At 37.1% G+C, this 72089-nt stretch overlaps 2 protein-coding genes, 1 long non-coding RNA gene and 1 other non-coding gene across 4 annotated transcripts in view; 3 read left to right on the top strand and 1 right to left on the bottom strand.

The window, feature by feature from the left end:
- The window catches only part of LOC145607022 (eukaryotic translation initiation factor NCBP-like), a 5710-nt gene extending 5010 nt beyond the window's left edge, over positions 1 to 700 (top strand). Inside the window, exons 6-7 of the mRNA XM_081662811.1 lie at positions 97 to 216; positions 318 to 700. Of these exons, the coding sequence (XP_081518937.1) occupies positions 97 to 216; positions 318 to 449 (252 nt within the window). The 3' untranslated portion in view covers positions 450 to 700. The remainder of the gene's footprint in view (positions 1 to 96; positions 217 to 317) is intronic.
- A 956-nt stretch (positions 701 to 1656) lies between these two features.
- Positions 1657 to 3407, top strand: LOC145608804 (uncharacterized). The gene is made up of 3 exons (XR_014105898.1): positions 1657 to 1699; positions 2041 to 2477; positions 2975 to 3407. It is a non-coding gene; the product is annotated as an uncharacterized LOC145608804 (long non-coding RNA).
- An 18187-nt stretch (positions 3408 to 21594) lies between these two features.
- Positions 21595 to 26193, top strand: LOC145607020 (uncharacterized). Its single transcript, XM_081662810.1, has 3 exons — positions 21595 to 21719; positions 21884 to 21940; positions 24693 to 26193. The coding sequence occupies exons 1-3, from the start codon at positions 21595 to 21597 to the stop codon at positions 26191 to 26193; spliced, it is 1683 nt and encodes a 560-aa protein (XP_081518936.1).
- A 20773-nt stretch (positions 26194 to 46966) lies between these two features.
- Positions 46967 to 47072, bottom strand: LOC145609865 (small nucleolar RNA R71). Its single transcript, XR_014106139.1, has one exon. It is a non-coding gene; the product is annotated as a small nucleolar RNA R71 (small nucleolar RNA).
- Between the last annotated feature and the right edge of the window lie 25017 nt (positions 47073 to 72089).

The raw sequence follows: 72089 nt of genomic DNA, 5'->3' as shown, positions 1-72089 counted from the left end.
GGCTTGCACATTGTTTAAAGCTGGTCAACTGTATTGCAGTGAAGACTGAAGATTCTTTGTCATGCTCACACCTGGTGTTGCTTATTTGTTTTCCAGGTTTTAGCCTTGGTAGGTGACCAGCTTGACTATGGTGATAATATCTGTGGTGCTGTACTCAGCATAAGGTTTAGTGAGGATATATTGAGTGTTTGGAATAGGAATGCATCCGACCATCAGGTTTGCAATTTACAATTATTACCACCAAACTCACGATAAATAGTTTTAATAATCTTATGTGGTAATCTGTTTCTAACTCACAAATTTTATTTGGGTTGTAGGCTGTGATGGGGTTGAGAGATGCAATAAAACGTCATTTGAAGCTTCCCCACAGCTATGTGATGGAATACAAGCCTCATGATGCCTCTTTACGTGACAATTCTTCATACCGAAACACATGGCTGAGGGGATAAATTTGGACGGGACGTTTGTATACGCATGGAAGTGTATCTTTGAAGGGTTATCGACGCATTTGTTAATGTTCCTGTGTTTAGGTGTCGTAACTTATCCTTGGGTCCTCACTTCCCAAATGTTCCTTAATGGCCAAAATCACACTGAAGTGATGCCAGCTTAGTGATACCGTTATTAATCAACCTGTTGAACATGTTTATGTTGGACCTGAATCTGTAATGCTCTTGAATATATATGGCAGGATCTTGGTTTACTGGTTATTTTACATATTTCTCCCTTTGTGATGCCAGTGTAACTAGGTCACTATTTTTGGCATGTACAATATTTCTTCCTCCTTTCAGTTTTACTTGCATAGGTGTATAGGCCAATATGCGCATAGCTAGGAATATTCACCACTTCACCGGTTGACACCAAAAAAACCGGAAAATCATACTTTTCCATCCTTGAGACTGGACTGGTTCTCTTTGATTCGGTTCAACCCGTTTAAGTCCCTTTTTTTTTTTTTTTTTTTTTTTTTTTTTTTTTTTTCGGGTTTTGGTCTTTTGGACCCCCTATGCACGGCCAATAACTACCCATCAACGTGTCTTCCGTGTCAAGTCGAGCTGAGCCAATAATGGATTCTAGCATGATCACGTTGCCCGTATGCATGTAACTTTTCGTCATGCTAGGCAAGGGCGCAAAGCCCATGCCTAGGTCTTCTAGTCTGGTTAATAACTTAATAATCGTGGTTGTAAATAATTTGTTGTTACTAATGAGCATGTGCATAGTAGATGAGTATATTAGAGTTGTTGGCGTACAAACAACTGCAAGACATGGAAGTTGGAACTTGGAAGTATAATGAAAAAAATAAATAATTGTGTTAATTTGAATATACTTCCTCCGTTACGAATTACTCGCAACAAAGGGATATTATTTGTGAGACATAAAATATTCCTTTGTTGCGAGTAATATGTAACGGAGGGAGTATAATATGTGTACACACATGGTACAATTTATTCAAGATATTATTATTTGTGCCATTTGATTTTAGAGTATTCTGATTCCTATATCCTATCTAAATTTGTCTAAAGTAGTGTTCGCTTTAATAATGCAAGCATACTTTGATACTTATCCATTTATTCTCTTAAAAAATTTTAAATAAAAACTTTAAAAATTATGCATGCATTAGAATTTCTCTTTAAATACACATATTGGTGACAAGTATATTGCATCGCAAAACATAAACTTCTTTCAACTTCTCTATTTGATTAAGGTTTGTATACTTTCTTCTCTCTTAGTATATATATTTTCACGCAATACTTTATACTTCCTCCGTTTCTATTTAGTTGACGCGTTGATTTAGGCACATATATTAAGGAGAGGAGAGAGAGTGAGAGATAGTGAAAAAGTAAGTGGGGTACCTTGTAAATGCAAGGTAAAAAATTTACCTCAAAAGGAAACGTGTCAACTAAAAAAAAACTTCATAAAAAGGAATACGCGTCAACTAAAAGAAAACGGAGGTAGTACTTTGTATTATGGATTGGTTGAGTTTCTAACTTTTTTTCTTGTTAATTCAAATGTAACGCTTATGATTTATGAATGCATGAAATGAAGTTAACCAAGCTAAGGTAAGAAACTAAGAATGGCTTCTATTCAAGTAGATAGTCAATTCAATGACAAGCAGAAGGCAGCAATCGAAAAGGCGACGCAGGAGGCACAAAACATACTAGCCAACAACGACATTGCGCGGCCACGTCTGCTGGTTAAAGTAGCAGGTGCTATGCAGAATTCTCAACACCGGCCAATAAGACTATGAAGACCCATGATGCTAAGGGAAAATTCGAAACCAACCCTCCAGGGACAATCGGCAGAGATGCATCCGGTGCGTTTGTGCACGAAGGTGCTAAATCGCAAGGACAACTTCCTGTGGTTGTAGGCTCAAAATGTGCTTTCATATATGGTACCTTTGACAAGTCTTTCCCTGCTCTTGGATATCTCTTGGCTAGTTGGCTCGGGACATGCCCGAAATAAACCTTGGCGGCGAGCTTAAGGTAAGTAATAGAATGTCGTATACACTAAATTGTAAATTGTAATAATGGTTTTTCTAACATGTGCCTATGGACACGTTTTAAGTTACCAAAAAAAAAAAAAAAAAAAAAACTCTCTCTCTAAAATTTACTAAAAATTCTATAGAAAAATGTGAAAATTTTGAAAATGGTGAATCCTAAAGGATAATTTATAAACTTCTTCATTTCTGAATTAAATGATTGTGGAAACATACTCATTCCACTGATTTGGTAGAATAACTTTATTAACTTAGACTTTTTATATATTGATTGACATGTGCTCAGCCCATGGACACACGCTAGAAAATCCCTTAATTTAAAACACAACATTCTAAAAAGGAATGTGTATGAATACATATAAAATATCGCACATGGGATGGAGATAGTATGCTTGTATATATATACACCGTAACACGCAATACATACATGTATGAGTTAAAGGAACGAACAAACAAGTGAATTAATATTAGCAATTTTTGCAGGTGTTTGCGCAAGCTGGAGATCCTTCCAAGCTCGAAAAAATGGAGTGGAGTGAAATTGAACGAAGGCTAAATAGTTGGAGCAACAAAAGTACCTCCATCGACCATGAGATAGGTGCTGTAGCCACTGCTGAAATCAAGCACGCCCATAATACCAATATGCAGTCTTTGATTGCTGCCAGTTTCGATCGTTTCGAGCCCAAGGCTTAAATATAACATGTTAGCCAGGCCAGCTGCGTTATAACCTGTATTAGGGGCACTTAAGATTTTAATTATGCAACTATATATTAATATTATCATGTTTTATTATATGCTTAATGTTAGTGGACCAACTCAACCAAAAGCTTAAGCTTATGCTTGAGGCCCAGAAATATGTTTTATACTCTATTACTTAATTATGGGAAATTCTGCCCCATACATGGTTTTGTAACGCTAATCTAATGCTATTATTATCTATTAATCTATGTAATTGTTCGTTGTTCCTCTCTATTACTTCCGTGTTTTTGCACTTAGGACCTGTTCTCTTACGTTGAAATTCAGTTCAGTTCAGTTCAGCTCAGCTCAACTCCTAATTTCCTTCTCTTATTAAATATTCATTTCAGTTCAGTTCACTTCAGCCGAGTTCAGTCAATGAGAATAGACCCTTACATTATATCCGTATGGCCCTTACCTTAAATTATTTTTACTATCCTTAAAAAAAAAAAAATTATTTTTACTGAATACTATTTTTTAAAAATGAAGTGACCATGGCCTTAATCTTCTCCACCTAGATATATAATCCATTATTAATCAATTTTCTTGGATATCTTATACTTCCTCCGTTTTCTTTTAGATGCAACACACACTTTTTCACAGTATTTAAGAAATGTTGGGTTCACATGATATAATACACTTTAAAATGGGATGAGTGGTTGTTAGGAGTGTAATTTAGTGGGCCATGTGCTTTAGATAAGGGAAATAGTATAATTTTTCCCTAAAGTAACTTTCCTTTTATAGTGTGTTGTAAGTATTGTGACATTTCCTTTTTAGGGAAGTGTTGCAAGTAAAAGAAAACGGAGGAAGTACAAGAACCATCGCATTTTGGTAAAGCAGTCCATTATCATTTCTTATCACTCTAGCAATGTGGAACCTGTGTTTGGTTTCCCTGATACACTAAAAGTAGATCATTTATTATCAAATAAACACTATAAACTATAGTAAATACAATATGTCAATATCAACATCAACTTCAAAAAAAAAAAAATAAAAAAAAAAATAAAAAATATATATATATATATATATATATATATATATATATATATATATATATATATATATATATATATATACATATAAATAAATAAAAAAAAAAATACAACCCTTGCTTATATAATAATAATGGCAACATAAATAATGGCCAACCCTTGCTTATATAATGGCCTACCCTTGCTTATATATAATGGCTTTCTTCTAAATCTAATCACTAGAATGGACAACCCTTGCTTATATTGTTATATATTCTCTATACAAATTGTACGTGAATACAATGTCAACATCAATGAGCAATGGTTAAATGGTTGTATTTTTTAGGATTCTTTTACTTTTACCACCTTTGAAATACTCAATTTTGATTTTAACTTATCTCAAATAAACTTTTTATGTTAAACCATCTTAAAAAGAAATTATCTTTTAATTTTAACACTTATCAAATTCAGTCAAAGAATCTGTTAGTGGGACCTACCTTTCCTTTTCCTCAGTTTTTTCACAATTCTTAGCTCCTTCTCACTCATTCACATCTCCTTCAACCGGCCTCCACATTAACCTTCATTTCAATGTCCACTCCCACCTCTATCTCCACCTCCACCGACCTCCTAGCTACTTGATCTTCACCTATTCAATTCCTTCCCATAATATCTTTTTATAGATTAAAAAAGATTGAACTCTTCCCTATCTTAAGCCTATTAAAACGCAACCACTAAACCATTGCTCCACTACATGAAAAAGGGTAATTAGAGACGGCCAAATAGTTGCAAATCCATCGCAAAAATGGATTTGCGACGGATTTGCAACAACTTTGGTTAGTTGCCAAAGACCTCGTCGCAAATTGATTTTTGCGACCAATTTTTGAACAGTTGCAAATTTAGCAACAGATTTGCAACGACTTTGCGACTGCCATTTAGCGACTAACTTTCAAATTCTAGCAACTAAATCATTGTCCGTAGTAAAATATTTGTGACGGATTAGCAACTATAGAGACCAATGTTTTAAGACTACTTTTGTGATGAATCAGCGACTACAAGACCAAACTTTTGCAACTACGAGACCCAACTTTTGCAACGACGGAGACTAATTTTTTTGTGACGGATTTGCGACTATTGAGACTAACTTTTTTCGCGAAGGATTAGCGACTACATACGAGTCCAAACTTTTGTGACTACAAAAACTAAGTTTTTGCGACAAATTAGCGACTACTGAGAAGACTAAATGCTTTGCAACTAACCAATTAGTCTCTAATATAAATTTGCAATCGCTAACTATCAATATTTAAGACCATAATTTGGTACGACCAATATCAATCACACAAAACAAAGGTACGAAATGTTAATTTTATTCAAACATCCAAAATATCATAAATTTTGTATAAATTTATTAAAAAAATATTCAAAACTATATGACTAATTGTTCCAAAAATCACCTCCCATATAAAGAAAGCTAATTCAAATAAGAACATATGAGGATATACAAAGTACCTCTAAAAATTAAAGATCGGTTGTTCACAAAAATTACTTAGTTGCATCACGAGAGTGGGTACGTAGTGACTAATGACTGTAGATGTAGGAGGCTTAAAAGGACAGTATTGTTGGACAAGTGAATGAGTAATGTCATCTTCTTCAATGTTTTGTACATAGGTAATTTTTCCTTCTTCCATGTAGGCTTTACGATCTCATGTAGTAGGGTAAAAAGTAGGATCGCTCTTGTAGCACATTTGTAAAAGCAATCCCTAAATCACAGACTTTTCCCGTCTTTTGTCCACCTACAACCTCCAAGCTCTTGTAGCACATTTGTAAAGCACTCCCTAAATCGTAGACTTTTCCTGCCTTTTGTTCACCTACAACCTCCAAGTAGACTTTGTCGGGGTTTATCTCGATTCCTTTGTTCTTATGTTCCTCAAAATTATTCCATATATTCTTCCTGCATTAAGATATGTACTAGTAACTATAGTCTCAATTGTTAAAACTTAAAAGACTAAATATATATATATATATATATATATATATATATATATATATATATATATATATATATATAAAACAAAAGGCAACACTTATAATAAAATAAATTAACCGCGAATGTTTTGCACGTAGAATGTTAGTTCATACAAATTTCTTTTTCATTAGCAAGTGAAAACCCCTATATGTCCGGAAAAAATGAAATTAAAAATAAATAAAAGTGGAAGGCTTGTCCAAAATAATATATTAAAATATATTAATGTATTAAAATGGTTTTTTAAAAAATATATAAAAGTGACAAATGATATTGTGAATTGTTGGTTGGTTCTTTACTTAATATAAGTGAGAACTACGTAACGTTGGTCCTTCATGGTGCGCACAAGTGAAAGTAAGAATATACACCCTCAATTTTTTTATATGCATCATTTTGACAATTGCACTATTCACATGCCATGGTTGACTTAATTTTTTCATCTCTAAAAAATGAATAAATGTTATTATATTATATATCATTAGATTCGTCATAATGTCTAGTTTCATAATATAATTTTGTTACAATTTTTACTAATACACATTTAAAGATATTTATGGTCAAAGTAGTGTCTCAGCAAATGTGACGGTCAAACTGATGCATATAAAAAAAGACAGAGGGAGTATGATCTTTGACCATTAAATCAAATTTTGTGAAAATAATTTTTCTTGCCCTTTTTTTCTTTTTTTTCTTTTTTTTTTTTTTTTTTTTTGAGAGAATAATCTTTCTTGCCCTTTATGTGAGGGAGAATGTGAATATTTTGACAAAGATGTAAGCAATGCTTCTTATCAAGAATACATTTATCCTTCATAATAAATATATATTTATTTTCATTTTGATGAAATATTCCTTTTTATTTTATATACCTTTTGTTGTTAGTTGTTAGCTGGTTATCCATTATCGTTTTGGACGTTAACACAAAATCACTTAATCTTATTCAATACTCTATCTGTTTTATAATGATTTGATCTTCCCGCTTTGATTGTGTACGTTTACAAACGAATTACATTGGCCACAAAAATCTTTAATTAGTTAAAAAAAAAAGAGTAACAATTAAATATTAATATATAAACAGCTCATTAGTGAGACCAAACATTGCACGTCTATGTAATGTTTTATATATTGATAGTAATTTAGTTGATTCCTTCCATCATCTTATGAGCAATGGCAAAATTCCGAATGAGAAGATCATTGTGGAAAATATTATCCCCATCATATCATTACACTGACAAACACTCAAATTTTAAATTAAGTAGTCAGACAAGTAATAGTTACCTAAAATCTATTCAAAATCTACTACTAGCTACCTTTTCTTAATTCCCACTTTACCAAACCCTTTCTGCTTCGACCACTCCATTCTTAACTTCTTCTCTAAAATGCATTGAAAGTAAATTCTTAAATAAAAAGTTTGGCTTACTTTTATCAAACTGCTTATTTAATTTAATTTTATTTTCTAATTATGTATTTTGAATTGTTATTATTAATTATGGATTTGGTTTTGCTATGAAGGTTTATGATGACGATGATGTATGTATGTTAGGATTAAAAACGAGCAAGACAAGAACCGTAATGGTTTTTTGAGGCTGATACAATTTTGGAACGAATACGTCCATGCATAGGTGTATAGGCCAATATGCGCATAGCTAGGAATAATATTCACCATTTCACCGTTTGACACCAAATATACATGCATATTATTGCATTGGTCTTGCATTAGATGTTCACAACTAAAAACCGAAAAATCATACTTTTCCACCCTTGAGACTGGACCTACTGGTTCTCTTTGATCGGTTCAACCCGGTTTGGTCCCTTTATTTTGGTCCTTATTGGTTTTGGACCGCCCTATGCACGGCCAACTACCCATCAATGTGTCTTCCGTGTCAAGTCAAGGCCGAGCTAATAGTGGATTCTAGCTAGCCTGATTACGTTGCTCACACGTGTAACTTTCTGTTAAATACGGGTCTGGGCTGCACCCGTCATGGGAGATTGCAAGTCCACCACTTCACAAGACCAAGGAGGTTCCACGTCAAAACCATATGACAATGAGGAGAGTAGTCCCTTAGCCTTATATTGTGGTGGTAACTCTTGAATTCTTTCAATGTGGGATTCCATTACCACTACACTTTCCGTCAAGCTAGGCAAGGGCGCAAGGCCCATGCCTAGGCGATCTTCTAGTCGTGATTGTAAATAATTTGTTGTTACTAATGAGCAATTGAGCATATGCAAATGAGTATATTAGAGTTGTTGGCGTATAAGCAAGACATGGAAGTTGGAAGTAAAACAATGAAACAAAAAATTATATGTTAATTTGAATATTTAATGTATATGTATACACATGGTACAATTCATTCAAAATAATATTTTTTGTGCCATTTGTTTTTTAGAGTATTCTGATTCCTATATCCTATCTTTATATCTTATAATTTGTCTAAAGTAGTGTTAGCTTTAATAATGCATGCATACTTTGATACTTATCCATTTATTCTCTTAAAAAATTTTAAATTAAAACTTTAAAATTTATGCATGCATTATAATATCTCTATAAATACACATATTGGTGACAACAAGTATATGCATTGCAAAACATAAAGTAAGTCATATTAAGCCATTTTAAGTCAGAATTGCTTTTAAGTCACAGAAGCCATTTACTTTATGTTTTCTTCTAGATATTACCATAATTACATACTCATAAATGGTAATATTACTTAAAATGCCCGCCCTTTCTAGAAAAGTGTGTCCGTAAAAAGTAAGTCATGGTACTTTCAACAAATATTTCATGGATTTGGGCCTGCAAGCCGTCAATCCCAGGGTCTTTTATCTGCCTGCCACGTGTCATTCTCTGGAAGGTCCAAAGTGGCGCCCCTTCCAGTGACACGTGGCGTACTCTGATTGGGCCAACTGGCCAGGGTATTTTTACCCAAATCATTTGCTTCTCACAGGTGGCACGCGCTTGCCACGTGTCGCCTGTGACAGGTGTCAGTATCCGAGTGCACGGATTCAAAAAATTACTGTTGGAGGGAAAAAATTAGGGTTTTACCCCTCCTATAAATAGTAAGGTTTGACCCCCCCTTAGATTAACACCTTTGAGAATCTCTGGACTTTTTGACTCAAAGAATCTCAAATTCCTTAAGTGTTTGACTTTACCAACATCCGACACTCGGCCAACTGTCCGACTGTTCTTAGCCAACCAAGCGTCTTTCAACCTTCTTTTAAGGTAACGCATGTTTTCTTTGCTTTACTTTTCATTTTTTCCTTGTTTTCGAAAAAATGGTTTCCCAATCGCACGCGGCACGGCATAGGGTAGTGACCAGCCGGTCACCGGGGACAGCTGAATCTAGAACTAGCAGTGCCGAATGCTTGGCTAAAGATCCTGCTTTGCGAACTTCTTCGAATCCGACCGTTTCTGTGTCTGTGCAGGACACTATGGCCAGAACGAAAAGAACAGCAAGAAAATATAAGTCCGATGGATCTTTCTACTATTCGGATGGGTCGACTGTCTATTCAGACGGCTCAATTAGGGCGCCTGTAAGTGAGGTGTCTGAGCACCCAAACAACCCTTCTTATCTTCCTCCAACCCCCACCTATTATCATTCGTACACTTCTAGTGGAACTCCCAGTGATGGAATCCTGGGGGAGGCGGATGAACAATACAGACCCGGGCCTTTTGGACAGGCGCCGGAAGAGAGTCTGGGGGAGGACCCCGCTGGCCACAGTCGGCGGTCCCCCAGCTCTGATGAGAGCTTGATGACGAGTCGGCCTCGTCATCTTCTTCTAAGAATGTCTCCATAACTTCTGAGGAGGCAAGGACCAAAAAAGATACTGCTAGGGAGTCCCTGGTAGTGGATAGGGGGGAGAGTTGGGCCGAGTTGAGTGCTTCTAGGAACTTGAAAAAAGCCCCCTACTATCACCATGTTCTGCCCAGCAAGCGGAACTCCATGGCATCCGGCCTTGCCAGTTTTAGGCGCAAGGTCGTATTAGGCCATGGCTATTCTTTGTCTGTCCCCAACAAGGACGACACCATCACTTGGCCGAGCCTGGCCAGCTACAAGGACCAGGCATTCGACTGCTATGAGGCGGTCTTCCAGGCAGGACTCCGCTTCCCTCTCCATCCGGCCGTGGAGATGATTTTGGACGGATACCAACTGGGTATCTGGCAACTTGTGCCCAACTCCTGGATTAATATCATTGGGTACGTTGCCGCCTGTGAGACGCTGCAGGTGGAGGCGAGCTTTGAAGCGTTCGCCCACATGCACTATCTGAGCAGGGCGCCTGCTAGGGGAGGTGAGGGCTGGTACACCTTGACCACTTGCAAGGGGTACATGATGGCTGTTGGCAAAGAGAACAAGTGGAAAGATTAGAGGACTAAGTTCTACATAGTCCATTCTGCTGACAACCGCCTTAACCAAAAGTATAACAGGTGGAATAAGAATCCACCTCTCCTAGCGGGTAGGAGTGCGCTGCCGCCACTACAACAAAATAAAGCAAAGGTAACAATGCAAAAACATTGCCTAATATAAAAAAAGTGTTGCCTTATTGCTAAGGCAACACATATGAGGCGTAATTTATGCTCCCGTTGTCAATTCATAAGGCAACACATTTTTATTCAAGGGCAACAATTTTGAAAGGCAAGGTAAAATGATACATAAGGCAACACTTTTACAAAGACAACAAAATTAAAAATGTTGCCATCTAAGGAAATAATTTAAAAATGTTTCTGAATGTTGTCACTCCCAATCATTTAGTAGTTGGTAGGACTCAAACTTGTGACTTCAAAGTCACAAGGTGAGTTCCCCACCAACTCTACCAAACTTGCTTATAATATGTATATATACATATACATATACATATATATTTAGATATATATATACATATATACATATATATATTTCAACATAGATATTAATGTTACATTTTTCAAACAATAATTTTGTTATTGTTATCTTTTCATGCAACAATTATTATATTTGTTGTCTTAGACAAGAAAAAGGTAACACTTTAATGACCGTTGCCTTATATAGTCTAGTGCAACACTTTTTTTTCTATTACTTTAGTTCAAGTTAACAAATAAATATTGTTGCGTTAGATTATTAAGAGTAACATTTCTGTAAGTGTTGCAATCTTAAGTGTTGCCTATTCTCATTTTTTTTGTAGTGCGCTTCTCCCTAGGCGAGTGCAAGAGGAGATATTTGACAAGGGGTTGTTTACCGTGTCCGTGAGGACGAATGCAAAGGGGGATAAGGAAGTTGTCCCTCAATGTTATCTCCCCTTTTACAAATGGTTTGAAGAGGGAGTGTTCTTAGCCGCCTGTGGGCTAAGCTCTGAGATGCCGAGAGGTAGTCGGTCGTCTTTTTAAAATGCAATTTCATTTTGCTTTTCAATACTTGTTTGATGATTCTAACACTTGTTCTTTTTGCAAACAAAGCAATGGAGAAGCTCTCGGCCTCAAGGAAGCCGGCTGTATCTGCTGCACGATACAGATCAAACGTCCTCAACAAGACGGGGGACGAGCAGCAACCAGCCGGGACGCCCAAGGTAAAGACCTGCCATACTTAGCATTTTTTAGCTAAATTGGATTTGTCCGCATGGTTTCTGACGTCTTCTTTTCTTTTGTGTTGGTGTAGGGTGCCCCTACCAAGTCTCCTTCCAAACCATCCGACCCTAAACTTCAAAAGGTTAGGGCGGGTGATGTGAGCGCATCCGGCAAGTCCTGGAAGCACATAGCTAAACCAAAGAGATGCCCAGACGACTCTTCTCTCGAAGCTGATAGGGAGATCAGCAAACCGGATGTCTAAAGGACATCGAAGGGTAGCTTCAACCAACCCACCACTGATGTCGGCTCAGCAGGAGAGAGGAGGAGTTTGGGGAAAGAGGAGGACGTGCAGGACGACGGTAAAAACCATTTGCCTTCTTTGTTCTATCCTTTAGATAGAATTGTGTTATTTTACTAACTTTTTTCCTCCTTCAGTCCCTGTGCAGAGGCCGACTGTAATCCAGATGGCCAGGTCCATGCTGAGGGCGGTTGATCTTGACAACAAGACGTCTGTTAGAGGAGTCGGCACCCTAGACTTGGATGGCATCTTGGGGAACCTCTGCGAGATACAAATTTTAACTTAAGCCTTTTTTTTTGGCTCAAGTTTTTATCCGCCTGGTTTTAACCATTCGGCTTTTTGTTGAGTGCAGGCCACACTGCGCGTACATGGGCTCAGGCAACCCCTCAAGCAGAAATCCAAAGAGGTAACAGCCGTTTATGCTCGAGCCGAGTCTTCCTTGGATCGAGCTCAATTTGAAATTGCTTAGAATGAGCATCTGACGCTTGATATGATGTATTCCCAGGCGGAAGCCAATCTGCAGGTGAAGAAGGACCTGGACTCGACCCGCCTGCAAATCACTGCCCTTAAGACTGAAAACCAAGGTCTTAAGGAGAAGCTTGAGCCTCTTCAAGAGGCCAAGAAGGAGGCCGAGAGGGCCAAGCAGAGAAAGAAGCCCTTGTTCAGCAAATGATGAGTGATAATGACGCTATCATGCGGGCAACTTGGGCGTCTGTACAGCCGGACTCGGACTATCAGACTTGGAAGTCCAAGTTTGATGAGGCTAGCAAGGAATTCGACGCTCGCCTCATTGAAGAGGCTGAGAATGCGGCTAAGGCTGCTGCTGAGGCCGAGGAAGGTTCCGGGTCCGACTCTTCTGGGGAGTTGTCCTCCAGTGGGGAGGAAGGAGATCAGGCGGAGGAGGGAGAGAAAAATGATGAAGAGTAGCCGAAGGACAATAGGCCGGCTGCCAATGCTACGAACCTCCCCTGATCATTTAAGCTTTAAGTTATTTCTGCGGCCGAATGGCCATGTGTTCTGCTTTTCCGGCCTGTGTGCCGAGTATTCATGTATTTTACCGACCGAGGGGTCGGGTACTTTGACAATTTCCCTGGCTTTGCCAAGAAAAAATCTTTAATCAGTCGTCTGATGGCGATTAGTTTTCTTAATTTGAAATCATTCGGCCGTTTGGCTAAAGTTATTCATATTGTTGTCCTTTAAATTTTTTCATTGCATGTTTTTTGGCTAAGTATTATAACCTGTATACCATGTGAATGTTCTTGCCCCTGTACAGATGTCGAGTGGTTTCGGTTGATTGGATTGATTGACTTAGAAATTATTGATACTTAGAAGAGTATGCATGGTTTCTAAGTCAATCAATCACTATGGTGATTGCCCCAAACCACGCGATAGACGGCCATCCAGAGTTGGCAAATAATTGTTTCCATTCGGCCATTAGCACAAACGAAACTCAAATTTTTAACTTAGCAAATTTGCTAAGGGGTAAACCTCCGTCTGTTTTGCCCCAAGAGCTAAAAACAGGCGCCTCCGGCCATAGGCCTCGTTAAGATAAGATGCTAAGTTTGAAACTTAGCCAATTTACTTAAGAAGAATTGTCCGCCTGTTCCGTGCTTGAGCAGAAGCAGGCGTATCTGGCCAAAGGCCTCATTAGGTGCTAAGTAGTTTACTCAACTTGTAAATTAACAAGAATTTTCCGCCTGTGTTGCCCCAGAGCAAAATCAGGCGCATCCGGATTAATGCCTCAATAGCCTCTACTTATGAAACAGTGACCCTTTTCCGACTGTGTTAGAACAGTTAGAAAATTCTGGCCTTTTAGATTTCACTTTCGATTAAACCAAACGACTGCGAATGCTGCCTTAGCATTCGGTAGGGCCGCTTGGTGTATTAGTAGAGCAATGTCCCACCCAAATGGGAGATGCTTCTCCTCGACGAATTCGCCCGAATGGACGTCGCCGGTTATCTGACTCGTGTTGGAGCAGACGGTCATACTCATGTTGGAGCAGACTGTGACCATTCGGCCTCTATTTGTTTATTAATATCCGGCCATTGGCCTCAAAATAATATCCGGCCATTGGCCTCGTCATGATTTTATCTAGCCTGAGGCCTCTTAAATGATCAAGTAAATATTCGTTAAGTGTTGACATAAACTTAAAGAATTTCGTAGGAACGACTGCTTCAAAATAGTCGGCTCCTTCAGAAAGATTGGAGCGTCTGCTGTTGGGACAGACGCTTTCCAAATGCATTGGCCGTCTGTATTTTCTACAGGCGACGCTAATAAAACTTAACTAAAAAGACAAGTTGGGAAATGAAGGCATATTCTCATTAAAAAAACTTGAGATAACAAAATTTGAGGTATTTACATTCGTACTTAGAAGTAGTACTTTTTCAAGTTGTCTACATTCCAAGTTCCAGGCAGCTGCCTGCCGTCTGGTTCTTCCATGCGGTAGGTGCGGTCTCTTACTTCCTCATAGATTCGGTAGGGGCCTTCCTAATTTGGGATTAGCTTTGTCTTCTCATTCGCCCTACCATCTGCCTTCATTTTCCGTAGCACAAAGTCCCCCACTTTGAGAGGACGCTTGTGTACTCTTTTGTTGTAAGCCCGAGTCATTCTTAGCCGGTATATCTCATGGCGCAAGGCAGCATTTCCCCTGCGCTCTGGAAGTGAGTCCAATGCTAGCCGCATGGCCTCCCAGTTCACCTCTTCGTCATACAACATGATTCGAAGAGTCGGCTCGTAGTGTTCAATGGGCAGGACAACTTCTGCACCATACACCATGAGAAATGGGGTTTCTCCAGTCGCCCCTTTAGCAGCCGTTCTGATGGACCAGAGGACGTGTGGTAATTCATCCGCCCAAAGGCCACCAGCCCGTTCAATTTTCTTTTTAATCACGTCTGAGATTAAATTGTTGAAGGCTTCGACCTGGTCGTTTGCTTAAGGTCGGCCGACTGAGGCAAAGAAGCTTGAGACCCCTTGGTCTCCCAGCCAAGTCTTGAGTTGAGGCGTCTCAAACTGAGGACCATTGTCAAAAACCATAGACATGGGCACCCCGAAACGAGTGATAATATTACTCTAGAGGAAGGAAATGACATCTTTTGTCTTGATGTTTTTGACTGCCTCCGCCTCTAACCACTTGGTAAAGTAATCCACAGCCACCAATATGTAGCGCTTGTAGCCTGGTGCGGCTGTGTATGGCCCCAGTATGTCCATGCCCCACTCGGCAAAGGGTATTGGGCTGTGGATGGCCGTCAGGTCTGTAGCCGGACGATGCATGAGCTTGCCAAATTTTTGGCACTTTTTTCACCATCTCCATTGCATCCGACACTAGAGTCGGTCAGAAGTAGAGCCGCCTAGCCTTGGCAGCAAGATACCTGCCGCCTATATGGGAGGCGTAGAATCCCGAATGCAACTCTTCGAGGACTTCTTTACCCTTCTCAGGGGTAACGCACTTCAACAGGGGTTTCAGAAAACCAGCCCTGAAGAGTTCTCCTTGTCGCAACTCGAAGTTAGCCGCTCGTTTTTTCAGAATAGCCGCCTCTTGTGGTGAGTCATGGAGCGTGCCGTCTGCAAGATAGGCCCGGATGCTGTCCATCCAGGTTGAGCTTCGGTCAAGAATTCCAATGGGGTCTTCTTCAGATATACTTCTTTTTTCCATGACCTCCCAGAAGACTGACCGAGGCATTTCACAGGAGGCGGATGATGCCAGCTTGGACAGAGCATCCGCCTGATTGTTTGAAGACTTGGGCACTTGAATTTGATGGAATTCCTCAAGTTTCCCAACTTCATCCTTGACCGCCTGGAGGTATTTAACCATGGCCGGATGAGTGGCCTCGTACGTCCCATTGACTTGGAGTACGACCAGTTGAGAATCAGAGCAGGCGTCAATCTTCTTTGCCCCTGTTGCCTTACAATACCGAATGCCGGCAAGCAAGGCTTCATACTCGGCCTCATTGTTAGAGACCTGGAACTTGAACCGTAGTGCATACTCATACTTATCTCCCTCAAGAGATTGAAAGATAATTCCCGCACCACAGCCGATCGTAGTGGAGCTCTCGTCCACATACACTTTCCAAACTGACTAGTATTGTCCGGAGCAACCGGCCTTGTCATTTCCACAATAAAGTCGGCGAATGCTTGCCCCTTTATTGCTTTCCTTGGTTCGTAAGTTATTTCCAATCCTTGCATTTCAATCGCCCATTTGAGCATTCGTCCAGAAGACTTCAAGGTTGTAAGTGGCCGCGTGATCGGTTGGTCAGTGTAGACCACTACCGCACGCGCCAAGAAGTAAGGTTTTAACTTCTTGATGGCCATGTAAAGAGCGAGACCAAATTTTTCAACCATGGGGTACCGAAGCTCAGCGTTCCTAAGAACATGGATGATGAAATAGACCGGGAGCTGGATACTATCTCTTTCAGCTAAGAGAATGGCGCTGAGGGCATGATAGGAGACGAACAAGTACATGAAGAGCTTCTCTTTGGGCAGAGGGCTAACAAGCCTCGGCAAAGAGTGCAGATGAGTTTTTAGCTTTTGAAAGGCCACCTCTGCGTCATCCCCCCATTTAAAGTTGGTCTTCTTCATGATTGCCTGGAATAAGTAGAGACACTTGTCGCCTGACCGACTGAGGAATCTCACCAGGGCCGCCAGACAACCTGTCAGTTTTTGCACTTCTTTCACAGTACGGGGCGACTACATGTCGATGACCGCCTGTATTTTCTCAGGGTTGGCCTCTATTCCCCGTTGGTCAATTAGGAATCCGAGAAACTTCCCAGACTCAACACCAAGGACACACTTTTTTGGATTTAGCATGACGTTGTGCCGCCTGAGTGTGGCGAATGTCTCTCGGAGATCAGTAAGGTGGTCCGCTTGTTGTTTGGATTTGACTATCATGTCATCAATGTATGTTTCTACATTCCTTCCAATTTGATTAATGAAGACCGTATTAATCATTTGTAGGAAAGTAGCAGACGCATTCTTCAAACCAAACGGCATCACAGTATAACAGAACAACCCCTAATCAGTGACGAATGCCGTCTTTTCTTGATCTTTTTTCCACAGGGGGATCTGATGGAAGCCTGAGTAGGCGTCCATGAAACTCATCAGGGCATGTCCGGCTGTTGAATCGACCAGACTGTCGATCTTTGGCAGTGGATAACTATCCTTCGGACATGCTCTGTTCAGGTCGGTGTAGTCAACACACATCCGCCAAGTCCCGTTCGGCTTTTTTACTAACACAACGTTAGCCACCCACTCAGGTAAATTACATGGCCGAATGAACTTGGCGTCCTGCAGCTTTTTAACTTCAGCTACTGCCGCCTGACTTCTTTCCTCGCCGTGGTTTCTTTTCTTTTGCCGAATGGACTTCTTTTTGGGATCCACGGCGAGTTTGTGGACAGCGAGATCCGGGCTGATGTCTGGCATCTCTTCCACTTCAAAGGCAAAGATGTCTTTGAATTCTTTCAGTAGTTGGTGCAGGCTGTCACCTAGCTTAGCAAATGCAACCGTCCCCACTTTAACAGTTCGCTCTGGCCGACTGTTGTCTAGAGGGATATCAATGTGGTCACGAGTCGGCTGGGGAAGGAGGTCGTCTGACCGTTCCCCGGTCAGTGATTGCTATTGCTTTTCTTTTTTGACCACCACCAGCTGATCAATCTTTGTCTTTTTTCCGGCTGGTGGGGCCACCTGATCTTCCTTGATATCATCAAGGTCGATTGTTTGTTTGTCCTGGACGGTTGTTGCGACCGCGGGTTTTACGTCCGAGAGATAGCACTCTCGAGCCGTCTTTTGGTCCCCATTAAGGGAACCGACTGTGCCATCATCCCTCTCATACTTGACAAGCATGAGGGCGGGAATGATGACGGCCTTGCACTCGTTCAGAGTGGGTCGGCCAAAGATGAGGTTGTAAGCAGTGAGCTCTTTAACCACTAGGATACGGATGGTCATATGACGACCGTTTCCCTTATTTCCCAGGCGGACGAGCAAGTCTATCCGTCCGACTGGGTGCACAATTCCTCCCCCAAACCCTACAAGGGTGTGGGAGACCTCCATCATGCTATCCGGCTTGTACTTGAGATTGGATAAGCATTTGAGGCTGATGAGGTCAGAGGAGCTGCCTGTGTCTATCAAAATTCGACCAACCAGTTGGTTGGCCAGTTTGCATTCAATGACCACAAGGTCATCATGCGGCCGACGGACTTTGCCTCTGTCCTTTTCGGTGATGATGACTTCAGGGAAGGCCGATGTGCTTGCCGCCTCTCCCTCTTCAACAAAATGGATCATCTTATTCAGATGATCCTTGGTTGTAACACCCTAGAAATTCCTTTCCTTTAAAAATACCTATTTTACTCTTTAAAACACGATTTAGGAATATCTAAGACATTACTACCACCGTGAGAACAGCTAAGGCAATTATCAAAGACACACAGCGGAATACTTAAATCAAAACCATTCAAAACGAGTCAACTTAAAAGTCAACCAAACGAAAGTAAAGTTAAAACCAAAGTCAAACGAAGTCGAATAAAATCAACCTACAACTTGGAACCATTGTAGGCCCTTATCAAAACCAATTAAAATACGAAAACCTTTGCGTTAGTCTCATAAGCATAACATAACATAATATTTGAAAGCAATAAACCACATCTCAACTAATAGAAACTAGCATGATTCGCTCTTCACTCATGCCCCGTCATGAATATGCTTCAATACCTGAAAAGATTATCTCCACTTGTCCCCACTACTCTCCATTAAAAAGGGGTCATCATAGGGCCAAGATAAAGACATGGCCAAACACACAAACACACACAATCAGTAAACCTGAGTACCTAAGCGTAATTAAACACACTAACATGCTTTCACCTATCAACACACATTTACTTACCTCAATGCACCTGTTTACAAGCACACACAACAATCAACAAGACATATTCACTAGACACTAAATAATTCATTTAGCGTTGATTACGCATCGAACGTGTTTCCAACTCTACCTCCCCAAATAAATTGAGGTTAACTGACACGGGAGCTAACCGTGCCAGCGACAAAACCATACATAGATGGCGGAATTCCAGCGCATAATAATGATAATAAAAAGGAATGTATAGCGTCCTGTACTCCGTTAGAAGTTATGATCAAATATAAAGTCACATAACTCCCCCCATATGTTCATACTCAAGGTATATACGTTCCAAGAGTTTTGGTGTGTAATCTCTTTCATTTTACGTTATTTACATATTATTAGACTTGGTGATGACTCTCAAAGCATAACAATTTAATCATCAATAATTATTCAATCAACAAACATACCAATTTAATTCTTGAAAATTTAGTCCACATAATATTTAATATTGAACCCTTTTTAATTCTACCTCAGTGTCAAAGACACCTTAAACGCATAAAGCGCCAAAAATCCTATCCCTCGGTGTTAAAAACACCTTAAGTGCACAAAGGCACCAACATACAATTTATTCCTCGTGTACATAGACACTTATATAGCTCCTTCCTCATGCTTAAAGCATCAATAAAAATTATATGAACCATAATTAAATTCCTTTTCAATATTCCAAACATAATTAAACATGTAGTTTATTAATCATGCATTCTAACACGCCATAAATAAAAGTGGAGTGCATATAATCATGCCAAAATATAATTTTTCAATCCGTAAACCATCACAAATACTTCATGCTTCCCAATTCAATTACCAACACCAACAATTCACAATTCCATACAAAAACCTTAGCATGATACTACTTGTAATTGATTGAAACCAAAGCTAGAATGATTCTACATCATCAAAATATGCTAAGTACGCGAACGTACCTCAATAAAGCCCATAAAGTGGCCGAAAATACAACAATTTCCGAATCAAGTCTCCTACATAAAGGAACAATAATACTAAATTAATTACCCTTGTATACATAATTTCCAGCAACTTAAACTCACTTTACACCATTTAAAATAATCTGAAAATTATTTTAAAACCCCTAATCAAACTCCTTTTAATAGGTAATCACACCCTTTTTATTAAAATCACAATTATACTACTTTAAATAAAATTTCAGCATTTTAAACTAATCAAAAACCCCTTTAAAACTTCATCAAAATACATCTTTATACTTGAATTATCCATAGAAAAATTAAATTATCTCTTACCCTTTAAAATCAAGGATAAAATTTAAAGCAATAAAAAAAAACTTCGTTAAAAAACAAAAACTGCCCGAAAATCATATTTAGAAGCTGAATTTGGCCATGAGAGGGTGATGCTCATTACCAAAGGTAGTGAGTCTTTCTTAAAACGTTGTTTTCACATGGAAAACTCTACTTTTTTAATAAAAATCGGATGAGTTTAGAACCTGGTCGGGATTAAAACGGGATTAATATTAACGAACGGAAATCTAAAAATTAAAACACGAATTTACGTGTTCAAAATAATCTGGAGTTAAGTTAAACTAATTAGTAGTTATAATCACCAAAATTTCAAAACATCATTACTATAAATGCCCTAAATCAATTGTTCATAAAAACCCTAAAAATCAAGTCTTGAATGAATTAAAAACCCTAACTTTATAATTTATTAAATCTGAAAATAATGTCAATAATAAAAATCTGAAATTATAGTTTTAAATCATTATAACATGTTTTTTATACTAAATAAACACATTTAGAACAATTAAAATAAAAAACCCACATATATAATTATAACCCACCATTATAATAGAAGAGGAGAGAGAAAGCAAGAAGTGGAGGATGGAACTTCGGCAGGGCGCGCGGCAGCCACGTTGCCGGCGGTGGTCGACAGAGCCCGGCAGGTGGTGGTCGGTGTGATGATGTGGCAGCAACAAGGCTGAAATTTGGGTGGGTTTATATGACCCAAAACCCACGTAAATGCAAGAAGAAAAAGAAAGAATAAGAAAAGGAAAAAGGAAAAGAAGAAAGAAAGAATAAAAGAAAATAGCTTACCTTGACCATTTGACCTTTTTGGGTGGTAAAATTTTGGGGATAAGTAGAGTATTTATAGTGTAGAGTAGGTTAGGGTAGATTTTGGGCTTCATAAAAAAAATTATGGAGTTGAATAATAAAATAGTTGGCCCAAATTATAAAAATAGGATAGTTGGATATGGGTTATATTTAGATAGAATACTTATTAACCCAAAAACATGTTTTATTCAGAATCCAATAATTTAAAATGGGTTGACCCACACTACTACAATTGTTGCAAAATCCAACGATCTTAACAACAACGTGTCAACAAGGAACCGTTATATTAAGTAGCTTTAAAAATATACTATAATGTATGACAACTCTCCTTCTTGAACCTTTGTTATAAGTGGATATCTTTAACAACGAATTATGAATTAGACAACATTTAATATTTAGCCGGTGTTAAAGGAATACAATTTGAATAACGGGCCTTTGGTAAGCGTTGTTGAAGGGCCTTTGTATCTTCTACTGTAGTAAAATTCCAATAAACTTTTTCTGCTTAAAAAATTATAATAAAATAAAATAAAACCAATAAACCCCCAAAATTTATCCCCAAAAAAGCATCAGCTTCTAGTCCCTCTATGACTCTATCCCACTCTCCCACAAAACCCACTCACAGAATTTGGCGGGTTGTGAAACTCTACTTCTCCGCTTCCACTCTCCATAAACGTGATGGAACTGCTACTATTCCACTCTCATTGTTTCTGTAATGGTCATATATATAAGGGGAAAAAAATCAAATCTCACTTTTCTCTTTCCTCGTTCTGGTTTGCAAGACATCTTTCGGTACGGTATTCTATCAATTCATCTTAATTTCTTAGGGTTCGTTGTTTGAATTAAACTGATTTGAGTCTAATTTGATGTAATTAGGGAGGCTGAGGTTACGATTTGTGGAGTACATATTAGACAACTTATTTGCGGACTTCGGTAAGTAATTCATCTACTAAGTATTACTAATTTTTAGCTTTTTTGATGTTTAATTTGTTTTATTTAAATTGCATGTGGCTTCATTGGCAAGAATCTAGGTAAATTGTTTCATAAAATTATATGTATGGTTGAAATTAGATGTATGGTGAATCAATTTTGGTCGGTTTACCATGATTAAGAGGATATGTATACATTATAGCTAACACACAATTAATTTAATTTGTATTATCTTTGGTACGTAGCTAATTCATATTTGTTTCTTTCCCCATATTGATATTCTGTTTGTTGGATTGGTATGTTGGTTTCTTTCCAATTATAAAAAGAAAATAGAATTCCATATTGATTTATTGGGATGATGTTGGCAACGGGTGGGATTTAGTGAATTTTTTTGATTGGAGCTTGTATTATTTTACTTGGCTATGAATAATTACACAATTTCATGTGCATTTAGAATGATATATATTTCGTATTTAGAGTAATAATTGCTTCTGGTTGGTAAACATAGTTTAACAACTACAATGTAAGGTTATATTATACTCCCTCCGGCCCCGAATGATAGTCACTTTTGCCATTTTTAGTGACCCTAAATGTTAGTTACATTTGATTTTTTCAAGTACCATTAATATTATTTTTTTACCAAAATTCTCCAACATTTGAATAAATATTTGTGCAAATTTAACTTTCCCATGTAAATTTTACTTTCCCATGTACTTTAATTACTCTCTCTCTACTTTTTTGCATACCCAATGTAAATTTACTTTTTCAATGTACTTTCTTTAATTATCCTTAATTCCCGTGATTTTTCTTCAAAAGTGACTATCATTTGGGGCCGGAGGGAGTAGTTTTTTTGCTTCTGAATGAAGTAAAAGTACTTGACATCCATAATTAGATTTGTAGGCCTAATACACAATAACACTAGAACTTCGTATCTATTACACATCAACAAGAAAGACCCATTTATAAAATAGTGCTATCATGCTTATGGAAATGCAAAAAAGTACTCTTCCAAACCTCTAGCTATCTCAAGATGACCAACATCTTTAATAGATTTAATCACTATGCCAATAAATTGAGTTTCACTCACATATTTTTTGTTGTAAGAAACACAAAACTAATAAAGGGATTCAAATTACTCCATCAAATTTACGCCCACTCTCGAATATATATCATGCAGTATTACTATGTTCATATAATCTATATAATTCATTTGTAAGATTAATTAAAAGACTACAAAGAAAAAAGCTCATTTATCATTTTCTTTTGTATCATTCAAAAGAGGTAATTGGGTTTCTTTTGAAAATTAAGCTTAGACTTAAATTATTGGAAAGTTGCATTTTAGGGTGGGGCTCCAAAGCAAAAGTCTGTTGTTACTTCAGAAATAATAAAAAAAAATCTCTTGCAAATCAATTACTTATTTTATACCCTACTCTAATTGGATATGAAAACATGGATCATGCTCCATATATAATTCATCTTATATATCAACCTTAGTACTTTCACTCCTCTCATTCTTGCTTAAAAGCTTAACCTTTATAAGTATCTCTTTCAAACACATCTATATGTACATCAATTATTTTTTTTAGGATTTTTCTACATTATAACCCTCTAACTTTTCGTTTTCTACGATGTGCCCCCCTTTTTGAGAAATCAACACTGTAACCTCAAAAAACATTTAACTTCTATACGGTAACCTTGCCGTTAACAAATTCCGTTAGTGGAGCACACTCACCACTTAATAATATTTTTTTATCGATTTGCGTGTTGGAAATGGTTCCGTTAAAGGTTTTGGGGGCTACTTTGGGCCTAAGGGGTCCAAATTGAGCTCAAATTTGACAAAAAAATGACACAAATGTCTTATTTTGCGTATTAAATACGTAAACACGCAAATCGAGACATTTCTTAATATGCAAAATGAGCCATTTGTGTTATTTTTTTTGTCAAATCTAAGCCCTTTAGGAACAAAATAGCCCCCAAAAACATTAACGAAACCATTTCCAACACGCAAATCGATTAAAAAATATTATTAAGTGGTGCGTGGGCCCCACAAACGGAATTAGTTAACGACAAGATAACGGCAAGGTTACCATATAGAAGCTAAATGTATTTTGAGGTTATAGTGTAGATTTCTCAAAAAAGGGGGCACATCGTAGAAAACGGAAAGTTAGAGGGTTATAATGTAGAAAAACCCTTTTTTTTATTATTTTTTTTAGGCAAAATAATCATTTCAATACAAAGATGCTAAAGTCACTAACCCTTTAAATTTAATAGCCACAAAATAAATGATGAAAGATATTAGGAATAGATATTATTTAATTGGTTGTCATGTAAAAGCAATATTTGAATTGAACAGAATAAATCACCAAATGCATTAGTTTAAGTTAAAATTATCATAGTCAAATATATGAAGTCAGTACAAAGTTAGAGTCGTAGACACATTCAGAAATAAAGACTACTTGTATTATAAGAAATATGATGAGGCATGCTATGTGGTAGCAGCAGCTGATGTGGCAGCTTATGTGGCAGCGTGACTAATTCTGAAAACAAAAAAAAAAAATTGATAGAAGTATTAAATTAATAGTGTTTGATAATAATGAAAGAATATTGGACAAAATCAAGTTAATCAAAATTTTGTTTAGATTGATTAAAATTTATTAACTGTTCAATAACACTGACCGTTATGAAAATAACATTCTAAACATCCGAATAGAATAATATGTCCATGTGTTGAATGTTGCTTTCAAACCTGACTTAGTGCTGAAGAACTTAGAGATCATTTGACCATTTATGGAATAGATGAAAACTACACGAATTGGGTTCGACATGTAGAGGTTGGAGATGTTTCTCTTGATTGGGGTGGTGCTCACGATGAGCCAAATGAAGACAACACCTGGGAAGGAGGAGATCACTTAGAGGAGTTGACGCGTGTGATTGAGGAAGAATTACAAGATTGCCCAGAAATGCTTGATAACATAACTAATGATGCAAAAACACCCTTATATCCCGGTTGTACAAAACACACTAGATTGTCAACTATCTTAAAATTGTACAACATGAAAGCTAGCAACGGGTGGAGTGATAAAAGCTTCACAACGTTACTTGAATTTTTAGAAGTTGTGTTGCCTAAGGACAATACAATTCCGAGTAGTTCATATGAGGCCCAAAAGATGTTGCGTTCAATGGGCATGAGCTATGAGAGGATACACGCATGTCCTAATGATTGCATTTTATATCGAAAGGAGTATGCATCTTTAACAAAGTGTCCTGAGTGCAATGTGTCTCGATACAAGAAGAAAGATAAGGTTCATGCCAAAGTGTTATGGTACTTTCCCATTGTACCAAGATTTCGACGTTTGTTTAGTAGTCCAGAAGATGCAAAGAACCTGACTTGGCATGCAAATGGGAGGATTAAGGATGATGGTTTGCTTAGACACCCTGCCGATTCTCCGCAACGGATCAAAATTGATAAAGAATTTCCTGAATTTGCTGGTGAAGATAGAAATCTTCGTCTTGCACTCGCTACCGATGGAATGAATCCATTTGGAAGTCAAAGTAGCTCATATAGTGTATGGCCTGTTATTCTGATTATATATAACTTATCTCAAGAGTTGTGCATGAAAAGAAAATATATGATGCTATCTATGTTAATCTCAAGGCCAAAACAACCCGGGAATGACATAGATGTTTATTTTGCGCCCCTTATTGAAGACTTGAAGATGTTGTGGGACACAGGTGTTGAAGTGTTTGATGCATCTCATAACAAGAATTTTAATTTAAAGGCTATGCTTTTTGGGACAATAAATGATTTCCCTGCGTATGGAAATCTCTCTGGATATAGTAACAAAGGATATAAGGCATGTCCTATATGTGATGATGGTATGTGTGACATGTATTTAAATCACAGTAACAAAGTTATTTATCCTGGTTATCGTCAATTTCTGCCATCAGACCATCACTATCGTAGACTAAAAAAAGCTTTCAATGGTAAGACAGAAGAGGGTAAAGCACCTAAGCCACTAACTGGTGTTCAAGTTTTTGAAAAGGTAAAAGGGTTGGAAGTCAAATTTGGAAAACAAAATGCAAATCTTCTTCCCAACACTGGTTATAAGAAGAAGTCAATATTTTTTGACCTTCCATATTGGAGCTCTTTGTATGTGCAACATTTTCTTGATGTCATGAACATTGAAAAAAATGCGTGTGATAGTCTTATTGGAACTTTGCTTAATGTTCTTGGAAAGACCAAAGATGGTAAATAGTCAAGATTGGATCTCGTTGACTTAGGCATTAGAGAAGAACTAAAACCTCAGACTAAGAATAGGCGTACATATTTACCTCCAGCCTGTCATACGTTATCAAAGAAAGAGAAGGTTGCTTTTTGTGAATTCTTAAGGGGAGTTAAAGTTCCAGAGGGTTATTCTTCAAATATTAGTAGTCTTGTGTCTATGAAAGACTTAAAATTAATAGGTTTAAAGTCTCATGATTGTCATATTCTACTAGAGCATATCTTGCCAGCTGCTTTGAGGTTTATTTTACCAGAACGTGTTCAACAAGCCATCACAAGACTTTGCTTTTTTTTTTTTTGCTGAAATATGTCGCAAAGTTATCGACCCTCAAAAACTAACCAATTTGCATAAAGAACTTGTTGTCACTTTGTGTAAGCTTGAGATGTTTTTTCCATCATCTTTTTTTGACATTATGGTTCATCTAACTGTTCATTTAGTTAGAGAAACACAACTGTGTGGGCCGGCATATTTGAGATAAATGTACCCAATTGAGCGCTTTATGAAGATATTAAAAGGGTATGTGATGAATCGAAGTCGTCCAGAAGGTTGCATGGTTCAACGATCCCTAGCTGAAGAAGCTATTGATTTTTGTAGTGAATATCTCTTTAATGTTGACCCTATTGGTCTACCAAAGTCGCAAAGCATCACATCTACGGGTAAGGGAATTGTGGGAAATGTAGTGATATCCATATCTCATGATGAATGGCGTCAAGCACACCTTTATGTTCTTCACAACAGCTCTGAAGTTGAGCCTTATGTAGATGAACACATGACTTTCTTAAGGGACTTTAATCCTACTAGAAACCAAGCATGGTTAGCTTCTGAACACAATCAAACTTTTGTTAATTGGCTACAAACAAAGGTTGCTGAAGATTTGAACAGGAGACCAGATTCTGTTTCTGAAAGACTGAAAGCTTTGTTCCGAGGTCCCCGTATGGAAGTCATATCTTATTCTGCACATCAGATAAACGGATTTACTTTCTATACAAAGGAATGAGATAATCAAAGTACTATGCAAAACAGTGGTGTGGCTCTTGAGGCTGAGGCTATGCATATTTCTAGTGCAAAAGACAAAAATCCTATTTTTGCTAGCACGTCATATTATGGGTTTGTTGTGAGCATGTGGGAGTTAGATTACAATATGTTTAGGTTACCCGTCTTCAAATGTATGTGGGTTGAGAATAAACGCATCCAAATTGATAATATGAAGTTCACCCGAGTTGATTTCCGAAGGGCTAGCTATACTAAGGAGCCATTTATATTAGCATCTCAAGCAAGACAAATTTTCTTTGTTACTGACCCAAAGGATAAGAATTGGAGCATTGTCTTATCGACAAATGAAAAAATGCTAGTATTGACCAAGTTGAAGATGATATAGGAAATGAATTTGAAGAGCACCCATTCCCTAAATCATTACAATCCTTTGATGATGATACTGACGAAGATGATTTGTATAAGTGAGCTGATCATTATGAAGGGATATGGATTTTAAGAGACGTCGAGGTGGGCCATTAAAGAAGAATTGGATGCAACCCCTTCGAAAGAAGCGCAAGATCTAAAATGATGGAAGAGACAACGAGTAGTTGGAAACATTAATTTTTTGTTAGATTTTTTCAATAGTACAATGATACATTAGAGTTTTAGTTACATTTGCACATTTGTGAAACTGATGAATTAACTAATGTTATGGATTTAAAATTTAGTGTGATACTATGTTTTTTATTTCCATATATTTGCTTCCTTTATGGACACCAGTAACCTATTTTGTATTTTTTTTATCACCTATTATCATCAGGTTTCTCCTTTCTGAATTTACTAGTGTGTGTGTGTGTTTTAATCTGTGTGTGTTTTAATCTGTAGTGCATTTATGGTCTTTTAGTTCAGGTATATTTAGTTTTTGTTACAACTGATGAATTATACAGCTTTGGCAAGTATATGTTTATAATCTTTAATTTTCTCAGCAATGTATTATTGATTGAATGTATCCACCTATTAGTAGCTACTACTAAATGTTACATTATTCTGTTGCATTATTCGTAGTCTCCTCTCACTGCTATTTTTATTTCCACTTAAATTTTATAGGTAATGGGATCCAGTCAGCAGGATGATGATGGTACAAATGCTTCTTTTAAAAGAAATAGACCAACAACAACTAAGCGAGGTGCAACACGCATGAAGAATGTTGTTCGAGCCAGGAATAGAAAAATGGTTTTTCCAGTATAGTGGAACTCAAAAGGCCAACCTATTGGAAATAATAGTGTGATCATGTCAATTTATTTGGGAGCCACAACACGAAGCACAATTCCTATCAATTATAAAGATTGGGATCGAGTTCCTTATGCTTTGAAAAATGCAATTTGGGAAGATGTCTCGGTAATAATATTCTCTTATATTATGATTTTGCAGTATTAATCAGTTATTTACTTTTTATTTAAATTAGTTTGATTTAGTGATTTTTGTTTTTTTTTTCCTTTTATGATAGAAAACATTTAACATTCCAGAACAAAAGAAAAAATGGATCATTTCTAAAGCAGCTGACAAGATGATGTATTTTAGGTGCTTTTTAACAAGAAATTGGCTCTACGATAACCATGGGAATGTACGTGATGAGCCACCTAAGTTATATCCATTTATTGAGAAATCTGATTGGGAGTCCTTTGTAAGCAGTCGATTGTCTGATGAATTTAAGGTAAATTGCTCAACCTAGATTATAATTATTATTTATTTTAGCATATACATCCTATAGACTGCACTTACTTATCAGAATCATATTGGACAGAAAACTAGCGAGGATAATCGACACAGAGCAAAGAAAAAAAAATATCCTCAAAAGCGTTCCCGTAGAGGATGTGCTCGCTTAGAGCAAGATATGGTAAGTTGTAAACCCAAAGTGTTTTACAAATCTCTATTTCCACCAGAAGATCATTCATTTCCTTTGCATTAGTTTCACCTTTGTCTTTTCAGTGTTGAGACTTTAGCTATAAATCATTCCTTCTCTTTATACCTAGCATTTTTACCTATTCTAGAGTGAGTAATTTAGTGTAGGATGGTTAGTCATGGAGATTTTCAAGCTATATTGTATAATACATTTCATGCACTCTAGTTTTGCTCAAATGTAATACCGTGAAATGGAGATCATCACTTTTTTCATGTAGTTAGCTGAGTTGGCTTCTACTGATAATCCAATGAATTTTATACCACAAGCGTCTATGTGGAAGGCTATACGAAGTGATAAAAAAACTTGGAAAGTTTATGAGAAAGCTCAAGAAGTTGCGGAGAAAATTGTGAGTGTTTTCACGCCTCTTTTAATTATTTACTATTAAAACCCAAATTTTGTTCCTCCTACAACTAGCCTAAGAAACTATGCTAAACTCTTGAAATACAGGAATGTCTTATATACTCAAGAAATTTGACATGTTTTTTATTTTTCTATTTATGTTGTTTTTAATCGATTGTTATGTAGGATATGCTAGAAAACCTTGCTGCTAATGGCGAGTTTCCAGATTCCGGGCGCGAGGATGTGCTCTTCAAGGCTTTAGGAAATAAGGCAGAGCATGGAGGTCGTGTAAGGGTTGTTGGTTCTGGTGTCAATATCACAGATTATTTTGGAAGCTTAAAAAATCCTAAAGAGTCACAAGATGAGGTAAAGGATTTAAAATCAATGGTGATGGCTATGTGTAGGGAATATTTCAAGCACTATAACCCCAAGCTTGAACCCCACTGTGATCATATACTTAAGTATGGTGGCGTTCCAAAGGGAAGAAAGCTAGATCAAAAGAGTCGCCAACAAGTTTTAGGAACTTGTAAACCCAAAACGATCCAGGAGATCGTCAACTCCATAAGGTCAGGAACCAAATAGGGTTCGGGGATGAGGGTACGAATCCAATCTACAAAAGAAGGGACCTGCCCTATAAAATAGGCCTCTACTTTGTTCTACTCGTATTCATGTGCGCTTTTCGACTAACATGCAAACATTATATTAACCCTAACCTGTTTAATCTATGTTGGTTGAATATTAATGCACAAATAAAAACTATTATTGGCGATCACTTGAATTAAAATCATATTAGCCTAAACCAAATTATTAATTATCTTATTAAGCGTGATTTCAAGTACAAATTCCCTTTAAACATGCATAAAAGGTGTGATCAAGCAATAATAATAAATAATATCAAGCAACATACGCATAATCATCATAATATAATCATAATAATAATAATCAAAATCATGTTAAGGCATAATAAAGCTTAAATATAATAGCAAGACCCTAGGCATGATACTAACAAATCCTAGCATGTCAATAAACAATAAAGATCAAAGCTTTAAACCTAACATGGTACTAACATGCTATCATGATATTAGAAAGAATAAAAGGCACCCTAAACATGATACTAGAAAGCATTAAAAACATCCTAACATGATACTAGGAATATTAAACAATATAAGCATGCTTTCTACAAGAATAAAGCAATAAGATTACATACTTTGATGCCTCTTACCTCTTTCTAATAACAAAATACACGCGTTAGTAAACTTCATTGAAAATAAAAAAGATTAGAATCAAATTAAATAAAGTTTAAACTAGATTTGGACCAAACCCTAAGAAAATATTAAACCTTGCACGTCTAGGGCGAAGGCAACTTCGAACTTGGCTAGATGATTCTAAATCTTGTGTATGCGGAATTGTGTTTAAAAGGTTGGTTTAGAAAGAGAGAGAGAAAGAAAGAATTAAGTAATTCTTGATGAGAGTTGATCGTTGATGAATAAAAACGGAGGTCGAGGACCCTATTTATAAGGAAAATAGTCCGGAAAATCATAGAATTTGATAAGGAATAAAACTACACATTGTCGCCATAAATACACTCTGTCGTGAGGCGATAGGGTTTGTCGCGAGGCGACAAGGTATGTCGCCAAGCGACAGACTTGTCGTTTGGCGACAGCCTGGCTTACACGCGCTTTCCACGCGGAATCCGATCTTTAACCAAATTGATGTACGGAATCCGTACAGAAGATAAAACATATCCTTTAAAAATAATAATATAATAATAGAAATAATAATATTTTATTCCGAATAAAAATCCATCTTAAAATAATTATTAAATCTAATAATATTAGAATTTAAAAGAACCTTCTAGAAACTTCTAGAAAGCTATAATTAATCCTAATAATTTTAAAAATAATAATTAACATTGGACCCTCCTCTAGATCATTGGGCCGTATGTAAATAATGAATCGGGTCCAGTTTAGTGTTTTGGCCATAACTTCCTCAATACTCATCGGAATTGGGCGTATAATATATCGTTGGGAAGGTCATTTCGAGCCCCATCCAATTACACTATTATTGGACCCTTATTATGGACCAAACTAAACTGGATTGGTTATTTTTAATAAAAGAGAGTTGTTTTCAAAAACAGAGAGAAGAGAATTTTAATATAAACTAAACCGCAACACTTGACTTTTCCACACTTTCACCTCATTCGATTATGGTTCGACGTGAAAGGCATTCATCACTAGGTTTGGTTTTGGGGAGACACAAATGGGTGTCTACAGAAGCCCCCACTTTGACTGAGTTTGGAGAAACGCATGTTTCGAAAATAAAAGTCAAAGTAGCGATAGGGACGGAGAATGATTCAGAACGTTCTGCGATTCCAAATCATTCTTATAACACCGATACCTGTAAAACAATGTTAGTTAAACAGATAAAAGAGTTTAAGAAACGTGTATCTTGCACCGTCGAGCACACGTCTCTGGAGTAACCGTTTTGTTGTTGCATTTCGTTCCGACGACCTTCTACGAGCTAGAGAATGCCATCTTTGAAGGTAACATTGCGTTGTCATCTTCAACATTTCTTGGGGACAATCCTCCACAGTATTTCGGGAACATCATCGAAAATAATTGTACGTCGTTATCTTCAGGGTTGTGGCATTACGTCGCCACGACAGTGCGTCGCCGCTATAGACAATCTCTACTTTATCTCGAGGGATCGTCGAAGGTGACCATATCTTGTCATCTTCAGAATTTGTGACATTATTTCTCCACGGCAGTATCTCGCCACTAAACAACTCCTCTCCATGTTGGGACGTCGTCGAAGATCACTCTACGTATTGATCTTTAATATTACTTTGTACCAATACGTCGGTGTCTCTACTGTTTTGTGAACCATTATGTTGGTGCTTCCATTGCTTATGAACCATTTTTCGATGCCTTGCTATGAGCCAATATTTAGGCGCTTTATGCTAAGTGAGACGATCTTTTATCAGGTCGATCACTTAATGTGATTGTAATCGAGCCGACTACTAAATCATGTCAATTTGCTCAGAGGGGCTAACTGGCATACCAAGGAACCCAAACTGCTGCACTAGGTCCACATAATCATAATATGGGGCCCAACATGTTGTCGCCGCTCCAGCGCCAGCCAGAAACAGCTGTCGCCAGGATTTGCATCTGTCGCCAGGCGACAGAGTCTGTCGCCTCGCGACAATCCTTTCGTTTGGCGACAGAATCGGGTTTTTACATACCCGTCTTCTTCTTCATTTCGCTGCTGCTCTACTTCGTTCATTTTCGCAAAAACTTCAAAACACTCGTTCTTGCTCGTTTCTTAGCCGAATTCGCTCAAACTTGTTACAAATCGAAGCTTTTCTCATCTACTTTCCCAATCTATGTAAGTTTTGCTCAAACTCTACTCGATTTTTGATGAATTTTGCGTTCTTGTTCACGAATTTTTGAAAAATTCGAATATGTTCATGCTTAATTTGCTTTGTTTGTTGAATTTTATGCCTTGAATTTGTTTGATTATGCTTGTATATTGCCTTGGGAGTATTTTGAGACTTGTTTGACTCAATTTAGTGAAGAAATGAGCAATTCACCATTGTTGGACCTCTTAAGGTCGTGAAGAACAATGTGACTCGTTCTTTGTGCTTTTGCCGTCTTTTCTTGTACAATTTGTCACAATATTTACCATATTATCGCAAGAAATTGTTTGTTTGCTTGAAAATGCTAATTATGCTTAGTTGAATTTTTACTCTGTTTTTGCAAACATAGTATCATGCGGCTAGGCAAACCTTAGATACTATAAAGCCTTAAATTTAATTACCTTTACATAATTTAGCATGGCTAGACGACGTGGTTCCGATTCTCGATCGAGAGACTCGCGTCGGGAGGACGAGCTTGCCAGCGAGGGCGAGGACGTTCCGTCTACGTCCAGACTTGGACTTCTTCTAGATTGGGACGAGCGCACTCTGTTCCATGCACCCGTGCGTCATTTGTCGGAGCGAGTCCGACACGGTTTTGCGAGAGGGAGGACCCGTAGCCACGGCTCGGGTAATTCCACCATCGGCACGCTCTATGACACCTTCATCAGTAGAGATGAGGGTTTGCGACAGCTTTGGGAGTCGTGTGGGATGACTCCTCTTCTTCTGGCCACCTAGGCCATGATTTCATACGATGGGGGTAACCTCGTCGTCCGAGCTTCCGATCAGTGATCGGAATTATTAGAAAGCTAATATATTCAGCAAGGTCAAGTGATCGGAATGCCTAGATGGAGGCCGCTTCCGATCAGTAATATTAATATAATTAATATTACAACTTAATCTTGACTGAACCCTTCGGGTCACACCCAAGCAAAATATACGAACCGACTCGACGAATTAATTCGGAAGAAATTAATTCGTCGCCCGAGTGTTAAATATTTAGACATCGGTAATACGAGCTTGGAGCGTCGAAACCGATCGTCGGAAGTCGAGTCAAAAATAATAAAAAAGACGAGAGGCGTAAAATAAATAATCAATCGACCATATTCCTAAAATACCCCTAGCATCGAAGTGCCCCGAGCATCCGAATGCTAGGGGCAAAAATGTCCTAGTATTGGTGGCTAGCAAGCGCACCAAGCCGAGCCTAGCATGGCTGGCTAGGTGCGTGCTAGCAGGCACGCACAACGGCAGCTAGTAGCCGCATGCACGTGGTGCGTGCAGCAGCTAGCTGCCGCAGCTAGGCGTGCTAGCACAGCAGCACTAGATGCCACGCACAGCAGCAAGCCCGCACCAAGTGCGTGGCTTGTGCGCACAGCAGCAGCCCGCATCTTGGTACGGGGCTGGGCGCGGGCTGGGCTCATGGCTTGGGTCAAAGGGCCGGTCACTATGGGAAGCTTGAGGAATATGGGAGCAACTAGGTGAGGACATGTGGCACAAGGAGAGTATTGAGTGGGGAGCAAGTATGGTCCCCTACTCTCCATGTGGTCCTCACCAACCCATTTCACATGGTAATGCCATTTGTAGATTTATTATTAGTTTGCATTTTTAATTTAATTTAGCCTTAAATTAATTTGTGGAATTTCATGATCCCGGACATTGATGGGATAGAAATTCCCACTCATACTTTCCTCTATAAATACCAACCATAGGATTTGGAGTAAAGTGCTTGAGTGGCCTGGGAGTTAGAAAGAGCATTCCATATTTTTGGAAAAACTCTTAAACTCCATTAACACTTGGGTTTTGATCGGACCTAAAAAGTCGTGTTCGTCCTTTGTGGGTGGATACCGTTGGAGGCACGGCATTTGCGGTGCTCAAGGCTTTCAAGTAAGAGCCCGTTTTGTGAGGGCGAAGCTCGCTTCAAGGGTATGATTCGTTCTTCCTTTTCTTGTGTTTATTTATTTTTGCTTTATGGTTTTATTAATTACGAGTGGTTCCTTGGGTCGGGGTTGTTTCCGCGGTGAGTCGGACTCACCAAACCCCAACAACGGTATCGGAGTCCCGCTCGTTTATTTTTATAATCATGTTTTTCAAGGTTTATTTTGGCTTATTTTTTCTGGTTTAAGTTGCTAATTAGATTAGTAGCTCAGTTATATTTTAATCCCGTTTTTAATGTAGAATTTGGCCCAGAACCCAGATTTTCGCCTAAAACTAGTGAATTTTGGGTGGAAAAGGTGTTCTGGAAAGGTTTTTACCCTATTGGGCTGTGATTTTAGCCAAATTCTTGCCAGGAATGCCTTTTTCGAGGGATTTTTTGTTTTTGACGAAAATTTTTAAGTCTTTTCTAACCTTGAAATTAATGGCATAACTTGTTGATTATGTGGTTGATTATTTGCATTATTTTCTACATTTTTAAGTCCCCTTAAAGCACACTTACTTGGTAGTATTTGATGCTTAAAGGTTGATTTATTTACACATAATTGCAAACTAATTGCTTTTTAGTGTGAAAATTTTTGTTTTGAGGCTTCCTAAGTGTTAAAGATTCAATCTTTATTTGTGATAAGTGATTGAAACTTTAAAAACCACTAAATTCTATGTTATTTTGTGTTAAACTTTGTTGTTTTAATCATTTTGAGTTGATTGGAAACATAAAGTTTCAATTTTTGTGATAGAAATTTGGTTATCTTCATGTTGGAAGATATAATTTTCAAGGATTCACAAAATTAAGATGTTGGAATTTTCATTTGAACATTAAAGTTCATATTTTTCCAACTTCCCATTACTTTGTCAAATTCTCAAGTTTAATTTAAATTGATTAAATTAAAAGTGAGAAATTGCCTCAACTTTGTTATTACACCAAGCTAAACCAATTTAATTAAGAATGGTTCTTGGAATTATTTTGGTTATTTGCACTTTAAAATTTTATTAAGTTAGACTGGTTTAAAGTTTAATTTTATTTTTTGCTTATTAAGTTAGTTTTAAAATTAATTTAGAATTAATTAATTATGTCTCGCGAAATGGGATCAAATCCCGAGACCATGGCACGCAAAACGAGGCAAAGAACCACCCTTGGCTAGCCGGGCTGCATAGCAGCCCGCATGTGGCTGCCAAGGTGGCTGCCCCGCCTTGCGTGCGGCCACACACGCGGCAGCAGCACAGGGCCGCAGCAGCCACGTGCGTGCGGCAGTGGCAGCAGCCCATGGCTGCTTGCCGCGGGCGTGTGTGCGGAGTTTTTGGTGTGTGCATATGCTTGGTGCGGTGAGGTGACTAGCCGTAATATGCTTGGTTTGCATGAGCCGCGATTATTCGAGTTTCCTTGGCAAAACGCTTAAAGCGAAAGCCACTTGAAATGCGGTTTGCTCAATATTGCTTATTTTGTCGTTTTATTTTAATTAATTTTGTTTATTTTAATTAAAATTTTGGGAGGCTAGGCCTCGATATTTAGCGGCATTGGAAAAATTTTATTTTGACAACTTTGGGTGCTACCGACTTAATTAATTGGATTAATTAAGGGAAATGCGGAATTTAGTGGGAGCTTCAATTATTAATGACATCAATTACATAATCGGTTAAACAACTTTGACTAGTTTTAATTAGGCGTGTTAATTGGATTAACCACCTAGATTAGTTACTAGTGCGCGCGTTGTTTAAATGCATTTTACATGTTTGATTTTGTAAATTGCATGGGCCATTCACAAATAGTGAATGGATGAATGGAATGTATATTCTCTCACGGGTTTTATGAAATGGCAACTAGTGGGACCCGACTAGGATAGAAAATACGGACTACGTGCCGTTATGTATTTTTGTAAATCTAAATACGGTCTACGCACCGTTAAGTATTTTTGTACCTTAATATTTAGATTATTCCTAGTCGTAGACACTAGTATTTGCATAGTTTGGTTAAGTCTTGAAGACGGCGTTTCTTGGAAGACAAACCTTGAATTGCAAATGAAGACCTTTTGAAGATTTGAAGAATTCAAGGGGTCATGCTAGTTGCCAATATGCATCTATAATTTCACTTTATATTTTATGCTTATATATATATACATGTGAATTATTCGTTAGATGTATGTTTAGGTTTTCTTTATGTTGCGATGATTAGTTAAGTTCACTTAAATCAACCAACATAGAAATCCTAGGTCCCTAATAATATTGAGTCAAACTTGCCTTTCCAAAACAACACACCAACCGGAAGAGGGTGATGGTAGGCTACGCCAAAGCGAGGTGCCATCACTTCTCCAAGGCTCATAAGGCACACCGGGTGTGCACGTTGGTTTTGGTTTAACTCATCGGTATGAGTGAGGAGTCCTCACATACCGTGGCAAAAGAGATACATCGTCAAAGATGCATTAGATGCGACGATTGTCTAACCAAGAGTGGCTTAGAGCCATTAGCAAGGCAATGCTTACCCTAGAAGATTGAGTGTTTAAGACAAGCCAAAGCATGCTTAACCACTCTTTGTTTTTTCGGATCTTGGAATCGCCTTATTTTCACAAAATAGGGACAATTTTACGTGTAAATAAGAGGCTAAATAAATATTGAAAATTTGCATGAATAAAATTCAATATTATTTAAGTAATTTTGAATGGTTTTTCATTAAAATTCTTTCAATTGCAGAATCATGTCTTCAACTAATGACAACGACCTTATGTACCCGGAACTTCCCGAAAAGTTACCATTTTTGCTCAATTTGGTGAACTTTAAGGAATGGGATGATGAACTCCGAAAGACACTCAGAAATTGCTACCTAGAGCATATCTTGGACACTCCGATCCCCAGTTTCTACTCGAAAGGGATCATGAGTGATGAATCTCATGAAGAATGGAGCATGGATTGCTCGAAACTCATGGCAAACTCCATCCCGGTTCAATGGAAGGAGGTTTTCTCCGGCTATTTTCCAGACATGATGCTCAAAGCTCTTGAGGATGTAGTCAATTTTAGGGTCACCAAAAGTGCTAGGGGCAATTATGATGATCATGTGGAGGATGTGACTAGGTCACTCTCCAAAATGAGGATCAAGCCACCGCAAGATGGTTGTCTCTCGAAAGAAAGACAAGAGGTGTGGGGAAAAGTCTACATTGCGAGACTTAGGCCCGAAATGCCACTTCAAGCTCATGTAATTAACATGACAAGGCTATTCAACCATCTGGAGCTAATTAGCAAACCAGTGGAAGACGAGCAAGCGGCTCACATGCTTCTTAGCTCTCTTCACTCGGGATATGTGGGGCTTAAAATGCGTCTTGTTTAGGGTAATTTTACCCCTCCATGCGGCCCAATCAGAGGGTGACACGTGTCAGCCCGGGGATGGTCCAAAGTGGACATATCCCTGTTTGACACGTGTCATTCCGGATATTTGGGGGAAAAAGTCGGCCTTCAGGCCCAAATCCCAAGAAAGCCGCAATGCGGCGCAGCCCATCTCTGATTAGGGTTCTGTCACCTAATCAGGGGCACAAATCCCAAGGACCCTATAAATAGGGGGATTCCCCTCATTTGGAGGACACATTTTACCATTTATTACAAACTGTCCCTTTGATAGAGACAACTGAGCTAGAAAGCCTAGCAGATCCCCACCTAAATTTCCGCACCTTTTTCTCTCCTTCAAGTTACTAACTTGAGCGTTGGAGGCAGAGCACCACCCAAACGGTGTCTTCGTTGATTTTGCGGGTACAGAAGCCCTCCGGACCAGTCTTCGAGTTGTAACTCTCCCAAGGGACAAAAACACCCAAAACATTTAGCGCCGTCTGTGGGGAGAGTACCTCAAGATGGTTCAAAGTTCTGTACCAATTCTTAATCCTACCTCTCTACGTCCGGGTACTCAAACGGGTACCCCGGACGACATGCAACCGGTTATTCAGCCGGTAGGGTTTGAAATCTCTCAGCCTCCCCCTCAGCCAGAGGTATTCACTGAGGAGGAGGAAGGAGATGAAGATGATGATGTGGAGACCTACACATCTAAGGACGGCTCTCTCATCTCTAAATCCATTCGTTCCAGGGATCAACTGGAGCGAAATGAAGACCAGGCGGGCCAGAGCAGGCGCCCGTCTGGAAGGCCAGATGGGGAAACCCAGAAGGCCAAAGGTCAAGCCTTAGTCACCCGAGATGAGCTCATGAAATTCATGACCTCTTTCAAAGGTGAAATCAAGGCCATGATCAACCAAAACAAGGCAGGCTCTAGTAGGAGTCAGCCGGCTAAAAAGACTCCCAATGATGGGAAGAAGAAGAAGCCAGTCAAGAACGGGCAGCCAACTCCTCACCCAAAGGAGAAGGCAGCCGCAAAACTTGACTGGTCTAAGATTTTGATGCCTCGGCGACCCCAGCCGGAGGCCAAGAAACCGTCTACCTTCGATACTAGAGAAGTCATCAATCGAAGGAGGCAGCAGCAGTCTGAGTCAGCTTCTACCTCAAGCTTTCCAAACAGCTTCAAGCAGGCTTCTGCAAGGAAATCTCTGTCCTTGCATGAGAGTCGGACAGGCGGTAAATCTGTCAACACCGAACCTCAGCTGATGATAGGGTCTATGCCATACGCACCCCAAGCGCAGTATGGGCAATATTGCCTCCAATTCATGCAGCCGCCTCCTTTTGGAGGTCAGGCGACATATACTCCTGCCCAGCCTCTAGACTGGCAGCTTCGGCTAATGAGGCTGGGCGAACAACCGTCTGCCTTTGCAGCCAATATAACCGAGGTGGCTCAGCCGGCCAAGGTTAAGAATGTATTGGTGGGCACCTATGATGGTACCACCAACCCAGAAGACCACCTGATGGCATATACCAACCTCATGTGCTTGCAGGGTTGGGACGATGCCACCTGGTGTCGTTGTTTCCCGGCTACGCTGAAGGGCATTGCCCAGCAGTGGTTTGGCAACTTGCCAGCCGGTTCTATTGATAGCTTCAGGAGGCTAGCCTTCTTGTTTGCTACCAACTTCTCAATGAACATTCCTGCCAAGAAAACGAGTCTTGACTTGAGCACCGTTAGGCAGGGTGAGAGAGAAGGGCTACGCTCATATGTCAGGCGGTTCAACCTGGTTAGAATACAGATCCAGGGACTGTCTGACGAGGTAGCTTTCACAGACTTTTTCAAGGGTCTGAAGGACGGGTCGGCTTTTAAGTTCGACCTTGTTTGAAAAGGGGCACTCACGCTACAGGCGGCCCTGAGGGAGGCGGAGAGCTACATTCAGGCTACCGACCTCTGCTCGCCTGGTAGCCAGTCAGACTCCAAGAAGTCTGACAAACAAAAAGAAAGCCGGTCTGCTCAGCCGGATAACAAAAAAGAAGAGAGCAAAAAGAGAAAAGAAGTCTGGGCGGTTAGTGATTCTGACCAGCCGTCCCAGAAGAAAAAGAAAGAGTTTAAACCGTACGTCCCCAAGTACGAGTTTAACAAAGACTGCAACTCCATCCTCATGGAGGTGAAGGATCGGCTGTCTACTGAGAAGCCGAATCCGATGAAGAGTTTCGTCCAGTCGCGGAACAAAAATAAATTTTGCCAGTTCCATGAGGAGGTTGGCCATGACACCAACTGTAACAATTTTTAACCAAAAATAAAAATTAAAATAAACTAAAATAGGAACATGTGTCATATTTGGAGGAGATTATGTACTACTCCGTAAAATTAAGTACTATAATAGAATATTATATAAAATATGCAATAATATATGAATAGGATTTTGACACATATGCACTGTAACAATTTATAACCAAAAATAAACTAAACTAAAACAAGGACACGTGTCAGCCATGGAGCTAGTGTACCCTATTTTAGTATAGTATATAGATAGATAGAAGATTCATGTATCTTTGCTATTACAAAACCTAAACAACAACCATGAATATCACAAAAATGAAGACAACCACGAATTCTACAGCACGTGCATCGCGCGTGCTCCAACGACTAAGTTTACTAAAAGAGAAAAAAAATATTTGTTGCACATAATAGAGAGCACCCATTTATGGCAAATGTTGCAGATAAATGTGGACGGAGGGAGTATAACGTTTTTGCTTTGATGGTTATCAATATATATGTAGCACAAGCTATAGTGAAACTGATATACACATACTACTATAATATATATTCCCCACATACTTGGATACTATACAAAAGTCGGGTATTTTGGTTATTATATCTACTCCTTAATACGCATATTAGGGAGTGTATAAGTTGGGGTTTTATCCTTGAGACGACGTGCCATTTACTCCCTGCGATTTAGATTGGAGGGCGTGAATCGTCTTGAGGAGAGCTGAAAGTTATCCGCGACTCACCTAACTAAATTTCCAGATTATTTTTCCACTTTATATTTCTTTAATTTTTCTATTTTTTCCTTGTATTATTTCCAACATCATATATAATATAAAAAATAGAAAAGAATAATCCCACCTTTCGCACATCTGCTCAAAATAATCTCACCTTTGCGTATTCCAGAAATAATCCTACCTTATACCCCCATCTTCCTAAAATAGTCCTTTTTACCTTCAACCAATAAAACAGGTTATTTTTTTTTATTATTTAATTTTTATTTTCCTCTAATCCCTCTTCTCTCACCTCACCCCCTCCATGGTTGCATCCATGTCAACAACCGTAACCACCTCCACACCACCACCTGACCTGCAAACCACAATCGTGCAGCCACCATCCCTCACCACGCTTGAGCAACCCCAACCCCGCCCCTTGCCGCCTGAGCCACCTACTCTCAGATCCCAAAACTCTCCTTAACAGCGACCAACCACAACCCCGCCCCTTGCCGCCTGAGCCACCCACACCTAGATCCCAAAACTCTCTTTAACAGCCACCATCCCCACCCCTACGTGGTGTCTCCCATCCCGAAACCCCCTAATTTCCTGAACCTAATCCTTCACCAAACACCAAAACCACCGATGACAGAGAGAACGACGCGACGGAAACAGAGGAAAAAGAAAGCGATGGTTGCGAAGGTGCGTAAGGGGGGCCAGGTGTTGGCTGGTTTGTGGGCTAAGCACTAGGGTTGGCTGATTTCCGATGGCAAGTGAGCGAAGTGTTGTGGTCGTGGCTCGGTGGTCGAATTATGTTCGGACTGGTGGGGTTTTGTTTGTGGTGGTGGCTAGGTCGAATGGTGTCCAGTTGTGGTAGCTGCGTTTCGGGTTTGGTGGTACCTGGGTAGTGGGTACCATGGTAGGTGGCGGGGGTTCGCTTGGTGGTGGTGGGTTGTGGTAGTAGGCTGGCAACAACTGCGGAGGAAGGTGATACTTTGTTGTGATGGTGGTAAGGGGCCGCGACAGAGGGTTGTGATGGTGGTAAGGGGCGGCGCCAGGGGGTTATGATGGTGGTGATGGTGGTAAGGGGCGGCGACACGGGGTTGTGATGGTGATGACGGTGGTGGGACGTTTCAATCCGGTGATGAAGGGTGGTCGTGGGGCTGGGAGAATTTTTTTAATTGTTTTGTTTTTTTTTTAAAAAAAAAAGATATTTAAAAATAGGACCAATTTGAAAGTGACAAGTGTCAAGTCACCTTCTAAAACAGGTTACTAATTTAACCGGTAAAAGGATCATTTTGAGAAGATGGGGATACAAGGTGGGATTATTTCTGGAATACGCAAAGGTTGGATTACTTTGAGCAGATGTGCCAAAGGTGGGATTATTGTTTTCAATTTTTCCTATATAATACTACCTCCGTTCAGTTTTAGTTTCAACTTTGGGTATTATTTGTGAGATATAAAATATTCCAAAGTTGCAACTAAAAACATAATGGAGATAGTACATTAATTTTTTGAACTTGTTCCATCCATCTCCAACCCTAAACTTTTTTTTTTTTTTTTTTTTTGACAAGAAATAGGATTTCATTGATAAAATATAGCCAAAAGACACTTTACATTGCAAATAATTCTTAAGAAATCTAAACTCCCAACACAAAAATATATCACCATAAAACAAAATACATTGTAGATTCGATCAACAATAGCCTTTATAAAAATCTTCTTCCGAAGCAATACAATCTGTGAGTTAACACTAATTCGGCTTAAGATCCATTGATGCATAGTCGTATGGATGAAAATACCTGGGTGGTACTCTAGATACTTAGAGAAAATGTGAAACCCTAAATCTTCATTCTTTGTCGAACGAACAATCACTAAAATCAATCATCCAAGAAAATTGCAACTGCCCATTTCCAATCTTCCATAAGAGAAGAAAAAGAAAATCATACTCCAAACTCCCACAAACGGAGAGAATAAATCCAAAAAATGGGAACAAAACTCTCATCAAGAGAGAGAAAGGAGGATTATTAACAATGATGAGTGACATTTATGGAACTCATTTGATCTCTTTTTGGATGACTTTTATTTCATTTTGTAGCTCTTTTCCTTAGTTTTGCTCTTTATTGATGAGTGTCATTTATGGCACTCATAGGGTAGTCTTTTAGGTTATTTCTTTCCCTCTTTGTTGCTTTCTTCTCTTAGTTTTGGTCCTTTTTCCTTTAGTTTCTCCCTTTTCCTCTTTTCTTTATGTTTCTTGTGTTTTTATCGTGTTTTCCTTTATTTTGCTCTTTTTCCCTTTTTATTTCCTTCTTTTGTTTACTTGTGTAGGTATTGTGAGATTCACCTTGGCAAAGGATACAATTCGGGACCTCAATGATCAAGCAAGGAAGAAGCATTGGGCTAGAGAGGGCTTAGAGAGGCCTTGGAGAGGCCTCGGAGAGGTCTCTAAGGAAATTCATCAGGCCGCGGGCGCGGGTAATCAAGCCGCGGGCGCGGGCTTATGATGTTCAAAACTGCCAAAAGTTGGCAGGAACTTGCCGCGGTTGCCCCGCGGTCTCTCCGCGGGCGCGGGCAAAATGGAGAGGCCTCTCCACTCAGAGAGACCGCGGCCCCCTGATCAGCCTTTGGGAGCAGGGGATCTAGCCGCGGGCGCGGGTCATCTACCCGCGGGCGCGGGCCCCTGATGCCGCGGGCGCGGGTGCTGCCCAGACAGCCCGCGGAGGGTTCCGTACCCATTTTTCCGCGGGCGCGGGTTTATCGGGAGAGACCGCGGGAGCTGCCGTTTTCTTCCTTGTTTATAAATAGAGTTGTATTTCCTTTTTTAAATCTAACTTTTTGATAATTTTCATTAGCTTAATTTTAGAGAGAGAAGTTAGAGAGAAGAGAGAGAGAAATTGTTGGCTTTGGATTTGTAACTCAACATTTGATCAATCAAGTTTGGATTTCTTCATCAATTTTAGTGAGATTTTCTTCTTTCCTTCATCTTTACTTACTTGTTATTTGATCCTTTTGCTTGATGTTTGTTTTTCTTGGAATTGAGTTGTGATAATATTGAATACTTTGATTTCTATTAGATTTTGATATAGAATGATGATCAATGCAATTTCTAGTTATTTGTTCTTGAATTTCATCATGATTAGTGAGTAGATTAGTTGCTAGGGAAAGGGGGAAGCATGTTTGATTAATGGAAATGCTAGTTGATGCTCTTGATTGGTTGATTTGTTGCAATTAATTTTGTTGACATGGTTTTGCATGAGATTGATTAGATTAGGATTGATCACCCTATAAGATTAATCTAGATTGCATTGCAACTCTTAATGACATGACCAATTGATTTAAAAGTTGCTCTAATTGATTGAGTTTGTTTATGATTCTTCTTGGTTTGCCTTTCATAGTGACCACTAGATTGGCCTATAGGAGATAGTACTTGAACTCTCTTGATTGCTACTATTGTTTGTCCATTGCAATACTTGAACTAATTGATTGAGTTTTAATCTAGCATTATCATTGGTTTTGCATGTGGAACCCACATCCCTAGTGTTTAGACCTTTGATCTAGTTCATTTAGTACCAACCGATATCTCATCTTCGACTCCGAGGTAGCTTGACTTAGACTTTAGTTTTCATCATTGCATTCCCTTGGGATCGACCCTTAACTTACCCTATATTCATATAAGGTTGGTTAGGTGTTTACAAATTTAGTTTGGCTAGGGGAAAGGGTAGGAAACGACATGCATTTTTCCCTTGTCATTTATTTCCTTACTTTGTGCTTTTCGTAGTTAGTTTCTTTATTTTGTGCATTTTCTTGTTTATTCGTTGTTTTTCTCTATTACTAGTTTGTTTTCATTTGTTTTTAGGTTATGATCGAACATCCAAATATTTTCGAGCTTTCCTTCAACATTTATCATTGCATTTTGAGCTTCAAGTCTAGAGGAACTCGAAGGGCAAGTTTCAAGACCGGTGCACGCATGCAGTGGGGGAATCATCTATGCCTCAAACCCACTAAAATGCCCATATACTTGCGCACCCCCTGGGTTTGTCCTCGTGCGCTTCCTCTTCTCCCCTATGTGCGGCCGCACCGGCGTGGGTCTATTTTTAAACGTCATAACCGACTTCTCCCTTGTATATATAGTAGTTTCCTTCTATTTTTAGACAACTTTTGATTAGATTTTCATTAGATAGATTTTTTATTAGAATTTTAGAGAGAGAATTAGAGCTTTGATCATATTTTGTAGAGAGAGAAACTCTAGTTTGAAGAGAGAGAAATTCATGGTGAATTGTTGATGATTCAAGATTTCTTCATTACAATTGATCTTTGATCAAGTTTTGTAAGGATTACTCATCTTTGATTTCAATATAAGTTTGATTTTAGTTGATTTCATTTGTTTTTCATATGATTGTTGATTGTTTGATGTTTGATTGAAGTTTCATTGATTTTTGTATTGATTTTAGATTTCTATTATGATCATGATGATATTGTTGATTAGTTGTGTTTTGATCTTAATTACTATGATTAGTGAGTAGTTTACTTTCTAGGGTAATGGTGAAGCATGTATGAGTAATGGATTAGTGTTAATTGGCGATAATTAATGGAGTTGATGATGTGATTAAACTTGGTTGATGAATCATGTGCATGTGTGTGATTAATTGAAGATTGGCCAACTTTGATTGTTGCACTAGATTGCATTGTAAGTTCACATTGATAAAGACCATTGATTTGTGGCTTTCATTTATACGATTGAGGTGTCTTGTGATGTTTTCTAGCTAGAGTTTATCGTAGTTAATGCTAGTTAGACCTCTAGGAGAATAGCTTGATATGCTCTTTTGGTTGCATGATTGATCTTCCCTCACATTGCTTGACTTAATTGATTTGACCTCCCAATTAGCCATCTCCATTACGAATGCATGTGGATCCTAGCCCTAGTGTTTATCATCTTTGATTTTCTACAAGTTTATTTGTGCCATTAGCTCTAGTTCTAGCTTACAACCCCACTATCGACTTCGAAATAGCTTAGCGCAAGACAATAGACTTTCAAACACTATTCCTTTGGGTTCGACCCTTGACTTGCTACTATAATTGTATAGGGGTTAGTTGAGTGTATAAATTTTGTTTGATTGTTTGGGGGAGGTAGCCCAACGACCTACCATTTCACCATCGATCAAAATGGCGCCGTTGCCGGGGAATGGGGTCTTGATTGTGTATTGTTGTTGAGTCTTTTCCATTTATTTGAAAAACACAAAAAGATTTTATTTCTTTCTTTTAGGCTACACTTGTAGCCGTGTTTCTAACAATTTCTTTGAGATTTAGCATGCATAGTGCTCGTGATCGATCTATTGTGCCTTTTGATCCCGAAATTGAGAGAACACTCTCAAGGAGAAGAATAACAAATAGATCTTTGCAATATAGAACTTCAAGTGAAGAGGAGTTTGAAGAAGAGATGAAAGAAGGAGGAATGGGAGAGAATCCAAGGGTAGCCTTGAAGGAATTAGGAATTCCCGGTGCTTATAGGTTCGAAAGTGGGATTGCTCCGCCTACAACACCTGCGAATGATTTCGAGATAAGACCGGCCATGATAACCTTAATAGAGAGGAGGCAATTTAGTGGAGCCAAGAGTGAGAGTGCGTTGAATCACCTCAAGGAATTTGAGAAGTATTGCAATACCATCAAGGTGAACGGCATTTCTCAAGAGTTCATTCGGCTAAAGTTGTTTCCCTTTTCTCTCATTGGTCGTGCCTTAGTGTGGTTGGATAAAGAGGTTAAGCCTAATTCGCTTAGAAAATGGGATGATGTTACTAGAGCTTTCTTGTCTTACTTTTACCCATAAAAGAAGACGGCGGAGGCTAGGGCATTAATCCAAGGATTCAAGCAAAGGCCTAATGAGAATCTCTATGAGGAATGGGAGAGGTACAAGGAGTACCAAAGAGAATGTCCACATCTTGGGATTCCTACTTATCAAGTGATCCAAATTTTCTATGGAGGTTTGAGTGCTCAAGGCAAGTCATGCCTAGATGGAGGAGCGAGAGGTCCTATAATGAATAGGACGGAGGAAAAAGTGGTATGCATAATTGAGGATGTTGTGAGATATTATAGAGATTGGCAAGAAGGTGAGAGAGAGTCTACAAGCAAGAGTGGCTCAACGGTGTATTCGGTGGATCACCTCAATGCAATCAACAACTTGTCATCCCAAATTTCAAATCTAGGGAAAGAGATGACATCAATTAAAGCGAAGCTTGAGAGTGTGTCTGTGAATTCTTCGAGTCTTCCCTCCCAAACCAAAGGGAGAGGTACAATCTCTAACTCTTCTCCTTCTACTTTTAATAACATGCCAAGTGGTTGTGTGTTTTGTAATTTATGTGGTTCTTATGATCATGATTCTTCCATGTGTTCACAAGCTTTTGTTGATGGATGTGATGATGTTGAAAATAATGAATGTGAACATGTGAACTTTGTTTCTAATGCCAATGGTGGTCAAAGGTTTGAAGGACCTAAGAACTTTGGTAATAGGAATTCTCACCCTCAAGCAGGTGGTTTCGATAATTATAACAATGGAGGATATAGGAACCAAGGAAACCAAGGTTTCCGAGGCAACTATAACCACCAAGGTTATAATAATCAAAACACAATCCATGGGTATGGCAATCAAAACCAATCTCAAGGTTTTGGTAATCATTACCATAACAATGGCAATAGTCAAGGAAGAGGAAGTTGGAACAACAACCAAAATAGGGGAAATTTTCAAAATAACATTCAAAGGGGACCCCCTCCCGGTTTTGCTCCAAAGTTCTTATTCCCAACCATCATCTTTAAAAACAAATTTGGAAGAATTGATTGACAATCAAACTAAGATCATTAACACCTATATGGCGGTTAGTGATAAGAAGTTCAATGAGATGATGACTCACAATAAGATGCTTGAGACAAAAATAACATAATTAGCAAACACTCTTAAGGACTATGTTAGTCCTTCTTCTTTGCCTTCCCAGGGTGTTGAACTGAAGAAACCCGTGTATTCCGTTACCACTAGTTGTGGGAGAGTCTTTAGTGAGGGAGTTTCTTGTTCCATCGAAGAGGAAGAGGAGAGGAGTGCTTTGAAGAATGAAGTTGAGAGGGTTGAGTCCAAGGATGTCTATTGTGAGGAGGAGCAAAAGAAAAAGAATGTTGGTGAGAAGATGTGTGAGGAGGAGAGATTTCTCGATCTACCTTACCCTCAAAAGTTCTTGAGGTATAAAATGGATGAGCAATTTGGGAAGTTCCTTGAAATGCTTAAAGAAGTTCATGTTTCCACCCCTTTTACCGAGTCTATTCCCCAAATGCCTAGGTACTCCAAGTTTCTTAAGGAGATTCTAGAAGGGAAGGAGGATTGTAATGAGGGTAATTCGGTGGAAGGAGGGAAATGTTTTAGTGCTCTTATCCATGGGGAACTACCGGAGAAAATGGAGGATCCGGGGAATTTTTCTATCCCTTGCAAGATCAAGAAAATGATGTTTGAAAATGCTCTTTGTGACTTAGGAGCTAGTATGAGTATCATGCCTGATTCGGTTTTCAAAAAACTCAATCTAGGTGAGCTTCTACCATCCAATATAACCCTTCAATTGGCCGATCGATCTATCAAGATTCCTAAGGGGAGAGTTGAGGATGTCCCACTTAAGATTGGGGAATTTGTTTTTCCCGTAGATTTTGTGGTGTTAGAAATTGAGGAAGATGAACACATTCCTATCATCTTAGGGAGACCTTTCTTAGCCACCTCGGGAGCTTTGATAAATGTGAAAGGAGGCCGCATTACTTTGAGATGTGGTAAGCAAGAGGAAAGTTTTAAGTTGAAGCCAATGCATGAATCTTTGTCTTTTGTGCAAGAAATGATGTGTGCAAGTTCTTCTCGTTCTATTGATAATGTGTGTATGATTGACTCTTCTACTAACGATGCTCTTGAGAATTTTGATGATGTTCTTGCAAGTTTTGATAGCATGAAGGTTAGTGAGGAGAAAATGATGATTCCCAAGCTCATGGACGAGGAGGAAATTGAGATTCCAAGTTGGTTTGAGCTTATTCTTCAAGATGAAGGGGAGGTTTCTATGATTGTGGAAGTTGAAGTTCCATCTACATTGAACAACAAGCCAAAGAATAAGGCTCGTGATTCCAAGAAATTGAGAAAAAGGAAGAAGTTGAGAAAAGAAAAATGTGGTTTTGAGAAGTGTTTCATGGAAGTTTCATCAAGCAACGAAGGAAGGTTGCTAAAGAATGAAGAAGATTTTGCACTTTCTAATACCTTAAAAAAGGTGGTGTTCTTTGACCCTCCTTGATTTGGAGGAAGGGTAGAGCTTAGGACCTTAAGCAAGCGCTTCCCGGGAGGCAACCCGAAGTTTCTAACCTTTCTTTTTGATTTTTGAATTTTTCTTGTTTTTCCCTTTTTTTTTATTTCCTTTTCTTTTCTTTTACTTTTCTACTTGTTTGGATTTTAAGGATTAACTTTTCGGGATTGGATTTCTCCAAGCAAGCATGATGAATGGAAGGTTTTTGCGGTATTTGTCATGATTATGTTCGATTCTAATCGAAATTTGAGGTAAAGGGGTAAGAATCTTAGTGAGGTAAGTTAGGAAATTCATGCTTTGAAAGTTGAAGGAAGTTGATGCCTAGTGAGTTCTTGTGGTGGGTTCATGAATCTCAAACTTTGAGCTCACTAAAAATGTATTTTGCTACTGCCTATGTTGGTGTTTATCACCATCATGATTCATGTACGCACCCAAGAGGCCATCAAGCATCAAAGAAAGAAAAAAAAAAAGAAGAAGTATGGGAGGCTATGTGCGGGCGCACCAGATGGATGTGCGGCCGCACACATACCTGGTGCGGGCGCACATATGGTGTGTGCGGCCGCACAGCTAGCCCGGACACACCTTATCTTCTTCTTCTTTCTTTCTTCCTTCATTCCCTCATTTTCCACTCTCTCTCCTACGATTCCCATCACCCTAAACCCTCACTTGTGCGCACCAAACCCTCTCCATTCTCCATCAAATCTTCATCAAACCCTCACAAAATTCACTCCAAATTCATTAAAATCTACTCAAATTCCATTCTACTCATCAAAAATCACACAAATTCACCTAAACAAACACCTAATCTCTCTCCTCCATAGTTGGGTATAATTTGGGGCTTTTGTGTATGATCAAAATTGGAGGCTCAAACTTGTTCAAATTTGCTTCATATATGGTATAATCATCTTCTATAACTTCAATTTGCTTAATTATATCATATATATGCATGTTTGGAATTTTTATATGAGCATGAATAGTGGTAGTATGGTTTTTGTGAATTTTGATGATTGTTATTGATTTTGGATGAAATTTTGTGATGTTTGTTGATTGATTTGCATAAAATTGTCTTGTTTGTTGATTTTGTAGCCTTTGTGGTCATTTTTGGTTGGAATTTGTTGAGATTGAAATTTGGAATTTTGGTAGTAAGGTGCCCATATTGATTTTTGGTTGATTGATTGTGTATTGGATTGTTGGTGAAGGTTTTTCTTGGTTGTTTGGTGATTTTAGTTGAATTGGATTGAGCTTGTATATTGAAGGAAGTGTTGGTTCTTGAGTTGGTAATTCTTGGAGTCTTGGTGTTGAATTTGAATTGATTGATTTTGGTGAACAATCTAGCCACAAAAATGTCAAACCTCATCAAAAAGTTTACCAAAAAGAGAAAAACCAATGTCTCCATTGAAGAACCTAGACCTAGCACATCATCTTCACCTTCACAAAAACAACCTCCAACACCTCTACCAAAACGAAAAAACCGTGACCACGAACAAAAGATCCTCTACCAAAAGCTCAAAGATGAGAGAACCCTCAAACCAACCCGCCACTATCTCCAACGAGACATGACTAGTTTGGGGATAGATGAGGATGTTAGAGAGTTGCTCCTCAACTTGAGAATGGGTACCTTCATCAATGATTCCTTCCGCACCTACAAGTAGCCAACCTAGGAGTTTTTGGCTACTTTGGATCTTGTGCCCGTGGGAGGGCAATATAGGGTGCGGTTTCAATTTTTCAACGAGTTCTTTGACCACTCCTTGGAGGAATTTAATGCGGCATTGGATTTTGATCCTCATGGTGATATCTATGATCTTGAGCCGTATATCATTCCGGAGTATGATCAACATTCTTGGTGGGATGATATTTCGGGGGGTAATGAGTTTGTTATAAGCGCCGCCAAGATCTCCATGGTGTACCAACCTTGTCTTAGGGTAGTGCACCGTCTTTTGGGGTATGTTGTATTTCCCAAGCAAGAGTTGGGGAAAATGAGCAAATTGGAGCTCAAGATTTTGTGGTTGGCCACCCGCCCCGAATATCGAGGCCGTTTGAACTTGGGGTATGTGTTTGCCACCTACTGCCTATCTTTGAGGGGCCGGAGCACCGGGGAGATACCATGTGGGGGCATGGTTACTAGGCTCTTGACTCGCCTTCGCCTCGATCATTACTTGCCATATTGCAAGGAAGTTGGAGATGGCACTACTATTTTCCTTGATTTGAAGCAATTGGGTCAAGTGCAATTCATCTCCAAGCACTATGAAGATGGAAAGTATGAGTGGTTGAGGGATAATGAGCATTGGTGCTACTTGCCCAACCCCAGGTTGACCTCCTTGCACCGGATCAACACCAAGAACGTGTGGCACGTTCTCAAGTCCTATCGACTCCCCAACTATGACTCCGAGGATGATGAGGAGGATGATGATGAAGAAGAGGAACAACAAAATCAACAACAACAACGACAACAACGTCAACAACAACAACAAATTCCACAACAACAACAAGTTCCACAACAACAACAACAACAACAAGGGCAACATTCTTATGCTAGTGCCAACTTGGGGGCACTTAGTGAGCAAATGAGCGGTTTGCAAATCCGCTTGGAGGACATGTATGATCAAGACTTTGAAGCGATCTACAACCAACTGAGAGGTAGTTCGGAAATGCAACAAGGTATGTTCATACAGCAACAACTTTATGATGCGGAAGTTGATCACGGGAACATTGTTCCCCCGGTCAACTATCCTTATTTTCTGCCCCAGCAAGGTCCTATACCTTCATATGGGCATCCGTATTGGCCGGGTCTTTCCAAGCCCGGTACCGAGCGTCGCTTCTACCCGGATGAGCAAGGTAATTACGATTACAAGGCTCCCGGTGGATGTGACTATAGGGGTGATCCTAACTACCCCTATGTACACCATAACTACCCCTACGAGCTAGCTTTGCCCGATAACTTCACCCCTCTTGCCCCTTGGCAACAAGATAACTTTAAGGGGCATTATGGGTGGCCCGATGGTTTCACCGGATGTTGGGAGCCTCATCCACCCCCAACCTTCGATGACCACGTGGGCAACAATGACCCCAATGGGGCCGGGCCTAGTGGTAGTGGTGGTGATGGTAGTAGTCATTAGTTCCCTTGCTTTTTGTGCTTTTTGCCTCCATCCCTTATGTTTTTGGTGTTTGCTTTTTATTGTTGGGATGTTGAGATGTATCATTATTTAGCTTGGGGGAACTGATTCTTGACTCGGTAGCCAATACTTATTGTTGTATGCATACTTTGTTTGGTTGTTTGATTTTTATGCTCTTCTTGTTTGGTTTGCTTCATTTTCTTGATCTCTACTCCTCTTGATGCATGATTGTTTGCCCGATATGCTTGGTTTCATGTTGTTGTTGTGATGATTTGACTATGATGTTGTTGTTGCGTTTTCTCCCTTGTATCCAAATTCCTTTGATCCAAAACCCTTTGATCCAAATCCCTAAAATCCAAATCTTATAGTTTAGTTTAGTTTTCTAGTTAGATAGTTGTTTTCCTGTTTTCTTAGAATTTCTTTCTTTTCTTTCTTATACTCTTTAATGGTATAGCTTTTGTTTTTCTTAGTTGTTTATAGTTTTTGCTTAGTTTAGTTCCCTTTTATTTAGTATTTTCTTTTCTTTGTTTTGAAGTTACTAACCTTTTACTTTGTTTTATAGCTTCTTTTATTTTTCCTTTTCTCACTTGGCTTCTTGAAGATGCTTTTGGTCTTGGAATGCAACGAAGGTGGTTTCTTTTTTCCCTCGTTTATTTTACTAAGCATGGATAGCCCGGTGAGACCTTTTTAATTTTTCTCTTTATTTTTCTTTGGTTGCATAGACTAGGATTAGTTTAGGGGAAGTTGAATGGTTCGAGGATGAATGCTTGTTAACACGTAATGTGTTTGGGATCGATGATGATGATGTCATTCGATCACTTGTTTGTCGATTGGGATTTATATGTGTTTAACTTGCTTTCTAGACCTTTTATACTTTTTCTCCTATTTTCCTTTTTCTATGTTTCCTTTTCTTTTCTTTCCTTTTCTTTTCTTTTATTTTTCTTTTTCTTTTTCTTTATTTTCTTTTCTTTTCTTTCTTAGTTGTGGTATGATTTTGACGCATATATTTCATTTTTATTTCTTTATGAATTGGACTTTGTACTTTGGACTTTGTCTTTTGCATGATTTTCTCCCTAGGTAGTAAAGGTATGCACGGTTTGAGACTATGTTCGGTTGACTCTAAGATAGGTGTATGCTAGGGTAGTTGGTTTGAACTAGAAGGATCATGAAGCCGGATTCTACTTGTTTGTGGCATGTTTGGTAGTTGCTCCCTATAGTCAATTTGACACCACTAGTGAGTTTTTGCTACATCCATGTGAGGTTCATTGTTTTTCAAGCCTTCAACCTATTTTGTATGAGCGGCGTGGATCCTTGACTATGCACACCTAGTCTATAAAGCTTGATGTATGATTCTTAAACCCGAGACCGAGTTATCTAGGAAGGACAAAGGCACATTTTTCGGGGTGATATTTCTCATTTTTAGGATAGTTTGTATCATCTTTATTTTTGGGTTTACATTTGCCTTCTTGTAACCATTTGAGCCTTTTACCTTCTTTTCAAGCCACATCTTTAGTTCTTTGGCCTTTTGTTTCATTTTCTTTCTATTCTTGGTTTTTGTGAAGCAAATTGATCATTTATGATGGAGTTTGTGGTGGATAAGTTGGAAATTTGGTTTTTATGAGTGCAAGTTTGTGATTAAGTTTTCTTTGTGAATAATGGCAAGTGTTTAAGTAAAAGCCGTCCTTAATCATAAAAGGCATGGACAAATAAATTTCATTATAGAAAAAGCCGTCCAAATTTAGCAAAAGGCAAGGACATTGCAAGTTCAAATAAAAAAAAGAAAAAAAAAATTGAAAAGGTGAAAATTCAAAAATATTTTGATGTATACTTTTCTCCTTCTAAGCATTGAGGACAATGCTTCATTTTAGTTTGGGGGAGAAGCGTTTACGCTTTTTGTATATATTTCTTGTGAGTATAGCTTCAAGTAAGCTTGGGGGTGTTATTTTTGTTTGGTAATTTCTTGATTGTGTTGTTGAGGATTGATCACCCTTTTGCTTCACTTTTTAGGAAAACCACCAAATTTTAAATTTTAGCCTACCTTCACCCTTTATGCCTTACGTTACAACCTTGGGGAAAGACCTTTCGACCTAGAAAGTTGAGTCACTATTCGGGGGAGGGAATCAAGGGTCATTGCCTAAGGAAAGGGGATGCATAGTCAAGATTGTCGAGTAGCCTAAATAAAATCTCTTTTTCTGGTTCCTTCGAGGAATCATTGGGATGCTCACTAAGGGGAGATTTGAGACTAGTGGGGAGAACGCGGTAAGATCGTTTGGGATGAACGTGGATTGTGATGTCTAGTTCCTATGCCTAGCATACCCTATGTTTCAATCAACCTTAGATATCTTGAAAAGTGCATACCTTGATTACTTGAGAAAGACTTTCATTCATTTGCATTATAGTCTCTATGTAAGTCCATTTCGCAAAGGTTTTGTTTTCATTTTCTTTTCTTTTCTTTTTATGGATTTGGCTCTTTGATGTTTGGTGGAGAGTTATGGGTTAAACTCTTAGGACACCCTTACGAGACCTCACTCGTCCTCATAGGCGACTTTGGGGTTTAAAGGGTTTTTTGTAGCTAAAAGCAACCGTGATTCCTACGACAGTGAGTCTTAGTGTATATTCTTATCTTGAGTCTTTCTCTTTCATTTTTAATAAATTTTTCATCCTTGTTCTTTCTTGCTTTGTTTTGCTCGAGGACGAGCAAAAGTTTAGTTTGGGGGAATTTGATGAGTGACATTTATGGCACTCATTTGATCTCTTTTTGGATGAATTTTATTTCATTTTGTAGCTCTTTTCCTTAGTTTTCCTTAGTTTTGCTCTTTATTTCCTTACTTTGTGCTTTTCGTAGTTAGTTTCTTTATTTTGTGCATTTTCTTGTTTATTCGTTGTTTTTCTCTATTACTTGTTTGTTTTCATTTGTTTTTAGGTTCTGATCGATCATCCAAATATTTCCGAGCTTTCCTTCAACATTTATCATTGCATTTGATGCCTTGTGCTAGCATTTTGAGCTTCAAGTCTAGAGGAACTCGTAGGGCAAGTTTCAAGACCGGTGCACGAATGCGGTGGGGGCATCATCTATGCCTCAAACCCACCAAAATGCCCATACACTTGCTGCCTACTTTGATGTTCATCACCATCACCAAGTTGTGTGCACAAGGATGATCAAGGTTGAAGAAGGGGAAGGAGTGACCCTCCTAGGTGCGGGCGCACAGGAGGCCTGTGCGGCCGCACAGGAGGCGCGTGCGGGCGCATCCTCCTGGGTTTGTGCTCGTGCGCTTCCTCTTCTCCCCTATGTGCGGCCCCACCGGCGTGGGTCTATTTTTGGACGTCATAACCGACTTCTCCCTTGTATATATAGTAGTTTCCTTCTATTTTTAGACAACTTTTGATTAGATTTTCATTAGATAGATTTTTTATTAGAATTTTAGAGAGAGAATTAGAGCTTTGATCATATTTTGTAGAGAAAGAAACTCTAGTTTGAAGAGAGAGAAATTCATGGTGAATTGTTGATGATTCAAGATTTCTTCATTACAATTGATCTTTGATCAAGTTTTGTAAGGATTACTAATCTTTGATTTCAATATAAGTTTGATTTTAGTTGATTTCATTTGTTTTTCATATGATTGTTGATTGTTTGATGTTTGATTGAAGTTTCATTGAAGTTTCATTGATTTTTGTATTGATTTTAGATTTCTATTATGATCATGATGAAATTGTTGATTAGTTGTGTTTTGATCTTAATTACTATGATTAGTGAGTAGTTTACATGCTAGGGTAATGGTGAAGCATGTATGAGTAATGGATTAGTGTTAATTGGGGATTATTAATGGAGTTGATGATGTGATTAAACTTGGTTGATGAATCATGTGCATGTGTGTGATTAATTGAAGATTGGCCAACTTTGATTGTTGCACTAGATTGCATTGTAAGTTCACATTGATACGGACCATTGATTTGTGGCTTGCATTTACACGATTGAGGTGTCTTGTGATGTTTCCTAGCTAGAGTTTATCGTAGTTGACGCTAGTTAGACCTTTAGGAGAATAGCTTGATATGCTCTTTTGGTTGCATGATTGATCTTCCCACACATTGCTTGACTTAATTGATTTGACCTCCCAATTAGCCATCTCCATTACGAATGCATGTGGATCCTAGCCCTAGTGTTTATCATCTTAATTTGATTTTCTACAAGTTTATTTGTGCCATTAGCTCTAGTTCTAGCTTACAACCCCACTATCGACTTCGGAATAGGTTAGCGCAAGATAATAGACTTTCAAACACTATTCCTTTGGGTTCGACCCTTGACTTGCTACTATACTTGTATAGGGGTTAGTTGAGTGTATAAATTTTGTTTGATTGTTTGGGCGAGGTAGCCCAACAACCTACCATTTCACCATCGATCAAACAACTAAACAATTAAAAACTAAGGAAACAAAGGCAAATTTGGGGCTTACCATCATTAAAAAGATGATGGCAGCCCCTTGCGGCTAGAGAGAAGATGAGGGATTTTAGGGTTTATTTTTTTTCTTTTTTAGAGAGAATATGAGAGCAAACTACCGGTTTCTATGATTTAGGAGTAGATCTGAGCAAACTACCGGTTTCTTACAGATGATACCCTAAACATTTTTTTACATGTACAATAAGTGTTGAGCTTGGACCGATACTTTTCTACTACGTATCAATTGGTTGGAGAAAATGCTGCAAAAATATGATGTAACTGGTTTTGAACTCATACATTAAGTACATTGACCAATGTATAATACTTTTGTTAACTATAGTTTTTCTTTTATTTTTGTTTTTGTGTGTATGTGTTTAGAGAGCAGGGTGGTCTAAGGGCATGTGCAAACAGACCATTAGCACAGGGCCCTGTAAATTAGAGGGCCCAAAATGTTTGGAGCCCATTGCTATATTAATAAAAAAAAAATCTTCCGTCAAGTCTTTGTTCACGCTTCGACAGATGCCGTTCAACCTTTCCAAGAATCATTTACTCCATTAATGTGGTAATTCCAATAAAGTTTGTAAATATTTTTTATTTAATTCATCTTTAATATAGTATCTCATTTACTTCCTTGATTTACTAGATTTTCATTAAAGCCTTTCATCTTCTCTCTATTAATAAGTTAGTCGCTATATAAAATACGAGTAATTAATTATTTTAGGCAGGACAAATAATACTCCGTATCATATTCTCATCAATCAAATCATGTAATTTTAGTGTATCAAAGGCCATTAACCCAATCTCTAATTTCTTCTATAACCCAATAATAATATGGAGTATAATATGATTTTGAGAGTTTCTCAAAAAAAAAAAAAAAAAAATTGTTTATTGCTGGAAATCAAGATAAGTTTATATGAGGTGTATTTTTTTTTTTTTTTTGAAACAATATATGAGGTGTACTTTCCTTTCTTTAACAACAGAATTAGTTTTTTGTTTTTTTTCTTTTTAAAAGGTTGGTGTAATGGTGTTAATTGCTTAGAGTTTATTAATGAAATTCTTTGAAGGTTATTAATAATTAAGAGAAGACAAAATTATCCTGTTTCTACTTTTTCAAGCACTCAACCATAATTGGAATTACAAGTTGCAATAGTAAGTTACGGAGTATTAAGGATTGAGTTACAGAAAAATTTGTTCAATCAATAAAATGCTTGATTAGCCGATAGCTGGCGTCTGATTAGATTGACTACATACAGTATTTTTTTTTTTTTAAAGCAGATTGACTACATATTTGTTTCATTTTTAAAAATTATTTTTTTATTATATATTTTACAAGTATTAAAATTGCATTCTATTTAAGGGCCCAATATTCAAGAATTGAACAGGGCCCCTAAAATATTTGGGACGGCCCTGTTAGAGAGCCACGAGGACGAGTGATGATAATTGATCTCATGGTCGTTTTTTTTTTAAAAAAAAAAAAAAAAAAAAAAATCTCGAGATCACCTAGAACCACGATGGGAGCTCTAACCACTTGAGCTATTCCTCAATCTCATTTTTACTAACTAGGGATGTCAGTGGAGCGGGTCAAGTAAGAGACCCACCCTATCCCCGCCCCAGTACCAATGAAAATTTCCCTTTAAAAAAATTAGCAATAATAATATTAATTAAGTTGGAAAACGAAAAGTTTATTGTTTATCAGTTTCATTTTTTGTGCGCTAAAATTGGGTCATAATCAGCACTTCTTTCATCATTGGAGTTTTTTTTTTTTTTTGACAAGATCATCATTGGAGTTGAGTATGAGTAGGGAAGCGGAAGTGAGAAGTGAAGCGTTTATTTTATTCAATGGTACGTAATGCTTCACTTTCATAAATCTGGAATACTACTATAACGAAGTGGAGGAATGTTTGCTCTACTCAAAACTTAATCTTCTATCTTTACCCAATTTCATTTACGGAGTACGGATCTACATAAGTTTGAGTGTCACTTCAAGCTTAATTTAAAATTAACACATTCCTAACGCTAGCTTAAATCATGAAAAACCCTTTCAAACGGGTAAAAACATGTAAGCAAATTCTAAAAAAGATTGAGAAGAACTATGAATATTCCCATATCATTGAGTTTGAAAGGTACATACATATGTATAAAGTCTCTCCAAACATGCTGTAACTAATGTGGCATATATTACATTCGCTTGGCATAATTGTCCTCCACGCCATCCAGTTACAATAGGCTGAGGCAATGTCCAACCTAAGTACGAACTAGCCCAATCATGAAGCGAACCACCAATATTCTTGAAGAAGATATCAATTATGATAGGAGATGCGCTCAATATGCATGTCTTCAATATCGGATGTCTTTGCCCAAGCTTTTCTACTTTATCCATCGTGTTTTGAGACATAAGTATGTAGAAATTTTTCAACAACATTTCCAGATCATGGGGATGAGAGATACTCATTTCTAAATTGTAGATTACACATATTTTTCCAACACACAATGTTAACGAAATAGGGTTGTTCTCCTCATTTGTCATAATTTCCAAACCCACAAACGAATATTCCTCTTTTTCGATCTTTGTATGAAGCTCAGTTTGCAATCCACACAATACAGTAGTCAACAAATCCTCACTATAAGTGACATATGTGGTGTAAACATGATCGTGCCAATAATCGGTGAAATATAAATTATAAATATACTCGTGATCATTTCCACTTTCTCCTTTTTCCAAACTTCCATTTTCTCCGTAATGGTGCGGTTCAACAACAACATTCATACCTACAACACAGTAATTATACCATAAATTTAATTTGTATTTATAAACGATACAAAATATAACTAAACAAATGATTGAACTCCTATAATAAATTTGTATTTATTAAGTATTTTTCTTCTTTTTATTTTTGGATATAAACACATTACTTCTTGAATCTTCTCACGTATAACTTGATTATTCAAATGCATTAAATTTTCGTAAAATTTTCGAGGTAAAAAATTTTCATTCTACGCTAAATGCTTGTAATGGAAGCACAAAAACAACTTAAAAAAAAAAAAATCAAGGCTGATGATATATAAAATTACAATAATCAATTACTAACAGTTAAAAAAAACAAGAAAAAAAAAAAAAGGCACATTTCAGCCACACACACTTCTACAAAACATACATTAATTTGGCACCAAATATGGCATTTTCCATCTTGTTTTAAAGAATGTAAACAAACCCATAAATGAACTAAAGTAATGAATCAAATTTTAAAATACCCACATTAAGAATATCATAGTCTAAAACATTCATAATATTATAAAATGGAAGTAAAAAGTAATGAAATCTTGAAATTATGAAAAATATACTAGCAATGGTAGCTAGGAATCTTCTCGTTTAATTAGGAGTTCATGAGCTAAGCTAGACCGTTGGATTCATTGATAATATTACTAAGAAGTGCACATATATTGAATTTTAAGCATAAAAAGTCAGTACATCTAAAAGATTCAAGTAGCAAAATTTTTTGGCACCCCATTTAATCCTTTTTTCTTCATTTTTTTTTTTTTTTTCGGCAAAATTTTTTCTTCATTTTATTCACCTTCACATTCCCTTTTTTTTTTCCCCCTCTGTAGGTACATGGAATTCTAACCCTAGAATTAATCACATTCCCCCCTGCCATTACCTTAATTTAACATGTACCCCCAAAATTTATTTTCTTTCTTCCAATTCACCCCCCTCGATTTCGAAAACTCGAAAATTACCCCCCAACAATATCAGTTTTTTCACCCCTAAACTTCGGTAATTACACTAGCAAGTAGTAAACTTTCCTTACCAACTCAACGCCTCATACTTGAGTGTAATAGGGCGGTTGAAACTAACTTCAGAGAGCAGACTCCTAACAGTTACTAAGTCCCTAAAGAATGATAATCTGCTTACCTTTGCTGGATGTAATGGCGGTGCTTCAGACGGCTTCCGGGTAGCTACCAACAGTTCCGGCGGTCTTTAAACTGAATATAATATAAAGCAAAAACAACAAATTAAAAGCCCAGAAATTATGAAATAATACGTTACACTACAACCCCAGCAAAACCCATTTAACAAAATGATTAAGAGTTAGATTTTTTTAAACTTACCAAGTAATTTGACGAGAAATGGAATGTTTGTTTTTTGGTAAAATTTTTGTAATGGAGATCAGATGGAAAATGGATATGATTTTTCTAAAAATGGATTATTTTTTTTTTGACAATTGGTTCATTGGTGGGATTTTAAAATGTTGAAGATGGAAAGACAACAAATTTGTCAATATTTATGCACAAAGCTTAGCCTCAGTGAAGTACAAGTAGTGAAGACTGAAGACGTGAATTGATGTTTTAATGGTAGTTTTTATGAGTAATTTTTCTCCGTTTTTTTAATGGTAGTTTAAAATAAGAAATTTGCAGAGTGAAAAGCCACCCTATAAAACGTAGGACAGTAGGCCAAATGATGAAAATTATAGGTCTCGGTCTCGGTGGCATTAACCCATTTATCCCATATCTTTTATCTTTGACGAGTACTTCTTTCAAATGCTTGTTTTTTTGTAGACTCATTTGATAAGAATTGTTTGATTGCCCTTAACTTCCATAGGCATTCTAAATTTTCGTTAATTTTCTTTTGATCATAATATTTTTTTTTTTTTGACGAATTTTGATCATAATATTTGATTGATATTTAAAAGCAAAAATAGAAAAAATTAAAATTTATAGAACTACAATTTTCCATTAAATATGAGAACTTATTTACCCATTTACCCTTGGTCAACACAATTGTTCCACATAAAAAAAATAGAGGAATTGAAAATTCTTACGAGTATAAATATGAAAATAAGGAGCTTGTTGGTAGACCAAAAAAAAGTGATAATGTAGAAAGTGTAAAATAATGAGAATGAGAATTTCCAATTCCCACAAAATATGAGAATTTAATTACCAAACTCCCTTAGATAACTCAAAATTATCATAATTTATAAATACCCATATAACAACCAAACAAGTTTAGTTCGCCTTAGGCAACATTCAAACAAAGCTTTTTGAATCAAATAAAAGCCAATTGCATTCAACAAAGCTTATTGAGTCAAATGATAGTCACACATTCAAACAAAGCTTTTTGAATCAAATGAAAGTCAAATGCATTCAACAAAGCTAATTGAGTCAAATGAAAGTCAAAGACATTCAACAAAGCTTTTTGAATCAAATGAAAGTCAATTGCATTCAACAAAGCTAATTGAGCCAAATGAAAGTCAAACACATTCAAACAAGGCTTTTTGAATCAAATGAAAGTCAAATGCATTCAACAAAGCTAATAGAGTCAAATGAAAGTCAAACACATTCAAACAAAGCTTTTTGAATCAAATGAGAGTCAAATGCATTCAACAAAGCTAATTGAGCCAAATGAATGTCAAACACATTCAAACAAAGCTTTTTGAATCAAATGAAAGTCAATTGCATTCAACAAAGCTAAATGAGTCAAATTAAAGTCAAACACATTCAAACAAAGCTTTTTGAATCAAATGAAAGTCAAATGCATTCAACAAAGCTAATAGACTCAAATGAAAATCAAAGACATTCAACAAAGCTTTTTGAATTAAATGAAAGTCAATTGCATTCAAAAAAGCTAATTGAGCCAAATGAAAGTCAAACACATTCAAACAAAGCTTTTTGAATCAAATGAAAGTCAATTGCATTCAACAAAGCTAATTGAGTCAAATGAAAGTCAAAAACATTCAAATAAAGCTTTTTGAATCAAATAAAAGTCAAATGCATTCAACAAAGCTAATGGAGTCAAATGAAAGTCAAACACATTCAACAAAACTAAATGAGTCAAATGAAATTCAAACACATTCAAACAACGCTTTTTGAATAAAATGAAAGTCAATTGCATTCAACAAAGCTAATTGAGCCATATGAAAGTCAAACACCTTCAAACAAAGATTTTTGAATCAAATGAAAGTCAAATGCAATCAACAAAGCTAATTGAGTCAAATGAAAGTCAAATACATTCAAACAAATGTTTTTCAATCAAATGAAAGTCAAGATAATTGAGTCAAATGAAAGTCAAACACATTCAAACAAAGCTTTTTGAATCAAATGAAAGTCAATTGCATTCAACAAAGCTAATTGAGCCAAATGAAAGTCAAAGACATTCTACAAAGCTTTTTGAATCAAATGAAAGTCAGTTGCATTCAACAAAGTTAATTGAGTCAAATGAAAGTCAAACACAATCAAACAAAGCTTTTTGAATCAAATGAAAGTCAAATGCATTCAACAGAGCTAATAGAGTCAAATGAAAGTCAAAGACATTCAACAAAGCTTTTTGAATCAAATGAAAGTCAATTGCATTCCACAAAGCTAATTGAGTAAAATGAAAGTCAAACACATTCAACAAAGCTAATTCAGTCAAATGAAAGTCAAACACATTCAACAAAACTAAATGAGTCAAATGAAATTCAAACACATTCAAACAAAGCTTTTTGAATCAAATGAAAGTCAATTGCATCCAACAAAGCTAGTTGAGTCAAATGAAAGTCAAACACATTCAAACAAAGCTTTTTGAATCAAATGAAAGTCAGTTGCATTCAACAAAGCTAATTGAGTCAAATGAAAGTCAAACACATTCAAACAAAGCTTTTTGAATCAAATGAAAGTCAAATGCATTCAACAAAGCTAATAGAGTCAAATGAAAGTCAAATGCAATCAACAAAGCTAATAGAATCAAATGAAAGTCAAAGAGCGATGTTGGTGGTGATGGTTTCGGAGAGTGAGAGATGCGACAGTGAAAATGGACGGTGACGGTGATTGTTTTGGAGAGTAACTGGTTGGCCGATGGCTGGTAATGGTCAGGGACTTGGGGCGGGTGAAGCTGATGAAGTCGGAGGAGAGAGGGAGGGAGAGTGAAATGAAGGGAGTAAGGAAATGAGGGTTTAGGGTAAGGTGGATTTTACTCTGTATTCATTTGCAGCGAATTTAGTGAAAAACCCTTGCAAATCAATATTTTTGATTTATGTACACTTAAAACTCGTTTTAAATTGCATCGTTTTGTCAAAAATGCAGCAAATTAATAGCAGCAAATAAATATTTTTCTAGTAGTGTCAATTATCAATTATTGCAGTAATTTCTACATATGAATTGTAGAAATAGAAATGGCGGCGGATGTCGACGCGCGGCTTCAACTTTTTCAGTCACCGTCAGCCTGTCACCATCACCGGCGCTGCTTCAAGGCTTTCACTCGTAGCCAACGTCTCGCCTCCTTCCTCCCTCATTTCTCTTCCTTCCTTTTTCAATATGATGTGAATATTTGGTTCCATTCTTAGAAAAATTCACATACTCCATACCTTTTTCAATATGATGCGAGTACTTGTACCACTCTTCATAGTATTTGGTTCCACTCTTAGAAAAATTCACGTACTCCATACTCTATGCTAAAAAGGAACTTTTAAGGGTAATGTAAATTTCGCTAGTGCAAAAAAATAATTTTTAGAGACAACTATGATTTCACTAATTCTAAAAAGGATGTTTAGAGGCAACCTTAATTCCACTAATGCTAAAAAGAATATTTAGAGGCTACGCAAAATTCATTCATGCTAAAAAAGGCATTTAGAGGCAATAATATTTTCACTAATGCTGAAAATGAAAATTTAGAGGCAATCATAATTTCAATAACACTAAAAATGAATTTTAGAGGCAACTTAAAACTTGATAACGCTAAAGCTAACTTTTAGAGGCAATACTAAATTCATTAATGCTAAACAGAACATTTAGGGGCATCCTCTAATCCACTAATGCTAAAAATGACTTTTAGGGGCAACCATAATTTAACTGATACTAAATATATCTTTTAGAGGCTATCAAAAATTGTTTGCCTCAAAGTTTTGCCTCTATATGTAATTTTTCTTGTAGTGCTTGTTTTTTAGAAATCTCTTTCACAGGTATATCGGTAAAAGGAATACCCAACACATCAGCAATATCAGAACTATCAATATGAATTGCATGTTCCTTTTTACCAACAATCAGATTTCTAGCATGAGGATTATAATGAGTTACTATATAGTTGTACAACTAATGACTGATATTTTCCTTCAAATTCATATGAAGCAATCCACCAAAACAAATCTCTATTACATCCTTCTTTTGCTCATCACTAAAATCTTCCAGAAGTATACAAAGATAACTAGGACCAAATTTAGTACCAATTTCAAGGTCTAAAATATCATCTTCAGTAAGAGCACTGAAAAATAAAAAAGATGAATAAGACAGACTTATTCCTGACAATAATTATGTTGTCCCTGATGATAGTAACCTTATTTCTTAGCATAATTATCTTTTTCCTGACAAGCATAACTTTATTTTCTGAACAAAATAATGTTAATCTTGATGAAAGCAATATAAAATGTAATGACACATATCTTAGACCTAATTTAAATAATCTTATTTCTGAGCATAATTATGTTTTTTCTGACAATAATATCTTCATTTATGACCAAAATAATATTAATCCTGATAAAAGATAGAACTCAATTATTGCTGACAATAATATGTTATCCTTGATAAAAGTAATCTTATTTATGAGACTATTTATCTTTTTCCTGACAAAAATAACTTAAATTCTGACCAATATAAGCTTAATCCTGATTGAAGATACATTATTCATTAATGAAGTAATTTCAATACCGACAAAAAGAACTTAATTTCTGATGAAAATAATCTAAATCCTGACAAACATATGCTATTATAAAAAATAACATAAATTCTGACCAAAATAAACTTAATCCTGATTGAAGATATATTATTCATTAATGAAGTACTTTCAATACTGACAACAAGAACTTAATTTATCCCTGATAATAGTAACCTTATTTCTTAGCAAAATTATCTATTTTCTAACAAGCATAACTTTATTTCTGAACAAAATAATGTTAATCCTGATGAAAGCAATGTAAAATGTAATGACACAAATCTTAGGCCTAATTTAAATAATCTTATTTTTGAGCATAATTATGTTTTTTCTGACAATAATATTAATCTTGATAAAAGATGCAACTTAATTATTGCTGACAATAATATGTTATCCCTGATAAAAGTTATCTTATTTCTGAGACTATTTATCTTTTTCCTGACAAAAATAACTTAAAATCTGACCAAAATAAACTTAAACCTGATTGAAGATATAGTATTCATTAATGAAGTAATTTCAATACTGACAACAAGAACTTAATTTCTGATGGAAATCATCTAAATCCTGACAAACATATACTATAATAAAAAATAACATAAATTATTCATTAATGAAGTTATTTTTTTTGACAAGAATTAATGAAGTTATTTCAATACAGACAACAAGAACTTAATTTCTGATGAAAATCATCTAAATCCTGACAAACATATACTATTATCAAAATAAAATAATACAATTAAAGATAACATAATAAAATGCTTATTTCTGATATAAAGAATATAATTCCTGACTATATAATAGTCAATCCTCACAATAATAATGTATCATCAAAATTACAACAATGTAATTACATCAACAATAACCTAATTCTACACAAGAATATTCTAAGTAAAAACCTTAAATACTGTATTTACTAACAACAATTTGCATTTTATCGAACACCTGGCGTGCATCTGAATATACAAACAAGATTTTTTCCGAATTTAAAAGAATTCATTTCGAATATCACACCTCACAGATCGACTTCGTTTAGAACCTGGTTTAGGATCACGCTTTTTGGGAGGCTGTGAATCATCCCTACAGAACAAGAACAAGAACAAAAAAATAAATGACTGAAATTTTTTTTTTTTAAATTATAACCTAAAAATAACTAAAAAATTAATTAACCTTTCAGCCATTCCAACTATCTTCGGAGGCTGTGTTGATGATCGTTTAATTCGTTTCACATAAACTTTAAAGGCGAAAAATCATCTACAGGGGGAAGTTCAGCCATTAATGGAGTTGAGGAAGACGAAAATTAGGGTTTATGTAAAAGAAATAAAAATTAAGTACATGCAAAAAAAATGAAAGCTAGAAAATGAAGGAGTGATGCGAAATTTTGGGGAAAATGGAGGTAATTTGATAGTAATGGAGTGTAACTGCAGAAAACGTGGGGAAGAAGAAGAAGGAGGAAGGCGGAACGTTGGAAGAATTTTGTTTTTTTTTTAAAATGAGAAAAATCAGTGATATTTATTATTCGGGCCGCGCGCGGGCTGAACTATTTAAAAACGGGCCATATTTTTAATTGAATAGTTTTTTCGATAAATCATAGGATTATAATTGAATAGTTCAAAAAGATGATTGATCGAAATCGAATGTTCATGAACAAGTATTGAGACCAAGGTATTGTTTGGTTGCCCTTGATTTATTTTCATAAGCAATCAAATTTTCCATGAATTTAGTTTTGGCCATTTTGTTTAGTTGACATTATAAAGTAAAATTAAAGGAAATTACAATTTATGAGAATTTTCATTTCCCACAAAACACGTGAATTTATTTACCCACCCAACCTTTGGTCATTCACAATTCCCACAATTTATAAATTCTTGCATGACAACCAAACATAATTATGTAGTTCCTATGAATTTCATAAGTTCCCGTGTATTAGAATTTCTCATGGTAATTTATTTCCTTTGATTCTATTAGCTTTATTTAACCTACTTTGACTTTCATTTGATTCTATTAGCTTTATTTAACCTACTTCAAGAAAATTTTAACTTAGGCAACATTGTTGATTCCATTTGTGATTGTTGTTATTGTAAGGTTATCCTCTTTCAAAATTGTTTGGTTAAAGCTGTAATTAGTTTGCCCCTTCCCCCTTAGTTGCTTCTGGCACTTCTTAAAAAATTGTTTGGTTGTTAAAGCTGTAATATGTTTGCTCATTCTTCCCTTATTCCTTTAAGCTGTCCTATGGAGAAGCCTAGTTAGTATCTACTAGCATTGGTTTAAATCTGTAATGATATGGTATAGTATGGTACAGGGAACAATGAAATTTGAGCCATTGAATTAGATTCTGAAGGGTAAAATTCTTAGCGCCTAGACTAAAGCGTCACATTTATTACTCGTACTTTCTTCTCATGGATGCACTCATGGACAGAAGCATGTATGTCTAATCTATTAACATTTCAGTGTTACTAATTTGAGCCTCTACTATGTTATGCCATAATAGTGAGAGTGATTTCAATTTTCAGGGACTAAATGGGAATCATTTTGAACCAAAAGCTGTGCCCCCTCCCCAACCAAACAAGTGTGATTGGGAGATTGACCCTTCTGAGCTGGATTTTTCGCACTCAGCAATAATTGGAAAGGTGTGACTCTATATTCCTTGGCATTAGTAATTATGTCTGGTTTATGATTCAAAATGGTTAATTCTGAGTTTTGACAGCTTTTCCCTAATTCTATTCTTGCTTTTCCTGTGTATCTTGTGATTGATTTTATTGTTACCCACTGTGATGCTTAATGAATTTGAAAGATTAAAGATGAAATGTAGTTTTCACGAATTGACCACTTCACATCTCCTTATAAGTGTGGTGGAAAAGGTAATGGAGTCTTGGTGCCTTTGCTTTTCTTTGATCAACTTCCTCACAGTGAATGAACTAGAGGTAATAGACTAATAGGTAACAATTAGGTACTACAAAAAATAGGATGCTGGTGATCATCATGAATTTATGACTTGGTGAAGGGGTGGGGATTATTACTCGGGGGGTGTGAAAGAAATCTTTCCTTCCCATTTTGGGGTGTTCCATATCTCTTTTTAACTTATTTGTGTAATAGTTTTCCTCCCATGGTATATATATGTCCCCTTATTTATTCTCTCTGTTTAACATTCCAATCATGGCGTAGAAAGCTTACACACATACGAAAACAATTCTGAAAAAATAGAGAGGAAAGGAGTGGGTACTCTTGTAAAGCTAATATAAAGATGGTATATATAAGCTTTTTTCTTTTTTTTTTCTTTCTAAGTTTTTATTAGTCACGTACATATTTATTATAATTCTTGTTGTGCTAGTGTTTCTATGATATGTTTCTTGCAAGGGAAATGTATTATGTATATATTATATGCTTCTTAGAAATAATTGATTTTATGTTTGGTAAAAATTGCATAAGATTATATGCCCTTTATTATATTTTAAATTACTTTGATGACTTACTATATATATTGTATTATGTTCATAGGTTGCACGTCTTTAAATGAAGATCCTTACATCGATGGTGATATTGAAGAAGTAGTGCGGAATATATGGGTCTCATATTTCACTAATTATTGTGTGTGATCATAGTTGTTTAACATTATTTTGTGTTTTGTTTTGGATTCATATATGTAAGTACAAAAGTGAATCAGTGAATCATACATTTTATCATATATTGTGATAATCCAGTATTCCAATTTGGGCTAATTAAAGTATTTTGTTCATAAAGTTCAGCATGGTTTATTCATTATTTATTACCAAATAATAGTATTTAAAAATATATATATTATTGATTAGCAGCGGGTGTTACACAAAAATCGCAGCAAATAATTTATTAATTAGTTGGTGGAATATATTTATTTGCGGGGGTTAAAATAGATAACCGCTGCAAATAAATACATTGATTTGCAGAGGTTGTAACTGCAGCAAATCAATTGATTGATTTGCTGCCCTGGCATTTGCTGCCACCTCAAAACGCAGCAAATTAATATATTTTGACCGCTGCAAATAAATGTTTTTCTAGTAGTGTGAAAATTGAACAATGAAATTTAATAGCAAAAATCAAACCCTAATATCTGCAATTCATAAGTAGAAATTTGAGTAAATCACTAATGGAGGAAAAAGGGGGTGAGGTTGAGTTATGAGAGTAATGCTGGTGGTGGAAGAAATTGAGAAAATTTGAGGACTGTGGAATGAATTCGGTGGGTAAAGAATGAGGGTTTATCAAGCAAATTTCATAATTCGATTGAGAATCAATTGAACGAAATTAAATAAAGTATAGAGAAAAATCAAGCCAAATTGAATAAAATAACTACATAATTAATTTTGTTCAACATGGTTATCTAGAATTAGCTTATGAAACAGAAAATTGCAAAATAAAATAAAATAAAATAAAATAAACCAAATCTTCAATGAGTTTTTTTGCCATTAAAAGTAATAAATAAATCATCTACTCCGTATATATTACCTGTGCATGTTTTGCAGATTACAATTCTTATTCTTTGTTGTGTTAGTACTAATGACAATCAAAGAATTTCCAATTTCATCAAAGTTTAAAGAAAATTGGTTAGAATATTTCTTGGTGTACTGTATCAAAGGAATTTGCAATTTGGGTTGAGCAATGACAATTGTGAATCATGGGATTGTGCAATTGTTCATCCCAAGGTTTATTAAAGAGATTAACCCTAAATATTTTTAGTGTTTTGGCGGCAATTGAAAGTGGAATTAGCGCCTAGCCGCCTATAATTAATTAAAGAATTGAAAGAACTTTGTTTTTTTTCTTTTTTCCTTTGTATTTTTTAGGAGTGTAAATATATTGATTTCTATGAATATTTTACACTACAAACATACGAGTACAATTATAAATAAAAAATCTCTTATTATGTGTATCTTTGGGACTTTGGGTTAGTATTTATTAAAAAAAATAATAATTAAAAACAAAAAAAAAAACAACCTTGAGTAGTACATTGAGACTGTCATATATTACACTATTTACATAATTACATACTTAAATTCACTAGAATTTTGATTAGTACATATGAGACATATGTTGATATGTTTCCCTAAAAAAAAGACATATGTTGATATGTAAAATCCTTTTGTATTAGTCTTTTATACATCTACTCCATCCGTATTTTATTACTTGCACTATTTTTTCTCTTGAGCAAGGAGTAATAGGATGAATAGTATAAATTATTATATTATAATGGAATAGTGGAGTTGGTTGAAACATAAAAAAAATGCGGATGAAGTAATTAATGATACAAATACTTGTTAGCACAAATGTCATTCAAATTGTTCCAATTACAATGAAATAGAAAAGTATATTATATTAGATTTTACAACATAAACTCTAGTCGTAAGCACTTTATTGAAAAAATAATAAATTTAAATAATAAAATATCAACATTTAAAATCATTACAAATGAAGATTATATGTAAAATCAATACGAAAAAAAAATTTAGAGTTTGCCCATTCTCCTTATTTCAAGTAACTATAAGGGCCTGTTCAAATTTACTTACTTTCAGTTCAGTTCAGCTCCAATCAGTTTAGTCCAGTTCAGTTTAGTTCAGTTCCACTCCAATCAATTCAGTTCAGTTTAGTTCAGCTCCAATCAATTCAGTTTAGTTCAGCTCCTAATTTCCTTCTCTAATAAAATAATTATTTCAGCTCAGTTCAGTTCAGTTCAGCTCCAATCAGTTCAGTTCAGTTCGGCTCCAATTAGTTCAGATAAGTTCAATTCAATTCAGCTTAGTTCAGTAAATGTCACTACTAGAAAAAGGCCCATTTCCGACGGAATTTTTCCGTCGAAAACACCTTGAAATCCGTCGGAAAAGGTATTTCCGACAGAATTCCGTCGGAAAAGGTTGTCGGAAATGCCTTCGTAGGAAATACCACCTTTTCCGACGGAATTTTCCGTCGAAAGACAATTTCTGGTACCTGCGAATTCCTAACCGGCACGGTGTATCACCACCTCCAACCACCCAAAAAGGCCTGTCAACCCCAACCAAACCAACCTTCTCAAACCCTAACCCTAACCCACTGCCACCACCTCCACTACAGACCACCACCACCGCCACCCACTAAATCACTAAATTAACCCACACCACAAAACCAAACCTAACCCAGACCCAAACCCCTAACCCAGACCCGACCTAACCCTTAGCGGCACCCACCACCACCTCCCTTGACCCACCCTTAAATTGACCCTAAAACCACCAACGAGCCACCAGAACCACCAAATTTAAAAAAAAAACTTCAAAAATTAAAACATAAAACCACCTAAGCCCAGATCTCACAGCCACTACAAACCACCAACGAGCCACCCTAAAACCACCAACGAGCCACCAGAACCACCAAACCCTAACCCAGACCCGACCGAACTCGACCCCACCTAAGCCCAGATCTCACAGCCAC

Source organism: Chenopodium album, chromosome 23, assembly GCF_948465745.1.
Source record: "Chenopodium album chromosome 23, dcCheAlbu1.1, whole genome shotgun sequence".
NCBI classification, from domain to species: domain Eukaryota; kingdom Viridiplantae; phylum Streptophyta; class Magnoliopsida; order Caryophyllales; family Amaranthaceae; genus Chenopodium; species Chenopodium album.
Note: the sequence above shows the minus strand (reverse complement) of the source record. Positions and strands in the feature narration are given on the sequence as shown.

Excerpts from the sequence above, each read along its gene's own strand:
- LOC145607020 (XM_081662810.1), top strand. The coding sequence starts at position 21,595 with ATGACTCTATCCCACTCTCCCACAAAACCCACTCACAGAATTTGGCGG. Across the intron at positions 21,720-21,883 it reads ATTCCACTCTCATTGTTTCT|GGAGGCTGAGGTTACGATTT; the intron begins GTAATGGTCATA and ends TGATGTAATTAG. Across the intron at positions 21,941-24,692 it reads CAACTTATTTGCGGACTTCG|TGCTGAAGAACTTAGAGATC; the intron begins GTAAGTAATTCA and ends AACCTGACTTAG.